General features: G+C 35.7%; 5 protein-coding genes, 1 non-coding gene and 1 pseudogene across 7 annotated transcripts; 3 read left to right on the top strand and 4 right to left on the bottom strand.

Moving 5' to 3' along the window:
• The first annotated feature begins 1,140 nt into the window (after positions 1 to 1,140).
• On the top strand, positions 1,141 to 7,576 carry LOC109009030 (aldehyde dehydrogenase family 7 member A1). Of its 2 annotated transcripts, XM_018989360.2 has the most exons (14): positions 1,141 to 1,535; positions 2,478 to 2,564; positions 2,710 to 2,841; positions 3,514 to 3,586; positions 3,806 to 3,828; positions 3,964 to 4,027; positions 4,383 to 4,428; positions 5,061 to 5,241; positions 5,674 to 5,850; positions 5,952 to 6,116; positions 6,232 to 6,372; positions 6,473 to 6,570; positions 6,911 to 7,060; positions 7,210 to 7,576. In XM_018989360.2, the coding sequence occupies exons 1-14, from the start codon at positions 1,401 to 1,403 to the stop codon at positions 7,265 to 7,267; spliced, it is 1,530 nt and encodes a 509-aa protein (XP_018844905.1). In that variant the 5' UTR covers positions 1,141 to 1,400; the 3' UTR covers positions 7,268 to 7,576. The 2 variants fall into 2 exon arrangements, with proteins under 2 accessions (XP_018844905.1, XP_018844906.1); XM_018989361.2 differs by lacking the exons at positions 1,141 to 1,535; positions 2,478 to 2,564; positions 2,710 to 2,841 and adding an exon at positions 3,367 to 3,415 and having other exon boundaries at positions 3,488 to 3,586.
• A 6,742-nt stretch (positions 7,577 to 14,318) lies between these two features.
• Positions 14,319 to 15,887, bottom strand: LOC109009022 (annotated as a pseudogene).
• A 14,357-nt stretch (positions 15,888 to 30,244) lies between these two features.
• Positions 30,245 to 30,964, bottom strand: LOC109009031. The gene has a single exon (XM_018989362.2). The coding sequence runs from the start codon at positions 30,721 to 30,723 to the stop codon at positions 30,331 to 30,333; it is 393 nt and encodes a 130-aa protein (XP_018844907.1). The 5' UTR covers positions 30,724 to 30,964; the 3' UTR covers positions 30,245 to 30,330.
• An 18,568-nt stretch (positions 30,965 to 49,532) lies between these two features.
• Positions 49,533 to 49,639, bottom strand: LOC118344432. The gene has a single exon (XR_004798205.1). It is a non-coding gene; the product is annotated as a small nucleolar RNA R71 (small nucleolar RNA).
• Positions 49,640 to 50,301: 662 nt separating this feature from the next.
• LOC118348729 lies at positions 50,302 to 51,209 on the top strand. The gene is made up of 3 exons (XM_035690964.1): positions 50,302 to 50,575; positions 50,660 to 50,783; positions 50,912 to 51,209. Exons 1-3 carry the CDS (start codon positions 50,302 to 50,304, stop codon positions 51,207 to 51,209), a joined length of 696 nt encoding a protein of 231 aa, XP_035546857.1.
• Positions 51,210 to 54,566: 3,357 nt separating this feature from the next.
• Positions 54,567 to 58,818, top strand: LOC109014712 (protein STRICTOSIDINE SYNTHASE-LIKE 4-like). Its single transcript, XM_035687263.1, has 6 exons — positions 54,567 to 54,919; positions 55,019 to 55,231; positions 55,457 to 55,524; positions 56,923 to 57,159; positions 57,799 to 57,931; positions 58,344 to 58,818. Exons 1-6 carry the CDS (start codon positions 54,722 to 54,724, stop codon positions 58,626 to 58,628), a joined length of 1,134 nt encoding a protein of 377 aa, XP_035543156.1. The 5' UTR covers positions 54,567 to 54,721; the 3' UTR covers positions 58,629 to 58,818.
• A 2,532-nt stretch (positions 58,819 to 61,350) lies between these two features.
• LOC118348728 lies at positions 61,351 to 61,698 on the bottom strand. Its single transcript, XM_035690958.1, has one exon. The coding sequence runs from the start codon at positions 61,696 to 61,698 to the stop codon at positions 61,351 to 61,353; it is 348 nt and encodes a 115-aa protein (XP_035546851.1).
• Positions 61,699 to 72,089: the final 10,391 nt, after the last annotated feature.

Genomic DNA, 72,089 nt, shown 5'->3' with positions numbered 1-72,089 from the left:
CTGAATTAATCTCTTATTTTCATTATATAATTTTTTTTAAATTAATTTATATTTTGATTTAATTTATAAATTTGGATTAATTTAAAAGAAAGCATAATTATATGACATTATATATGGAGAGATATTGTAAAGAAATTCTACTTTACCCACTCTATTTGCCCCCTCATTTTGACACCTCATGTATTTTTTTTAATTTTTTTTAGTTAATAGTTAAGGAAGTGACTATTAGTATATTGATATATTTTTATATTTTTTAAAAATGTTAAAAAAATATGAATAAAAAAATAAAAAAGGAAACTTTTAACTAGTGGTAACAATGAACGATGCACTCTGAGCGGCAGAATAGCACCACTCTATCGCAAATATCAAAATATTTGAGGATATTATTGATAGTTAGAAAAAATATTTGAAATGAATAAAAAATTATTAAAAAGTATAATATTTAAATGATATGAAGAAAAAATAGATAAGCTAATGTATGATATATTGTAAAAATCAGTATGTAAAATAAAAAAAGTTGGTTTTGGTGATATATTTTAAATGATAAGATGAAGAATCCAAATTTATAAACTAAATCAAAATATAAATTAAAATAATTCATGTTTTTGTAAAATTTGAATAAAATAGTTCAATATAACCCATCGAATGAATTATGTATTTTATAACTAATATCCATTTTGATATAGTACCATCTCTACATCTATGGAACACTATTTACACTTATATAAATATTTAATTCATTTCCCTTTCTACTTTATACTTTTTATTCATTTCTTTATCTATTTTTTATTTTCTACTTTATTTGAAATGAATAAAATATATTAAAAAATATAATATTTAAAAAATATAAAAAATAAATAAATAAATTGATGTATGATATATTATAAAAATATAAAAAATATAATAAAAAATTTATTGAGAGTACTCTTATAAATTCGTGTATAAACAAATTATTCACTCATGGATCCATCGTAATTATATAAAAAAAGTTTAAATATTTATTAATATGAAAATGTGTGGTGTAAATATGTGTTAATAAAAGAATTTGTAAATAGATTTTCTCGGACAAAAATGATAAGAAAATCCTATCCTGCTTTACCGGATCCAGAAATTAATATCAGAGTAGGAGACACGAGTCACACGACCCGTTCTTTTGAACTGTATTCAACCATCCGAAGAAACGTCCGAACTACAACTTCCGTCTTCTTTTAAACAATACACACCCCCACCACGACACGTAACTACGTAAGCATTCCACAAAAACTCATCCGTTTTGCCAACCAATAACGTTTATATACACACACACAGACACATCAATCTTCTACTTTGCATTATCTGAGAAACCGAGTCCATCACTTTGTTTGCTTATCAAGAAAATTGCAGCGTTGGTAATTTCAGTGATGGGGTTCTCTAAGAAAGAGTATGAATTTCTAGCTGAGATCGGTCTGGGACCCGATAATATTGGTGGGTACGTAAATGGTGAATGGAAAGCAACTGGATCTGTCATCTCTTCCGTGAATCCTTCAAACAATCAGGTTTCTTTTTGGATTATTCGCCTTTTTCAGATCTCTATTACAGAGTCAGAGCAGATGTTTAAATAAAAAAGTTTACACTTTTCATTGTAGTGTTTTTCTCTTCTTTTAGTTTTCACACTTTTAAGTGAAAGGACGAATGGGGTTTGAGCTTAATTGAAAATCCTTAATCGGAGCGTAGTAGATAGATAAACCATAATAAACCTCCCCCCGCCCCCAATCTTTTGGTTTTTATTTTTTTTACGAGTAAATAAGAAATTTTATTGATAATACGCGAAGTCAAGTACACGGACATATACAGAGCCACACCTAGAATACAAGAGCCCAATCTTTTTGTTTTTTAATGTTTCTGTTGTGTTTATGTTTTTTGGGTTATTAATGGATGAATTTAACTTGAGTCTTGGTGTCAACAAGTTCCTTTATAATCTTTTAATAGGACATGGGCACTTTTAAAATCCTTTAAAAATTAAAAAAACAAAAATTAAAAACAAGTAAATTTAAATTAAAAGGTGGCTGTTCACCTTCAATGGGTGGTCCGCAACTGGTGGCCACCCGTGATCTGAGGCTTGGGGTGACCCAATCGAAAAACTCTACTTATCATTCCCTACACCGCATGCCAATATGTGATTTGTTATTTTTGTTATTCTATTTAAACACACATGTATTGATGTGTAAATATGTGTGTTTAAATAGAAGGACAAAAATGATAAATTACATGTTAGTATATGGTGCGAGAATGATGAGTAGTATTTCTCAACCCAACCACCCTTGGTTGTTACAAATTTTACATATTTTTAAACATATTAGTGAAAAACCAATGCGGTTGAGACTTCTTAAAAATTCATATAGTTCTTGGTGTGCCAGTCTTTTATTGATGGGTGTAACGACATTCTAACAGTAGCTGCTCCCTTACAATAGTCTGATTTTCTTGCATTTTGAATCTAGATGATTGCTAAAGTCACGGAGGCATCTGTTCAAGATTATGAGGAGGGAATGCTTGCTTGCAATGAAGCGGCCAAGAAATGGAAGAGTGTGCGTTCAAGTTTGCTCTTAACATCACAAAACAGCAAAAACTGTCAAATTTCAGCATTTTTTTTATAAGTTCAAATTTGAGCGTTGATGAGGATTACCTGGATGAAGTTTGCTTGACAGTTGATATCTTCATTTTGCTGCGCAGATTCCTGCTCCAAAGAGAGGTGAAATTGTTAGACAGATAGGAGAAGCGCTAAGGGCCAAATTGGATGTTCTGGGTCGGCTTGTGTCACTTGAGATGGGAAAGATACTTCCTGAAGGAATAGGGGAGGTTCAAGTATGATACTACTCTATAATTTGGCTAGATATATTCTTTCGATTATTTTTATTGGACAATGTTATTACCCCCATTGTTGTAAGAGAGAGTCAAAGGTCGTGGTTGTGCGGTCTTGTGCAGTGAGGCATCTTCCTTGAATGCCACTCTTAAGCAGGCTTTCGCTGCAGGCCTCAGCCGCTTTTAGGACTATCTAATATTATCAACTAAATTTGTACTGCCCAGCAACTTCCCATGTGGTGGTTTCCTCTTTTTTAAGGAAGAGTTGGTTTACTCTTGGTAGTTGCTTATAAAGTGGTTGTTGAACAGGGTTCACTTACTGTTCACCTCTCTAGGTGCCCTAGTTTTAGTAGCTCTATATGCCTAACCTGTTTTTCCTTTCTTATATATATTAGTCTGCATTAATAGAGGTACCATGAAGAGTTACTGGGACTAATCCAATAATCTCATTTCTGGAGTATGCATTCTTCTACATCATTTTTCATTTCTGATTTCTATTATTTTCAGTCTCCTCTCTCTCTCTGGCTGGCATTCCTTGGTCATATGGTGCATAGAGACTTGACCTTTGACGCAAAGTGTTTGTAGTTGTCCAAATATGTTTAGATGAACTTTTTGGTTAGCATTTCTAAACCTTCTAAACCCTCTCCAGTTAATCCAAATTTTTACTTCTTGCAGGAAATAATTGATATGTGTGATTATGCTGTTGGGCTAAGTCGACAACTGAATGGATCTATCATACCTTCAGAACGTAAGCTTGTTCATTATTACAGCACATGACAATTCTTATATTGGTGTCCTTATGATTGCTAATTTGAATAGCTTAATCAATAACCAGATGCTTCGCGAGAACTTAATATGAAAACTTTCGGTTGTTGAGCTTAAAGTGTTATATTTTTCCATCCACTGTGGCTCGTTTCTTTAAAAAATACTAACTCATATCTGCCTTTTTTCTTCTTTCCCTTTTCAGGTCCAGATCATATGATGTTGGAGGTGCTGTACGAATTTAGACATCGACTATGTTTAAATTTCAATACTTGACAAAAAAAAAAAAAAAAAAATTCAATATTTAAAAAAAAATTAATGCTACATTAATTTGACTAAAACATTTGTATGCTCTAATTGCAGGCGTGGAATCCACTGGGAATAGTCGGTGTAATTACTGCTTTCAACTTTCCATGTGCTGTTCTTGGTTGGTTCTAGTTGCCACTTTCACTGAGAAAGTTTTATTTGTCAATCCATGAAATGATTAGGATTATTTAAATCTATTGCATTTAAGTTACTTGGGAAAAACTTTAATTGCTTGGATACACCACACCACACACCATTCACGTGGTATAATTTGATTTGTAATATTCAAATTTTAAAATTTATATTCCAAATCAAATTATGCCTCGTGGATGGTGTGGTGTAAAGGCTTTCAAAACTCTATGAATAGTTCCCATATGAAGATTTTCAATCCTACATTAAATATTCAGTTTCGAGTTATGAATGTGTTTAGTTCCAGCCTTTTTAACCTTGGATGATTTCTTGCTCTGATGCATTAGGGTGGAATGCCTGCATTGCGTTAGTCTGCGGCAACTGTGTTGTGTGGTAAGTTAGATGTCCGTCTCCTGAATATATTTCCTTACATTCTTGACAATTACTCTTCCAAACCTTGGTTTGCTTTACTACCAAGATATTTCGTTCTGAAACATGATTCAAATGAAAACTGGTTAGACCAACTTATCTCAGTCTATTCTTGGGCTTGAAACTTTGTATGTTGTTTTATAAGCAAAAATTCAGTTTCTGATCCTTGCATCATCACTCTAAAATGATAACAAGGGTTTTCCATCTTTCAGGGTTTTTTTTTTTTAATTATTTTCAGTCTTACTTTGTAGTGTCTTTCAACCGTTACCCCAAAAAAAAAAAAAAAAAAAGAAGAAAAAAGAAAAGTTATTGATTCCCTTGACCAACTAAAATAGGATCTCATGATTTTTTCCTTTATACTTACAAAAAATAAGCTTTTTTTTTTTTTTTTTCTTGAGAAGAAAAGCAGCTGATTTAGATAGGCATTTAGTTTGCTTGATGAATTAGATGCCCAGTAGTTGACATAACATTATTTTCTGATAATTCACTTTCCTATATCAGCACCTTCTTAGTTCTCGCCATGGAGGCAGCAGTATGATCTATTACATTCTTATTTTATATACAATATTAATTACTTGCTGCATTATGCATTTTAGGAAGGGTGCTCCAACAACTCCATTGATAACTATTGCGGTGACAAAGCTTATGGCAGAGGTTTTTGAGAAGAACAACTTGCCAGGTGCGATATTCACCTCTTTCTGTGGAGGTGCTGAAATTGGTCAAGCAATAGCGAAAGATACACGCATAGCACTGGTCTCATTCACTGGAAGTTCAAAGGTATATTGGTGATATGATTGTGCCATTGTCATTATGTTTTTATGGAATATCCAATATAAGAATAAAGTTCCGCCTTGAAGAGCAGAAACATATTTCATGGTTTGTACCCTTAATGACTTAATAATGCACTCTTTTTATAAAGACTTTTGGTGTAAAAGATCTATTCCTGGGAAAAGGTTGCTGCCTACAAAAACACACAAGCATCATATTTATGAATGAACATTGATGAATTGCCATCAAGTATCTGGTGACATAAAATTATGTGTAAGTGTAATGAGCATGTGGCCATATCTGTTTACCCTGGTGACCCCCACAAGTAGAAAATGAAAACTATCTATGCTATCTGTTTAGGAGCTTTATTTAATATTAAGTAAGAGCTATTACTTTCACATGTTTATTACCTAAGCATGTCTTCTACATTTTGAAGTACAGGTAGGTATGATGGTCCAACAAACAGTAAACGAAAGATTTGGTAAATGCTTGCTTGAATTAAGTGGGAACAATGCGATAATTGTTATGGATGATGCCGACATCAAGCTGGCTGTGCGTTCAATTTTATTTGCAGCTGTTGGTACAGCTGGTCAGCGCTGCACAACATGCCGTAGACTGGTAATATGCATCTATTTGTGATTCTGATGACATAGCTACAATATGGGTTGTAGAGGTTATAGTTCTTACAACAGTTTCTTTGTTTTGCTTTTTAATTGTAGTTTCTTCATGAAAGCATATATCAAAAGGTATTGGACCAACTAGTTGGTGTTTACAAGCAAGTCAAAATCGGGGATCCTTTGGAGAAAGAAACTCTGGTCGGACCATTACATACTCGTGCCTCGAGGGAAAACTTTGAGAAGGGAATCTCAAGCATAAAATCTCAGGCATGTATCATATCTCTTGTAATTGACCATCCCTGGTATCACCAATCTGTTGGCCATGTAGATTGTGTACTAAAGTGCTTACTGTTTGCATAACTTCTTGGTGCTTGCCTAATAGGGAGGGAAAATCCTGGTAGGTGGATCTGTTATAGATTCAGATGGAAATTTTGTACAGCCGACCATTGTCGAGATCTCTCCAGATGCCTCTGTAGTAAAAGAAGAATTGTTTGGTCCAGTTCTGTATGTTATGAAATTTAAGGTAGTTTATTCATGACATTGCATCCATTTGGATACATGTTTATTTTATTTTATTTTGAGATTATCAGATCAAACTTGAATTTATACATTATCTTGCACAGACTCTGGAAGAAGCAATTGAAATGAACAATTCTGTACCTCAAGGATTGAGCAGTTCAATCTTCACACGCAGGCCTGAAGCTATATTTAAATGGATTGGGTGAGCACTCAGAACTTGATCCTCAGTGTGTATGAAAGATTCATATGTTGTTGCCCTTGAGCTATTTCAGTATTTCATTTTTATATTGAACACATTGACTTTAGTTTCTAACTATTGTACTCCTTCAAAAGTTTAATTGCTGATCACCACCAGAAGCTAGAGGCATATATAAAGTTTACTGCCACAAGTGACTTTTGCACTCAAGTATTAGATAATAATGCTATTAGATAGTCTGAGTGGTGCATGCTGCAGGCAATATCATTAAAGATTTGCTATATAGTTCTGTACTATCTTCATTACATGCATGCATAATGTGTTCATGCATTTGAGTATTATGTAGGCCACATGGGAGTGATTGTGGTATTGTGAATGTGAACATACCTACAAATGGAGCTGAGATTGGTGGTGCTTTTGGTGGAGAAAAGGCAACCGGTGGTGGTCGCGAAGCTGGAAGTGACTCCTGGAAGCAATACATGCGACGCTCAACATGGTATGATTTTACTGAACTTGTTGATGTGCATGTCTGAGTGCTCTCATAATAGTTCCCTGAACATATTAGTTTGCTTGAATTTTTGTCTGAAACTTTTTATCGATGTTATATTTGCCATAGTGACTAAGACTATTCTTTTTCCTTGACAGTACAATAAATTATGGAAGTGAACTACCGTTGGCTCAGGGAATTAGTTTTGGCTCATAAATAGGAAGTGAGGTATGCTGCTGTGACATCTGCGGCTATTTTCCACCGGAGGATCTAGATACTCTCGGGGATTTCAGATATTTCAGTACTGCAAACAACAAGCAGTCTGAAATAATTTATCTAATATAAAGGCTGTCTTGTTTGTTATGTCTCTCTTTTGCTTTCCCAGAGCTCTATCTGGGACATGGGTGAACCATGAAAATGGTCTTATATGTTCTTGCCGTGATGATAGTTGAAGAAAAATGTCACTAAAAATGTCTCAAAGGACTTTTACTGGGTTCGGATTTATATCACTCTCGTTATGTTCAATCTCCCTACCACTGTGTAGGGGTTGTGCAGGAAAACAGCAAACCTAATATGAACCGATCTGACCCAAAAAATGTTAGTCAGTACGGGTTGCTTCAGCTATTAGCTCAACCGATCGAGCAGATCGGTTTGATGATCCTATCGGGCGGATCGTTTCTATAATTTGGGAAATTTTCCTGATAATACGTCTTTCATTGCACTCGAGACGAAGCTCTTGATCACCTGAACCAAGAGGAAAAGATTTAAATCGGATTTATGAGAAGCAGACTAATTTCAAATAAAACCTAAAACCAATAGTAAATACAAGAATAAGGAATGGAAAAAATCAAACTGGCCATAAATGAAACTCATAGCAGCTAATTCAAGAACCAAATCCAACTGAACTTGATTCCACTCCTAGAAAGAGGGTTAAAGGCATACTATCAAAGAATGTTGGAAGACATTATCAAATTAGAGAAAAAGTCTAGATAATGCTAATTAAAAAAAAAATGTATGTATGCTTTTGAACTTGAGAAATGCTTGATCTACAAAGAAATCTTACTCAATAAAGTTTATAAACTGATGACTCAATGCGATACGTCAAAACTACACAGTTAATCAACTTCCTTGCATACGATTTATCTGTAGACCTAACACTTCTATTTGAACTTATCACCTAATCCTTATTTTTCATAACACTCAAAAGATTAAATTAAGATAGACCTTTAATCACAACTCATTCAATTCAAGGTTGAATAAAACAGGGAAAGAACAAAAAATTAAAACAAAAACAAAAGGAGTTGAGAGAGAGTGAGAGAGAGAGAGCATATTTACATTGATACAAAAGGTTAAGCAAGCATACCATGTTCATAATCAGAGTGCTTGGCTTTGGGTGCCTGCACACTCATTGATACAACCATTTCATTAGCATTAGAGACAGATGACCTTGAGATTAATTACTTGGCCTATCTATATTCTGCTCTCAGCTTCGATCTCTCGTGCATGGTAGCTGAAATTCTCGTGAAATTTTAACTGATCTTTGCCATAAGTTAGCAATAGTCCGATCGATGTGATTGTAATAGAGTCTTAATTAGATTATGATTTACTGTCCTAGAAAGATCAAAACCATGCAGTAGCCCTAGTCAGATTGTTCTTGCAATCAATTAACGTTCAACAATGGGTACATTTCAAAATTAAATTTAAATTCATGAACCTTAATAGCTTGACCAACATATACCGTAACGGTCTTAGCAAGGAAAGATATTAGTTTTGATTGGGAATCCAAGTAAGGCTCTAGTTGGCATGCAAATTACTAGTTCATCAGGTTACTAGGTAACCTAGGCTATGTAGCTACTAGCTAGCCTTAGTAAGTAGATGATCATGAATAGCTACATTTAAAACTTAAACATAGAATGGCAAAAGAATAATGATATAATATGTATGAGTTTAAAATGTACAAATCTCCCATAGATTTTTTATAAAAAAAATGTACTCCATCATAAAAATGTGTGAAATATTCACTTTTTCTTAGTGAGATCTACTTTCTTATAAAAAGCTTGTACAAGACTTATGTATTTGAGACTTATCCTCAGCATTACTGATGAAAAAAATAATAAGACACTACAAGAAATTAACCTATTTCCGCCGCAAATACTGCAATTTATTGCCGCAAATATCTTATTCCGGCTAAATACGTTTGCCCCAATGTTGCCGCTTTTGAAGAGCCAAGTAAAAGATTTTGTGCCAATTTACGAAGACAGACAGAAATACTGTACATTTTCAGCGATTTTACATCGCCTGAAATGTCATCCATATTGCCAATAAAGGCTTCCAGAATAGATTAATTACTAGTTGCTAAGTCTATTTCCGGCGACTAGTAATTGCCGGGAATACTGAGATATTTTATTTGCGGCGATTATATAGTCACCGAAAATAATGTCTTCGTGACTCATCATGCCGGTGATGTAATTCATTTTTAGCGAGGTATGTTCGCCGGAAATGGGTTTTTAAAAAAATAAAAGTGTTCATTTTCGACGAGTAATGTTCGTCGGAAATGTTTTTTTTTCATAACCTGCTCTGTTTGTTTGTATTTTGTCGTGATGCTATTTTCCCTGATATTTGTGATTTCATAACAGATAATTGCTTGCTAATAAATTATAAATACTAGATTTGGATAAATTTATATCTGATTGCGCATATTATATATTATATGTCAACATCAATCAAATAACATCGACGTACATATTTAAAATTCACCTGGATTTAAGAGTATGTTTTACAGAATACCATCCAACATATCACAATGAAATATAAATTTACATATATTTTTCATTCAAACTATAAATGTCTAATAGCAAGTTGCCTTCATGAATGCACTAACATATTCCAACGAGTATGGGAAGAACTGAATTTGGTTCACCGGTTTTACTTCAAGTGCTTCAACACAACTCTAAAGAAATGCAATATATTTATGCAAAAACATAATATTCAAGGCCCAAGTTACAAGGCATTCAATTCATAATCACCTATATATAAAGGTGTGAGTATAATAATTTTCAGCAACTATCAGAAACAATAACGAAAAGCTTAGAATGCAAATAATTGCAATGAAAAGCTCAACAAAGTCGAACCAATTAAAACATAAAGCAAGGTAAATAACAATGTCGCAAATCAACATCAGAGTTGAAACAAGTTGCACATCCTACTCGGGAGTGAGAAATTGTATATATATTCCTTTAAGATCATATATCTATAGATTTAAAGTTATCGCAGAATAATAAAAAAAGGGTTGAGCAAGATAATAGTGTGTTCTTGTTGATTGATTTTCTTATACTTATGCTCCTGATGATATTGATAATCTATATAAAAAATCTATATATTTGCTGCAACCATAAACATATGAAAGTCATTTTAGCATGACTGAATAGTATGATTTCATGAGACGTATTTAGTATTTTCCATGAGTTCAAACCTTCCCCATGTCACCAAAGATGACGACACGTTGTAGAGAATTTTGACCAGGATGAGGAGAAGCTCTAAACTGATATTATTCACTCCAAAAATAGGTACCATTGAATAATCTATGCCCCAGCTTGTAAGTATAAATGAATAATCAATAAGAAGAATATTGAATGTTTAGCTGTCAGTAAGGTAAAGCAGCCAACTGTGAATAGTACCTTATAGTAACCTAATCTTGAAAACTATTATTACTTCAAACTCAATCCTTTTTAGAGAGCTATATTTAGAATTTCAAATGTATTGGACCACTTCATAATGGAGAGAAATAGTTAAGAGAGCAATTAGTCTAACACTAGATTTTCACTTTTCTTCTTGGTGAACTAATCATTATGGATGATTGCACCGCTAAAAATATGAGAAAAAAATGACAGCACAATAAAATATTTCTTATATCATTCCACCAGGTCTTTTATTTATATCAGCCTTGCACTAAACTTTGTAGTCATATTTTAATATATAAATTTAAGTTTCCATGATTTTTGGCCAGAAAGTAAGATTCTGCCAAAAGAAACCTGAATATTATGGATGGAATGTACCTAGAAGTCTATATCAAAGGTCCTTCTCTCAGCATAAAACTTGGTCTGAAAATAAGGCTACATATGTACTGATAACTTACCTTGCTGTAGCAATTTCATTGTACATTGATGACCAAGAACTTCCCATGTGCATGTTGGTGGAAGAGCAACGTACATCGCCAGACAGAAGCTACAAAATATCCTTACAACAAAAAAATATACTACCTACTCCACACTAGTAACTGATGTACAAAAGAGGAGGTTCTGGAGATATGGGAGACATTTTGTTGCTATATTATTTTAATTTTTATCTCCTTACCAAAATTCACAAAAAATTGTTACCCTCAAATTCAGTAACCGGCTATGCAGGTCCCTGAGTCTCTCTATGAGACTCTCCCTAGGTCTGCCTCTCTAACTCACATCTCTCCATAAACTTATCGTACTTGTCATGTTTCTCTATTAATAGCATGACATTGGCCCGTAAGTCATCATGTAAAGCCTTATAATGTGCAGCTTCTTTCTCACTTCTTTCTGCACGTTCAGTTAATTCTTTTATTCGGGCATTAGTTGATTGTCTAGATGACTCAAAAATAACCATCTCGCCGAGACCCCGTACATACCCTGGATTGTGGCCCAAAACTTCCTTAAATATTACTGCTGCAGCCTCCTTAGTCCGCTTCTCAGGCTCTAGTTCTACCATCTTTGCTGCCATCTTATTCTATCAACCATTAGAAAACATCACACAGGTTAGGTGCTCGTAATATGTACTTAGCACTAAAAATATGGACATCGGTTTATCTTGAACATCATAGGATTTTACTTTAACACTCACATATTTCTCTTCCGTCATGGGAGTCACAAATTTGTCATTCTTCTTTGACCATCTGACTTCTTTAAATAAATCAACCAAATTCTCCTCATTCCCAAACTGCAAATAAAGTAAATTACACACTAGCTTAGATTGAATATATGAACACCATTATGGAGTACAAATTAAAGTAAATTACACACTAACTAGCGTTCACAATGGAGAACTCAAATCTGCATGAAATCTCTCATTCAAGCTATCAAATTAATTATTGGGATTAGACTTACAAACAATAACGATTGTTGAGTGTTTTTTCTATTTTTTCATAACTAAATGTGCAAGTAATTGTATTAGTCATTGACATATAGAGAACACAGAGGAAATACACAACTTTGAAGAAGCCTAACATATCAATTAGCACAAAGAAATAATAATGCTACATACAGTCGATGTGCATCTTGCAACCAAAATGGAGACTTACCCTCATCTCCATTAGCCGCACAAATGACCTTCATCCAGCCATTTGATTGTTTTGTTGCTTCTCCCTATTATTTTTACTTCGTTCAGACATCCGTTGCAGTCACACAGGACATGATATACATCCATTGAATGTAGATGTGTTAAGAGGATTATATGACTAAAAACACAAGTGGATACAGTTGACTATTTTAACAAGAACTAACCGTCCTAACTAACATTTAATATAGGTGACCATTTTACCAAAAACATCCACAACATGTTAGTTAAGTATACGATTGCCAACTTACCTTAAAGTCATCGCTTGAATATCAAACATATAACTTTATCCAAGTGGCTGGTGTCACCAACGGTGGCACATTCGCAAGTGCTTCTTCATTGCTCTAGTCGAAACGGCGATACAATTGTTGAGTGAGAAAAGGAAATTCGCAGCACAAAATCAAAGCATCGAGAGGATACATTTTTTGTGGCGATGTGAATATAAATTAAACACGCCGCAAATGTATATTATACCAAAGCAATATTGCATATTGGAAAACATATTTGCAGCGACCATTTGTCCCCAAAATTTTTTCTGCATACAATTCAACTTGCTTTCAACATCAGTTTAATCCATTAAACCATCTGATCAATTATATTTCCTAATAAGCTTACAATATCATGAATTGATCATCATTGAAATATATGTATAGATGGTTTAAACATCCCCAACATCATACATTAATGAAAATTGCTCAAATAGAAATTGATGATAGTTTAGTCTAAGTACTACTTAACACCCTACAATATATCAATATTATTTTACAGGTGTCCTCCTCTCTTCAATATAGGGTAACTAGAGTTTCCTAAGCAAGCCTTGATCATCCCTTGAAAGCTGCTGGCCTTCGTCATGATCTCAAAATTGCCTTATTCAATTCTTCTTCTCAAAACTTGATACATTATTCATTGATGCCAACTGCTACAAACATATACATTTTTCTTTAGTTCTCAAAGTCAACCACAATGTACATTCACTTTATTAATGCTATAATGGCTGCATTAAATAAAGGCAACTAGCAAGCTGATTACATTAAGTGAGACAACATTAAATATATGATTGCATTAAATATATATGATTCCTAAGCAAATAAAATTAATACAACATTTCTTTTTTATGTAAAATGCATAAAGGAAAAAGTGAAACAAATTTTGAACTAATGTTGTGAGACCTTGAGTTTTCAATTAACTTGTTTACCAGGTTTTTTTTCATGTCTTTTATTTATAATGTGTAAGTATAGGTGCATGTATACACAAATTTTTTAATATAACTACCTATAATGCATTTAATTGGGTAACTCATCTAATCACCAAAAGAAAGGGTAACACATCCTGTCTCAACCTCTAGGTGCTGGTATTAGATATAAATAACCAAGTTAAAGCAATTAAGTTAAATCAATTCATGTCTAGCAATTGCATCAAAGTCATCACAAATATAGAACATAAGCAAATTAACAATATGGATTAGTGAAGTTTACCCTCAGTTTAGAGAGATTATATTGCACAGTCCTTATGAGAACAATGACTATCAGGGAACCAAGAGATTTCTGATGAAGGAGGCATTATTTGTACCATAGAACACCAGACAATATCTGTCCACATCATCTATATTAATACAATCCCTTTGTAAAGCATAAATGGCAAATAAATATAATCCATTTATGCATTTTTCTGACCTTAACACCATACCAAGCATCTTGAGGTAGAAGAAAGAATACAATGTGAAGTGTTTGTAAGGCCTTCCAAATCAAAATCCTTGACACCACATAAACTTAACATGACAAAAGTGAAAGCAACAGGTGAATGCCGTTTTGTGGGCAACTCCAAATCAATGCAAACTCTTCAAAACAAATGTACTACCCCACAAAAAACGTGTTTCCCAATATATATATATATATATATATATAGTGTACTACCTCTCTAGTTCTTGTTTACAAAGAGGACAAGAAGATATAATTTGGAGCCATTGATCTAAGCACTTGAGGTGGAAAACATGGGAACATGGCAACCTCCTCAATTCTTCCCTGTCCTTGTAATTGGTTATGCAAATGCAGCATTCCTGTCATTCCCACCCCAAACACAAAAAAAAAAAAAAAAAATACAACAATCTCATCAGCACTTCAACTTTCAACAAGCCAATATATTCTTTTGACATAGAATATACTAAATTTGTTCTGTCCTATGAAAGATATTAGCTTATCTGTACGTGCAAGTTGAAATGAGACTTACTAAATCATCAGTTGCAAGGTCGGATGCTGGGAAGCTGGGAAATTTGATCATCGGATGCTCCTCTATCAGTTAACCCAACATTCATATTATATCCGATGAGGCTGCTAATCATTGTCACGCAACAGCATAACAACACAAATAGCAGGAATGGAAATGAATAGTAGATTGCATTCAAGCTAGCAGGAAGATGCAGAGCATGTGCGGTTTTGGAGCTTGATGAAATGACCCAAATCGAGAGTCGGATTCCCAAACATTGCCCATCACAAACCACATTGCAAAGAACAATTCTAGTGAACTTTGACATTTGTTCATTAGATGTGAGATCCTGTATCCATTGCAACAATCGATTAAAAGGCTTCAAAAAGCTCTTGAGTTGTCAAAAACTCTCTGTACTACTTCCACTCAATTTATGAAAACTTGTTTGCGCATGAAATAAATTAAAAGTAGGCAATTCATGAGTTTTTATCTTGTTTTTCATCATTTAAATATAGCTGCCAATACAATTAAAACTCTAAGGTGGCCTAGTACAAAATATAGTGACCACCAACCATTATCGAATTGATATGAAGTTATTTGTTATAACTTGAGGCTTTTAATCATATCACTAAGGGTTCATCACTACTAAGTTGTTTGCATAATTCCTCAATAATTCTAGCCGAAGAACAAAATCAAAGACTTGTCCTCAATAACAGTTGCATGATGTTTTATAACTAGCTCAAAAATCTTTGTAATGATCCCAACAAACGAGCTGTCACTATTTGTACAGCGCATGGAAACCAATGCTTTTGTTTAAGAGAAAAATATAAATGAATCATAGAAGGTGAATGGGCAAATTGTATGTAAAGCTAGCATACCTAGATTCTTCGCTGCCCCTTTGCTGTTCCACATCAGAAAGGTCGAAACCATCTCCATGATTAAGATGATGCCGGTAGCGGCCGTAGAGTAGTAGTAGACTAAGAACACAGCCAATGTTATAACCAACAATCCATATTTTCATTGGCCAAACAGACTTCTCCTTGGAAATGGCTATGGTAAATGTTGTGATGCTTATTTGAATCACCGAAGATATAAACTCCATCAGCATCCAAGTGCTTGAATTGAAAGGATTAGAGCTACGATCAGATCTTGATCCATTTTGGTATTGGAATACTCTTCTTAAAAAAGAGAACCATCTTGCTTTGTAGATTCTCATCGCAATCCTTACCAAGGATGAAGAAGGTAGAGCACGAGTAGGCCTATGTCGAGTATTCATTTTGGATGATTTTTGTTGGACTAAAAACTAACTTCCAAACAATAAACTACCGTTAACCATCTGCCCACTATATCATCGCAAACAATCGAAATATACTCTGTATACCAGCGTAAGGAAACTTTAAAATCACAAAGATGATACTGTTGAATCACGAAAAAAGTGGCTTTTGGCTAATTCATAGTGTCATGCACACACATGAGATTTCACAATAAAAAGGTTTAATCAGAAGCTTTTGGCAAAGATTCTAGTTTATTTGATCATGATAATCTTGATTAATGTGAAAAAAGGTTTATTCTGTACTTTTTCTTCAAAAATTAAAAGGAACCAAAAGGATTAACCCAACTAATGAAATTCATGTACTTTTAATTGTCCATGAAGTTGGTAATTATTAACATGTATAAAAGTTGTGGGTCTTTTAGCTATCCATTATTAATGATCACGGTTGTAATTACTGATCAACTTTCATCTTTTTACTGGTGCAATTAGATCTAAGCTGCTCATGATGTATTGAAGAGGAATGGATCATTAACATTTAAATGACTAATTATTAAATATGTATGTATGTATGTAGTAAAGTTGGTAACTCCAATCATATATATATATATATATATATATATAAGTCATATATAATATAAATATGATTTTGTTTCCAGCACTGCATATATATATATCCATTCTTCCATTGTAATGCTACTTATAAATCTTCTTCTTATTCTTCTTCCTCTTATCTTTTTAATTAACTTCAATGCCTTTTTAATCTCCCCCTATTATTCTTCCATGTGCAGTTGAATTAGAAACAATTTTTTTGGCAAGATGTTTTGTTCTCAACCACATTATATCTAGCTACTTCAATAGCATTTTCTATGTATATATGCAGAAACTAAACCGGCAATTAATGCAGAACATCCTCAGCTACCTGGTGAAAGACAAGAAATGCATGCGTTGACTCAATTTTTTATTCTCATGCCTGCATGTGTACCCACAATTCTAGATCAATAATATAATCAATATATATAATGTTTCAACATGAACATAAAAGACATTAATTTATGTAGCTAACTCCAGCCATTTAGATATATATGACTGAATAATCAATAATTAACAAATAGAAAGAAAAATAGGTCATTAATTCATGATGAGCCTCAAACCCACTCGAAAAAATTAGTTTTATCTAATTACTAGGTAGCTTATATAGCATATATATATATATATATATGTTTTTTCAATTAATTTTCATCCTTTAATGCTTATGATGGAGAATTAAGGTACGTACGCAGGTCTGGTTTCAAAATTAAAATAACTAATTAATTAAGAAGACTGGTTTGATATATATCATTTCCATGAAATTATAAATAAGTATAAAGCTGAAGTTCACTATAAAAACGAGTATGTATTGGAATATTATTGCAAAAACTAAAATGGTCAGTTAGAGAAAAATTAATATTGGAGGAAAGAACAAACCTTACTTCATATTAAGAAGAAGAAGAAGACGAAGAAGAGAGGAAGTAAATGCATGGAGAGGGAAATTATCTAATAATTCATTTATTCATATTAATTGTTAATATAAATATTAATTTTACTGCATGCATGTCGATTCTTTGAAATTATCTAATAATTCATTTATGTGTGTGTGTGTGTGCGCGTGTGTGAATTGTAACATGGAGGATTGATACGGGCATGAACTTTGAGTTGCAAGCTAGCCTTAGTCATGCTAATTAGTAGGATATATATATATATATATATATATATATATATAGCTAGAGTGCTAGTCCTTCCAGGTAAATATAAAGAAGATATTTTCATGGTGGGCGCAAGCATGCTGTAACAACCCGCTAGAAATTCATTGGTGGAATTTCTATTGACTTTAGGAATCTTGTAAAAACTCCATAAGTTTTTACGAATTGACCAATCGCATAGGTGTTAGTTTGTCAACATAATCAGTATTATCACTCACTATGGTGCTAGAAATATGAGTTTTATTTATTTGAGGTGGTTAGAAGTGTCAGAATGCATTATGGTCTACGCCATTAGACTCAGTGGATTATTTAAGATTTTATGGCACAATAAGTTTATTTTCATATTTTCGGACGAAACGCCTGTTTGAAACTATAAAATTATTTTTAGAGGCACTTCAAGGTTGAATTTCGGTAAAATATTTTCACTGTAGGTTAATATGAATATTTAAGAATTTTTAGTGTTAAGTTTATGATTCACTTTTTCGGAGTGAATAATAACCTCGGTAGGCGCACCAATTGCATTGTTTCAAAATCATAGTATGGAATGTCTAAATTAGATTAGAGAAATTTTATTTGGACACTTGGCAAGATCTTAGACACACTTAGTGAATAATATTAGACACTTGGCACCATGAGAAGCGTTTGATGGATTTGAAGGAATCAAGCTGTGAAATCATGCCACTTAAGCAAAACTTTGTTTCATCTACTCAACCAAATTATGCCAAATCAAAGAGGGCTTCAATCCTAGTAAAACCCTAAATGGTGGGAATCCAATTGAAAGCCCAAAAATATTGTTGAAATCGGAACCCTAAACGGTTTCCCCAAAACCCTAAAGTTGGCCTCTAAACATTTTCTAATCCGATTTATAGTATTGTGTTTAATCACTTGATTAAATCACTTGCACATGCTATTAATCCTTCAAATTTATCTTAGAACATCATTATCCAACCTTGTTAACCTTGAAAAATTGATTGGGCCAAGTGATATTGGATTTGGGCTTGATAGCAACCCAAACCCTCTTTAAACCCCAAAATTTAGGCCCATTCGGTTTAGGTCCATTAAGGCCCACGAAATTGGTCACCATTAGCATTGCTTCATGGCTAAGTTTTGTACGACCACTTGGCTGGCCAGATCTTTACAATAAGGGCCTAGAAGGTTCTTGAATAACAAAGCTAAAGGGCCACCTCACTCTTTCACTCTTACACTCCACCTTGAGAAAAGATCTTGGATTGATTTTTATGAGAAGAAAAGGCCAACACTCAACCTTTCCTTCAGTCCTATCACTTTAAATAACTTGTGTAAGAAGCTCTCCAGTCCACTTTCCAAGAAAATCAACTCTCCTTTACACTTTTCCTTCATAGAATACAAAAGACACTCTCGGACAGTTTTTCATACCTCTTTTGAATGCCTGTTTCGAAGCTTTTGTAAGTGTTTTCTCGTCAAGTTTCCTTCATGAGCGTTGTTGCTTTTGGAGTCTAGTTTATGTGAATATCTTATGTGTTCCATTTAGAGATTATTTGATTGGTCAAAAGTTGTTTAAACTCCAGAAAGGTCATTCTGGGCGATAAACTGGAGAGTGTGTTATATTTTGGAGTTTTTGACCAAGTTAATGAATAGATCTTGGTCCGAAATTTTTATGGAGTACTGTTAACATATGTATATGATTATTGGTTGAGGATTTGTTGCATGATTAAAAGTTTTGGTGAAATATTTTCTTAGGTCTAGAAACTTAGAAACTGGAAGAGGAAAAACAGTTTCTGTTTTGAGAAAGTTTAAATCTTTTATGGTTTAATCTTATTCCAATGGCTTTGATATTTTTATTGGAAGATCCTAAGCATCTTATATACATGTTAGAATCTTATTTTGAAAATATTTGATGGTAGTTTCGAAGATATGGAATTTTACGCATTCAGATATTTGGTTAGGCCTAAGTGATGATGTTCTTGACTAAATTTATGTTTTGGGTGATGTTTAAACATGTGATCTAGAGTTTGAAGCTTGGATCTGTTTTAGAACATCTTTTTAAACCATGTGATGTTTTGGTTTGAAGATCTCATCTTTATAAGTCATGGATCAAGAGGTTGATCAAAACAAGTTAGAAACAAAATTCTGTTTTGAACTTAGAAGAAAAACCAAAAAGTTCAAGTATGGTTTTAGTGATTTTGATGACTTTTGTTCATGATTCAAAACATGATTATTCTTAGGAATATGTTATGAGTATAGTAGAAGAAAAATTTTGGTTCAATCATGAGTTTTGAGATTTGAAAGAATTACAAGAAAAATAAAAGGAAATAGTCTTTGTAAGTTTCAGCCCTATAGAGTTTTAATGGTTGTATTTAGTTTTAAATTTTTCTGAATTAATATTTGAGTTTAGGACAAAATTTACATAAGGTATGTAAATTTTGATGATTTTTGGAGTTAGGATGCAAAATCCTTAAGTTAGGGGTAAAATGGTCATTTTCTCACATGTAGAGGGTAAAATGGTAATTTTACTCTAAGTTGATATTTTTTTATAATCCTAATTGTTAGTGATTAAGTTTTAATTTTTAGAAATCACTACTTTCAGTTTCTCGTGATCGCACTTGAGTTTTATCTCGAAGCGTGAAGATCGAGGTAAGTTAGCTTTTAACTTACTATCAGTTTAATGTGTATGAGTGATAAGTAAAGGAACTAAAGTGTATGTATGTATGTTATTATATGTGCCATGCCAAGTCATTACATATTTATCTATTACACAAAATTTATTCTGTCATGAATTATTCATCTGTTACACAAAATATTATGTCACATATTGCTATACATTGCTATACATTCCAAGTATGTCATGTTAAGTATGCCATATATTACATGTATTTCATATTACGTAATATTCATTGTCACATGTTACACCATGTTAAGAAATGTTGTCTGTTATATGGTATGCCATGTTACAAAATGTTGCATGTTATATGTATGTCATGTTATGAAATGTTCTCTGTTACATTTATGTCTCGAAGTATGTCATGTCTGTCGTCTTAGTTCATGTCACGTTATGCTACGTCAGGACTTCTGTCTTTTATGTCACGTTCATGTTACGTCACGTTACAAAATGTCATGTATGCCAGTTAAGTTATTCATGTCAATCACGATCTTAAGCGCTAGGATGTGGTAATATCCCAGTGGAACTCTTTTGTTCACGCTGGAGTGTCTAAATATGTGTGAAATTTCTTGGGTTGACGAAGTACAGTCAACAGGTTGTGAATGAGGCCTAATTAGCTGGTCACTGGAGCGCGCCAGACACTAACGCCGATGGTGCCACACATTATGTTACACGTGTTCACAACAAGTGTGGCACAAACAAATAAGTCTTGGGGCCACAACAACTGTGGAGCATACACTACGTGAGACACAACAATTGTGACACGTAGAATACGTGGGGCCATAACAACTGTGAAGTACGTATTAACACACTCACAGCTGGTATAGAAACCTATGTTATGATGCGGTAATCGGCAGGGATACAAGGCTCAAGGGGACCTGTGTAGCACCCATATGGTCACTTTAATGATTAAGTCTATTGAATAAGAGTCCAAGTTCATGCATTTCATGTTCAAGTTATGTTTCACGTTATGTTATGTTCAAGTTTACGTTCACGCAATCATGGTAATCCCATGAGATAAGAATATGTTTCAAGTTCATGTTATGTTATGTTCACGTTCAAGTTATGTTTCAAGTTCACATTTATGTTATGTCATGCTCAGGTTCATGTTATGTTTCAAGTTCATGTTTAAATTATGCATGTTCACGTTCATGTTATGTTTCAAGTTCATATTCAAATTATGCATGTTCACGTTCATGTTATGTTTCAAGTCTATGTTATGTTTCAACTTCACGTTCATGCTATGTTTCAAGTCCATGTTATGTTTCAAGTTCACGTTCATGCTATGTTTTAAGTCCATGTTATGTTTCAAGTCACGTTCATGCTAAGCTTCAGTTTCAGTTTAAGTTATGTCAGTTATGTTATGTTGTATGTCAAGTTATGATATGATTACTTATGATTTGATTATGCATTCATGCTTTTACTGCCATGCATGCATCATTAACCTGTGTGAAAGTTTCCTGTTAACTTGCTGAGATTTGTAATCAAATCTCACTATGGTAGTCCCAACTACCATTCCCCCCGAATGGTAGATTTTGTTACAGGATTTGAAGGAGAATCGAGAATCGACCAATTGGAAATGATCGACTAAACAATGGTGTGACGTAGATGGTAGTACAGTAGTTACCTCATTACTACTTGTATTTGTGGTGTTCAATCTCCAACACTCTTTTGATCATAACCATTTTGGACTATTGTTATGATCTCAGTTGTTTAGTACGTCATTATGTATGAAGTTTGTTTTAAGTATTTAGGATATTTCGGTTTGGTGCATAGTATTGCTAAAGAAAAAAAAAATTATCTGTTGCGAATATTGCATAATGCTAGATGCATATTAGGAATATTGCATCTTATATGTCATGAACGGGGGCAAGTAACCTTATGTTGCATGTCTCGACGCTTCAAATGTCCGTCCGATCCCAAGCGGAATTTGGGGGCGTCACACATGCACTGCATTAAAAATGGCTGATCATGATCATGATCATCTTATATATATATATATATATATATATATATATAAATGGGTTGGATACATAGATAAGAGGTGTGTTTGATAATTTGGGCCAATTTCTACTATCACAGAAATAATGCAATTTGGTTGAGAAAGCATTAGGTACGTGGAAGATAATCTCCAATTGCAATATTACTAAACTTGCAGTAAACTTTTGTCAATGTGAACACCAAAACGTCTAGACTTTTTAGAGAAATTGTGATGAACTCTTTGATCTAAGTCTGGTAGTGGTTAAGCATGCAGATGATAAATATCGCAGCAATTTCAATGTCAAACAAAGGCTCATGAGCTGAAAATAAAAGCCACACAATGATAAAAATTTTAATGACTTTTCTTTTCTTTCTCTTTTTTAGGGCTTAAGTACACGATAAGAACTTCATATACATGGACTCCATATGAAATGCAATCATTCGGTTCTATGGACTTAAGGGTAAGTACTTCAAGATAAAATGCAGTCATTCGGTTATATGAAAACGATATTATACCAAGGAAATTAAACCGAGCGGCAGTTAGAGGGAGGGAGAGAGAGATCGGTGGAGCCTAAAATAGTGAAAGACAAACTCACCGGCGTCGGCGAGGCGGTGAGACGACGGCGAGGTGGCGAGACAGCAACCGGAAACAACCGTGCGAAGCCTCGAGCTAGAGAGAAAGAGAGAGAGAGAGAGAGAGGTAAAAACTCGGGGTGGGGGGGGAATAATAGGGAAATTGGGCGCGGGGGGTAAATTTAGGTTTTCGTTACTATGTAGGACTTATTAAGGCGACCTAGATGCCGCCTTAATAAGCAAGATAGATAGGAATTTCGGTTTTTGAGATAATATTATTCTCGGTGACATAGAATCGCCAGATATAATAATTTGTAGCGGCGATTTTTTTTTTTTTTTAACGACAATAGCTGAATTGCTATAAACAAGTGTATTTTCGACAACCTTATTAGCGGCGACATTAAATCATCAGAAATAATGATTTATTCTGGCAATTCTGCTGATCGACACAAAGAATTTACCGTAACAGTAAATATAGGCTATTAGCGGCGATATATACATCGCCGGAAATGCCACTTTTTCTTGTAGTGAGAGAAATCCTTGAGGTTAAAAATACATAGTGAGAGTGAGATTCAAGAAGTTAAATCTCATGGCCTCCATTTTCAGTCTTAAGCAATGTTGGGACATGATTATCTTGGCTTGACCATGGGTCTTGCTCCCTGTAGGGTGTTTGTTCATACCATGTAACTTCATGTTGGAATAATTCTTTTGGGTAGTTGCAAGGCATGTAACTCGTGTAATATTGATCATGATACTTTTCCAAGTCAATGTTGGTCGCTAGGATATAAATATATATATAAGGATTTGTTTAGATTATCTATTAGGATTTATTTAGCCATAAGTCTTAAATGTCAAACAAATTAGGTATGGTTTAGATAGTAAGATGAGATGAAAGTTAAAAATTGAATAAAATATTATTAAAATATTATTTTTTAATAGTATTATTATTTTAAAATTTAAAAAAATTAAATTATTTATTATATTTTATATAAAATTTAAAAAAAAATTATAATAATGAGATGAAACTCCGTTATCTGTTAATGTTTAACAAACTAGACTTAATTTTTTTATAATGAAATTGCTCATTTTTCTTTGAGATTGTTTTGGGCACCAAACACGAGAACCATTTAATTAGGCTTTTATTATGCATAGGTTAGGTAGACAATTAACTTTTGAGAAAATGCTGCATAAACGTGAAGCACGTTTGGATTTCCTGCATGCTTTTAATATCGTGATTAGTGAAATATTAAGCTTGACAGATGGCAATGATTGTTTGCCAATCGGTAACGTACGTCAGGCTACCTGACGTATGTTTTTACGTAATTATATTATTATTTTCTTCTTTCTTTCGTCTGCTTCTCAACGTGATTTTCCACCCTTTCAGCTTCTCTGCGCAATTTTTTATTAGACGAGAGATCATCATGTAAAGAAGCTATAAATCGTATCCAATATTCGATAGGATACGTATTATATATTTAAGATCATCTTATTATTGGATAAATCCAATCCTAATCGATTAGATTATCAATTTTAAACATCATATATCTTTACAGATCAAATCGATTGGATGGACTATGATATTCTTATCTCTTATTATCTCAATATAAAGAAGCTATAATAATAATAGTAAGAGTTAAATATGAAACTCCTTTTTGTAGTTTGTCTTTTTGATAATTTGATCATATATTTCTATACCTAGCTAATATTTCTTTTGGTAATTTTAACCTCGATCAAACTAGTCTTTTAGTTGATATTTCGATACCTAATCATTAAAAATGCTGATTTGACATGCCATACGTCAAGAAAAATATAAATTTAAAAATGTCACTATAAGAAAAATGAGAATTTGTGACAGATTGTTTACGACGAGAGTAACTATTTGCTACAAAAATATATTTATTTTAATAGAAAATAGTCATTTTCGTAAGAAATAACTAGCCACAAATAAACAGTTTTCTTATAGTGTGTTAAAAAAACAAAACATAGAAAACTAACATCTAATAAATGAGATGAGAAAAAATTAATATAAATAACTTAAATTAAAATATTCAATTAAAATATTTTCAAAAACTGAAGAAAAAATAAATGCCCAAAAGTTTAGGGGCAAACCCTTCTTCCACCAAACAAAAGACCATTTAAAGACATGTATTATTGGGGCAATGTTGTGAGTCGGTCTTGTAATAAGGATGTATTTAATGACAAAAATAGGTTATTAGAGGTAACCTATGTCTCATTCAAATACAAAGGTTTGGGAATAAACTTCACTCGTGCCTTTATTCATAGGGGTATGCCACTTAACAAAAGGGCAAACATTACAAGAGATAAATATGATACTCATTAACAACATGTACTCAAGAGATAAAGATGGACTTAAGCTACTCAGGATATAATCCTCTTATTAACAATCTACTTTTATTCTATGAGACTAGGACTTTTGGCCAAGTTGATGAATACTACTAATAACTCCTTGTAGCCGCATAATGGTGGATGACTACTAGTAATTATTCATAATAGGCAACTCCTTGGATCAAAATAAAGTTTGGATATTAGAGCTACTACTCGCCCTATGCGAGGGCAGTTGCCCAATCCACTCCCTTCCCTGCATGGGAGGGGACACTTGTCAGCCCTACTCTTCTGTCCTGTCCTGCATATCAAATCAAAGTTCGCAAAAAAGAAGGAAATCGATTTTCCACTACCAAATTGACACCAATCACCAAATCAAATAGATCCAACCTCCAAATCCACATATCAAACTCCAAATACACTAATCCAACATAATAATACACAATTCAATAAAAAAATAACATATAAAGAAGGGGTGTTGGGTGAAGAAGAAGAAAGATGGATGGACAAATGAGGAGGAGGAGGAGGAGGAGGAGGTGTGCTAGGTGAAGAAGAAGAAAAATGGATGGACAATGAGGTATGAGAATTAAGATTTTTTCTTTTTTATGATGAACATGGCGAGCAAGTGAAAATCTGGAGGGTGGAGTACCCACTCAGACTCAATCCTAGCATATAAAAAAAAATGGGTAGTTTGCCCTTCTGCCTACATGAAATGGGCGAATTGCTTTCCTAACCCCATGAGGGGAGCATTTCAATACCTCTCGTTAGAAAACAATGGATGTCTTCTCGATTAATCTCGTTTGTTTTCGCAGATAAGATGAGATGAATTAAAATTAAAGTTAAAAAGTTGAATAAAGTAGTGTTATAATATATTTTTTAATATTATTTTTATTTTGGAATATAAAAAAGTTAAATTGTTTATTTTATTTTGTATTGGAAATTAGAAAAGTTGTAATGATTAGATGAGATGAGATGTTTTCTGAAACCAAACGAGGCATAAAGGGAAGACTCATTATTCTTGTATTTATTGACCCATGAGTGTGGCTGAATTTTATTGTATATATTTATACAATAAAAAATATATATATTTTACAATGATATATATATTTATTTTGAAATTATTGGATAATTCTTGTGTAGATAGAAATTGAAAAAAGCAATAGGGTCAGGGGAGGATGGCACTTGTTGACTTATAATTGTTCTTTGTTTTCATATAGAAAGCAAATAACACTTCCTATAAGAGCATACTTTTGTTAGAACTGATGAAAAGAATCGAAGATGATGGAAAAGAGCAAAAGGAAAAAAAAAAAAAAAATGAAGAAATTAAGAATCATTTTCAAACTACCATGCAATTCAACTATTTCACAAAACAAAGGGTGTTTTCAAACAAATTATAAATAAAAATCATGTAGCAAATGATTGTAAACATCTAAACAACAATAAGACATACAGTACATACAGTAATGAGAAGGGCCAGTGGGCCTATAATTCATATATTTACAACCACATATTTAATGATAACACTTCTTGAAACTATATCTCCCTGACTCTAATTCTCTCTCTTTCTCCTTCAACTAACTCAAAACAAACACAACCTAAACATGGCTATTTGAGAAGACATAAACCTATTTGAAGGGAAATCAAATGAAAAAATTAACAAGGATGGCATAAAACCCATCAAAACAAAAGAATCTTCTTTCCCAAATATAAGTTTTTCCCCCAATAACTAACGATAATCATCGGTTCATCTAATCTCAAAGAATATTTTCATTCCCAAACACCAATTTTTTCCCCTATTAATTGATGATAATAGTTGATTCATCTATCCTCATTGGCTGATCTCATTAATGAATCTCCAAAAACTCAAATCTAGCCTAGCAGCAAAAACTAAAAGTGGATGAGGAGATTTCCTAAACTTGGTTATTCAAAGAGGAGATTTCATTTAAAGAGGCTTCTGAACTCTCAATCCGCACCCACCACGTTCTCTCCCCTCATCTCGCAACAGACCCAAACACATCCCTAGCCCCACCACTCCCTCTTCAACCCACAGGCCTATCAAAGAGTAGAAAACTTAACTTTTACCTCAAGAGAAGAGAAGAGAGAGAGAGAGAGAGAACGCACCTCTGCGATGACAGAAGATTATTGCTCCAGCAACTAGCTTTGCAACCGGTTCAATCTATATTTAAATCAAGTGGTTATTTTCCTTTTGACGGGTTCTTCGTCAGAGGATGGTAATGACGAATGGTGATTGAGAACGGCGATAGTGACTAAGATTTTTACAGTAGAAAGAAGAGAGTCTGAGATGTTTTTGATTTTGACAGAGTATTTTTCGATTTCGATAGATTCAAGAGGTTGCATTGTATAAAATCCGATATTAACTTTTGATCCAATGAATCAGTATTTGTTCGAGTTGGACAAATCAAGTGTCTCGAACGGACCAAGATCCTCTATGCACAGCCCTACTTGTTGCTACTTTTAAAATGTTAAATTATTTACGGTTGATACGACGTGGCAGTGGCAGAGTTAACCCGAATTTTTTTGTTGCCAAGCCTGTACAAATGCGTACAATGTTAATAAAAATATGACAAGAAACCTTGGATCTAGTCTATCTGAATAGATACGGCAGCAATGAAACTGTCCCACTTTTTCTTTGTCGTATTTGATGTAGTCTATGAGTTCACAGTTTCACAAGATTACTCCAAGTCAAGAAACTTCAGTCCTGAAGATCTGTTGACAATCTTGACAGATACCTCGTCCTGATGATTATCAGATCATTAATTGCCTGGTGGCGTTAAAATCACCTGCTTAATTCGTTTATTCACTGCCTTTTTTTAAAAAAATAAAAAAATTCGTTTATTCACTTAATGCAGTGATTGGGTGTTTACAAGGAAAGAGATATTACAGACTCAAGTACGTAATTAGATTCTTATTTTGTTAAAGATATAAACTGAGATGAGTAGTGCTAATTACGTATATTTATATTTTTACTTATAAAATTTATTTTATAATTAATTTTATTTTAAAATTTATAATTTAATATTTTTCAACATATAAATAATTGACATGTAGAGAAGTAAGTTTTTTATAAATTTTTCTCAAGTATATTTAACATTTTTCAAACTGAGATATATTATATTTATTAGACATTTAATGCAATACAAGGAATTCAGTCTTTTTGAACACTACAAATTTGCTGCTAAAAGCTCAAAAAATACTACAAAAAGTTATTTGAAGTGAATTTATAATCGCTGCACTGGTTGCCAAAAACTGATTGCCATATCTTTTAGATTCAAACATCTAGAAATTAGTCTATAAACAAAAATGTCATTTTTTGTGAAGTAACTAGCACGGATGAAGGGGGAGAGAACAACAAATGAGTTGTAGAGATACCTGTGTTGAGAGAAGGTATACCCAAGAGTCTCGATTGACTATCTGGACCTCCAATCCAATTGAAAATTGTTGAAAGCAAATCACTCCAAGATGAATGATGGAGGCATGCAATTTTGTATGGAGAGGAAATGACGACCCTAGCTTTCGCGGAATGAAAATTAAGTGGAGTAGAAGCTTTGTGCCCTGATATCGAAAATGGAGATGAAGCCGTGTGGGGGTGGGTGGAATTGCAGGTAGGTGAAAATGGGGAAAAACGTATGTTGAAGTGGAGAATGGTGGAAACAACGAGTACCCTAGCTTTCGCGGAAGGAGAATGAAGTGGAGGACTACATAACTTTGTGCCCTGATGTCAAAAATGGAGATGAAGTCGTATGGGGGTGGGTGGATTTGCAAGTAAGCGAAAATGGGAAGAACGTCGAAGTGGAGAAGGGATCTGTACTCTGGAACAAAACAGGGGGGAAAAATAAAACAAAAAGCTTTTTGGCACCCCAAAGAATATTTGCAACGATTTTCCTCCGTTGCAACACATTGTTTCTTATATAGGCGATTATTTTCGCCACATTAAGGTGAAAAATCGCTGCAACTAACAAAGTAATTGCACCGATATTTAAATTCAAAGTCGATGTGAATAAGTTGCGACGATTTGATTTTCACTGAAAATAATTACTTATTGTGACAATTTTATTTGCAACAAAACAAAAATTGCAGTAAAATGTCGTTTTTCTTGTAGTAATGCTAATCGAAAAAGCATAAAATAACTCCCTTATTATACATCTAGAACTTTTTTTTTTCAGAAAGTTTTTTTGTTACAATCTAATCCCAAATATGGAAGAAAAAATATTGAATTTTTCTTAAAAACTTACGATTTTGGCTCCAAATTTTTCTTAAAAGTAAAAAAAAAAAATTATAAAACTCATAGTATGTAATCTCTGTATTATTCTTGGAGTCCTCTTCAAGATTTTTTTTTTGTTGTCATATTTTATCTTCTCTACACATGTAATGACAGAATTTGTTTACTTTTTTGGTCCTGCTTTAATCATGGGCAAAACTACTGGCTCCATTAAAAGCTCCCCGCTCTCTTACTTGGGAATTCTCTATGCAATTTCATTCTGTGTCACCATTTGCTGCAATTTACCTTACTGTGCACTGCTTTCCTTGTCTGAGTACCTTCCAAATTATAAGGCCATTTAACACAAATGGCTGGGCAGTCCTCTAAATTGACTTAGAACGAAGCTAATTACACCAAAAATCACGAAAAAAAAAGAAAAAGAAAAAGGGAATGCATGTAAAAGTCTTTGTATAATTAAGTCTCCTTTATTCCACCTTTCATTTCACTAATACAGCCAAGACAAGTGAAATTGATCCTAGACGTGTTTTGAGTGGCCACCGAAAACTGAACCCCACCATTTTCCTGCAACTAATATCTCAAAAAAAAAAAAAAACTGGAGCAGTCTCCTTGACAATTCTTGTATATCAAAATCATGGGCAATGGAGTAATTCAATTTTGATGGAAAATCCAAGAGCACCTTGACATGATCATTTCACCAACAAAGATATTACTTGCTCTGGTTTTAGGCAGCCTATCCTCGACAACATCGTATGAAGGGAAGAGAAAAAGGAAGAAGAAAAGTAGAAAATCCAGAAATTTGGAAGTTGTCTGAAATAATATCATTGTACAAATTAAAATTAAAGCTCCATGAAAATATAATGAGAAATCAGCATCCATTTCCGGAAAATAATAATTTCCATATTTACGTTAAACTTCTATAATTTCCATAATCCATTAACGGGACAGAGAAGGGAAACAACTTTCGGACCGACCAAGACCAGAACTCCGAACCCCATCAACTGGAGACAAATCGGTGCTCGAACTAGACCTAAGGGGTCCTGGGGAATCCAAGCTTCGCCGGAGAAGCCTGCCGATGGCGGAGATAGGGTGCTCAGCTTCTTTGAGAGAAGTAGAGGATCTGAACTGCTTGTAGAAAGTGATGTGGCGGTTGAGAGCTTCTTCGGTGGAGATGCACATGCCGGATCTCAGAACCTCGTCTTTCACGGCCTCGACGCAGAGCCCGCATATCCACCGGCCTTGGTACCTTTCCCGGACGCGAAGAATGTATGCGGGGGTGCACTCTTCTGTGAACCCGCACGAGTCACATTTTACTGATAAAACATCCATTGGAGGAGGTATTTTTGAGGTGGTGGTGGCGGTAGAGTGAGTCTCAGAACCTTTGATTGCCGTTAATGCTCAATGCTCAGGGTATGGCATTGAACCTTGTCTCTGTCTCAGAGAATACGAGTGTTTGTGATTGTTCGGACTTCCGGGAGAGGGAGGGAGAGAGAGAGAGAGAGAGAGAGAGAGAGAGAGAGAGAGAGAGAGAGAGAGAGAGAACATAGACTTATCAGTTACGTGGGTGGTGTGACTGGTGTCTATATCCTAGTAAAGATGTTACTATATATGGCTTAGGGAGGGAAATTTTTGCTTCATGGAAGTTTATCGGTGGCTATGCCGCTATCCACCCAAAAGTCTATTGTAAATTGAGATTTTTATTTTTATTTTTTTTATTTTTCTACGCAAATGATAAATGATCATAGTAGTCGAGAATATTGATTTTCATAATAATTTGATATTTATCTTATCTCATTTTGATATTATTTTTTTTTTATAAATAGGGATCTATACTTTGTATTCAATGAGAATTGTAAAGATGTAGTGCATGTTTGAAATTGTGATAAAAAATATAGTTTATAGTTTTAAGACTTACAACTTATAGTTTAGATAATAAGTTATACTATTAAAATATTATTTATTGTTTGGTAACCATAAGTTTAAAATAATTTCAAATATGCTACATTTGTTTGGAAAGAAATTAAAAAAGTATTTTGTGAGGTAGAAATGAAGATCATTTGATTTTTTAAAGATTATATGACTATATCCTTAAGTTTGAAAGTTGTAATTATCTGAAAGTTATATGGGTATTTTTGCCTATTGACAGTTTTTTTTTTTAAATTTGAACTATATTTCGGATTATCCTGAAAAGTATGTTTTTGTTTGAGGAAAAACATCAAAAGTACTTTTTAGTTTATTTGAGATTAAAAAGTACTTTAATATGTAACAACCAAACAACCTAATTTTTCTATTAAAGAGATTTTAAAACTATTTAAGCACCTTTTAAGACTCCTAACTCAACCCTGAACATGCCCTAGCCCTCAAAGTCCCTCTCCCTCGCTTTCTTGCTCCTCTCTCATGGTATTAGAGTGTTTGGCTAAAGACAAGCTCTATCCTGTAGACTATCTTTTTAAAGCTCTTATGCAAGTTTGACCTTCTATGAAGTTTTTATCTACCGTTCAACCATATTAATTTGTTTCAAATCGATGCATTTAAAATATCTTTATCAGTTGTGAGCATTTTTTTATTAGATTTTCATATGTTGTAAGTATTGTTTGAAGTCTCAAACCCATTTTTCGCCTTTTGATTTTGGTCCTATATTTGATCACCAAAGGCATATGTAGCCCATTATTGGCAAAATATTCTTTCGGCCTATTGTTGGCACTTTGTTAAGTTTAGTTCATTATTAACCCATTATTGGTCACAACTCTAGATTTGATGTTTCAGATGCCAATCGCTTCATCACCAACACCACTTTCATTATCTCATTGGCGATAAATAAACGGGTATGAAAGCTACACTCAAATTTCAAACTCAAGAGCTCAAAATTCTCAACCTTGAATATGATGAAGGATGTTTGAGATAATATCAAATCAAATATCTTAACCTTGATTTGATATTATCGTGATTTGATTTTTATAATTATCAAATGAAGAGATTTGATTTTCATGAAGATTAAGATATTTACCTTATCTCATCTCCATGTATTTTTCCTACAAATAAGGACCTTTACTTTGTATTAAATCACAATTAAGAATGATAAAAATGTAGCCTCCTTTCTTTTCTATCTCAATTTCTTTTTATATTTTATATTTTCTATCACTACAAGAAAAATAAGCATTTATCGATGGAATTGACTGGTCATAATAAGCAGTTCTCTTATAGTGTATAAGAAGAATGAGTGAGGTTCAATAGAAAAATAATTATAATTACTACAATAATAATTAGATTAAAAAATTAAAAAAAATGTGCCGTGTGAATGCTGAATGCTCTTGTCTAGTATTTTCTTGGCTAGTTGAGCACCGATAACGAATGAAGGCCATTGAGTAAGTAATATGGAATATTATAAATAAACTTGGGTTTGCCTCCTGTGATGGGGTTGCAACACTTATGGTGCGCTTTTGTGTAGATAAGTTGTTGGGGAGAATCTGTTGAAGAACTTATTTTCTTTGCCATAAGTAAAGAATTACATTAATTTTAGTTTTCAAGGAAAGCTAGAAGATAAATATGTAGCTTGGATTGGATCGATTTGATCGTGGTAGGCTCCCTTGCATGCTTTGCACATTGTTGTACCATGTAAGGCGTGAGGCTCACGCATCAATAGGAGAGTACTGTGGTGGGTCAAATCTTGGAAATATGAAATTGGGAAAATTAGTACTTTTTTTTTTATAAAGAAACTGATCTCATTAATTAGTTAAAGCTTACATCGACTCTATGGTCCAAAACGACATAGAGCTAAAGGATTATAACATTTCTTTAGCTACAATAGACATGATACAAGATGGAGACAGTTCAATATCATACAGATCCTCTAAACAATCGAGGGTAGCTTTTGCAAGTTGGTGAGTTGCCATGTTTGCCTCTCAATAGGCACGAGTTGCTATCCATTTGGCACATGAATCAATTAGGCAACCTCCCAAACTCCAGTTTGAGTTGTGGCTATGCAACAAGTCTATAACTTGTTTTGAATCCCACTCTAGACAAACTTGCTGCAGGCCTAGCTCCTTGCAAAAAATTGCTACTATTAGTAGTGCAGAAGCTACAGCATCAAAAGGACTTCCTCTGAGGGACCTGTTAGCACAAAGGGCACCAATGACTTGGCTTTGATGATCTCTGATTATCCAATTCTCCCCGCCCCTGTTTTTACATCCACATCCCAGTTGATCTTAAAACAATCTTCAGCTAGCTTTGACCACTTATGTTCCACTGCTAGAGACTTGACACTGACTTTCCGTGAGTCTTTGAGTACCTCTTTGTGGGATAATAGCTCCACTTTGGCCTATTGACATAACATTGTAGGGTGCTTGAAATCTTTGCCATGAAGAAACTCATTGCTCCTGGTCTAGATTCCTCTCAGTATAGCAGCAACCTCCTCAAGTTTTGTAGAGTTAAGAAGATCCACTAGAACTGACCAGATGTCAAAGAACATCTCACTGTGGAAAATCGTCTTTTGCACTTTCTTGCAACCTTAATTCCATACATCCTGAGCAGCAACACAACCCCATAAGGCATGACAGATGCTTCAGTAACCTGTTTATAGATGAAACATGATGTCTTCCATTATTTTCCTCATTTTCAAGTTGGCTAAGGTAGAGAGAGCCTCACTACATGCTCTCCAGATGAACATCTTGGTAGCAGGATCAATTTTGAATTTCCAAAGGGTCTTCCACACCAGTTTATCCTGGGATCTTCTTGATGGCTCCCCTTCCAAATCCTTTTCCATTTCTCTGTGGAGGTGATAACCACTTTTTACAGTGTATTGGCCTTTAGTAGTGTACTGCCATACCATCCTATCATATCTCCCACCAAGACTAATAGGTATTGCTTTGATGGCTTCAATCTCCTGTGGAGAGAATAGTTCATGAAGGAGGGGTTCCTTTCGCAGTTTCAGGTTGGGGTCAATGAGGTCACCTACTATCTCACACCAGCAGTCTGCAGCTCGAGGGGACAGAACCTTGTATGATGGTATGGAGGGTATCCAACTGTCAGTCCAAATACTCATATTGTACCCATTTCCTACCCTCCACATGAGTTCTCTCTTTAGCAAATTCAACCCTGCATGAATGCCTTTCCAAGCAAAAGAAGGCCCTGACCCCAATTATGCTTCTAACAACCCAACTTGACTAAAATATTTCTGCTTGAGGACCATAGCAACCAGAGAGGATGGGTTCTGTTGAATTCTCCAACCTCGTTTTGAGAGCAAGGCTAAATTGAAACTCCTAAAGTCTCTGAAACCAAGGCCTCTAGAGTCTTTGTTGTAACTAAGCTATTTCCATCTGACCCACAATATTTGGAGGTGTCTTCATTATAGCCCCACCAGAATTTCCTGAGCAACTGGTTTAGTTTCCTTGTAATTGAAGCTGGTAACAGAAATATTCCCATGTCATAGGTGGGTATGGCTTGAAGTAATGCTTTGAGAAGAATTTCTTTTGCTGCAACAGATAAATGTTTTGTCTTCCAGTTTGCCACTCGAGCCCAAGTTCTGTCAATAAGGGAGTGGAATGCAGCAATTTTAGCTCTACCCACAAAGGTAGGTAGCCCTAAGTACCTCTCAAAAGTTCCAGTTGACTTAACTCCTACCAATTGCAAAATCTGTTCTTGTGCCCCATACAAAGTATTCTTACTAAAGAAAACTGAGGATTTATCTTGGTTAAGTGCCTGTCCCGATGCCTTTTCATATAGAGCAAGTATGTTGAGCACACAAGTGAGTTCCTCAGAGGTTGCTTGACAGAACAAGATGCTGTTATCCATGAAAAAAAGGTGGTTCACTGTGACTGGGCCTCTTCCTATTGGGGCAGGTATTATAGCATCTCACTGCTTGGCTCGATTCAGTAGTGATGTAAGACCTTCAACACAAATGATGGATATGTAAGGGGACATGGGGTCCCCTTGAAGGCAAAAATTTCTGTTGAGGCTCCCCATTTACAAGTATTGAGTATGAAATTGAGTTGAAACAATTCTTGATAAGATTGATCTAGTGCAGAGGGAAGTCCATCTTAAGCATCACTACTTCCACAAACCTCCATTCTACCTATCATAGGCCTTATTCATATCTAACTTAAGGGCCATGAAACCTCTCCTCCCTTTCATTCTTGAAATCATAGAGTGGAGGACCTCATAAGCTACTAATGTATTATCTTAAATGAGCCTTCCAAGTACAAAGACACTTTTATTCAAAGAAATGAGATTAGGGAGGATGCCTTTCAACTTGTCTACAAGTGTTTTGTATACAATTTTATACAATACATTGCATAGACTAATGAGTCTGTATTCAGCTACTTTCTTAGGGTTTTTTACTTTGGGGTTGAGAGAGATATAAGTGTCATTTACCTCAGTGAGAGAACCACCTTGGTTGAGGACCTGGAAAGCATAGTTGCACACCTCCTCACCCACCACCTCCTAGTGCTTTTGATAGAATTGAGCTGGGAACCCATAAGAACCAGGGGATCCTAATGGGTTCATTTGAAAACAACAACTGTGATTTCCTCTCGAGTGAAAGGATTCATGAGCCAAACTCTCATCTCAGCAGCCAATGTGGTATCTAGTGCATACAGACATTCCTCAAAATTAGTAGGGAGAGAAGTAGTGAAAAGAAAGGAGAAAAAACCTGTGAACACATCACCAATGGCTCCCTGCTCGGTTACAACCCTCCCATGTGGATCCTCTACACATCTGATTGCATTTGTCTTCTTTCTTTGGCTTGCCTGCATATGAGAATATTGGATATTTTTGTCTCCATGTTTGAACCAATGTTGCTTTGCTCTTAGGCGCCATTTCAAGTCATCTTTTGCAAGTGGGAGCTCCACTTTCTTCTGTAGTTGTTTCATGGGTACTAAGTGATGACTAGTACCAGTGTTTTGGAAATAACTAATCTTGGCCAACCCCTATGTGATGGTATTTTGACTTTATTGCTTGTTTTTCTGTTTCCATTGTAGCAGACCTCTTTGACACAGTTCAAGTTTATGTCTCATTGACCTGGCCTCACAACCTCCCACTTGTCCTTCTTCCATGCCTCTGTCACAACTCTCTGGCATTCTTCCTTAAGTTCCTAGGCAGCCTTGTATCTAAAACATACCACTTTCTTTCTATTCCCATATACTAGGTTTTGTTTATTAATATGAAAGGGGAGTGATCAGATTTGATGGCAGCAAGAGAAGTGCATGAATCAGAGTTAAATAATTCATTCCATTCCTTGTTGGCAAAGGCTCTATCTATTCTTTCTTTTGTGAACTCCCTTCTAGTCATGTTGATGGCAGCAAGAGAAGTGCATGAATCAGAGTTAAATAATTCATTCCATTCCTTGTTGGCAAAGGCTCTATCTATTCTTTCTTTTGTGAACTCCCTTCTAGTCATGTTGTTTGACCATGTGAATCTCTGTCCCTGGGAGTGGAGGTCATTGAGACCACATATTTCAACTACTTGCCTGAAAGCCTCGATTTGCTTGTAGGGTCTTCTAGCTGCACCCAATTTTTCTCTTTGGTGCAGGATTTCATTGAAATCATCTGCACACAACCATGCCATGGGATTAGAAGGTTTTAACATCTTGAGTTGTTGCCAACTACTACTTCTCTTGGCAGTGTCTTGGTGGTCGTAGAACCCAGTAAACTACCAGGTAGGTCCATTATCCTCCTCCTGTATCAAAGCATTGATGTGCCATCGAGTTTAATTGAGCACTTTTACATGCCTATCTTCTTTCCATAGCAGAGCAATCCCCCCACTCAACCCCACACTATCCACTACAAAACAACCATCAAGCTTCAAACTCCTCCTTACCTCTTCCATTCTTTTGTTTCTACACTTAGTTTCTACAAGGAAAACTAGATGGGGGCACTTTTCTTTAGTTAGTTGCCTAAGGATTCTAACTTTCTGAGGGTTCCCAAGCCCTCAACAGTTCCAAACTAGGATGCTCATTGATGGTGGCAGGGCTGAGATCTAGCCACTGCCATTGAATTGTGGTTCTCATTGGTCTCATCATCCCTCTTGATTCTCTTAGGACTAGGATCACTTGCCTTACTACTCCTTTTACAACCCCTCTTATTTCCAGTCATCAAAGAGTAATTAGAAATATCTGTCAGTGCCTCACTTCTAGTACCTCTTGTGTGAGCACCCCTCCCCCGAGCTTTTCTTTTCCATTTTTTGGTATTAGGTTCCAAATCACCCATAATAGAAGCCTTGCATGCTTCTATACCAAGTAAGCTACATGTCATCACAATATTGGTGTCACCCTTTTTGTTTGGGCCTGTATAGTCAGTATGTGGTGCCACCTCATTGTTGTCCAGTCCCTCACGAGTTCAAATGAGGTGTTCAGAGTTGCTTGTTGGGCAACATGTTCCAGAGTAGCTATGTCAGGGTCTAGCTCCATTCTCGTGTTAAGCACCAGTGAGTCTTGGACCCCAGGATCAACTTAAAAAATGAGTACCTCTTGTAGGTATGATGGCTGCTTAGGATCTGGGGGTTGAATTTCGAGCTGGGCTTTATGGGGGGTCTTGAGAGGATTGCCTGTTATGTTTCCTTTGTTTAGGGTCCCTTTGTTGACGGTTGTCCTTTGCCACCTCAAGTGTCTTTTTCCAATTTTTCCGTTGTAGGCACTTCTTGCAATTTCGCTGAAAGTTCCTGGTTGATAGCTTGTTTGCTTGGTCTGGGCTCTTCCCTGTCACCTTTCCCCTTTTCTCCTTGCTGACCCCCATGGTGGTGGTTACTGCCAGTGGAACCACCGTATCTACGACAGTCGAAGATGTTGGTGTTCCTAGGTTGGCCTTAAAGCCAAACTATTGTGGGGCCTACTCATCACCCTGTTATTCATAGTGTAACCGAGTGCAGTTCTTTCCCTTATGATAAAGCACACCACACTGAAAGCATAAGTTTTGTAGTCTCTCGTATTTGAAGGAGATCCAGTGTTGTTGTTCATCGAACATCAACCATTTTCCTCTCAACAAGGGTTTATGAAGGTCCACAACAACCCTAACCCAAAGACATCTCCCACATGCTCGTCCATCTGCCTCAACTTCTACCCTGATGACATGACCAATAGAAGCCGCAAAGTGTTCCCCAAAATCTTCTGTAATGGTGGCCAATGGGAGGTTGTGGAGTTGAACCCAGAAGGGTTCGTAACCAAACTGTAGTGCGTTGATAGATACTATTTCGTCAACCTCTAACAGAGTTAAAAGACTCCTATTGAAAAACCAATGTCGTCTATTCAGGACCTTCTCTCTGTCCACCAGTTTCCGGAATTCAATAAAAAAACATTGGTCACCTAGCTCCTTGAACCTAACCCAGCTCACCAACCTCCAGACTTGAGACATAGTGACTCTGAATTCCTCACTGTTAACACCCTTCTCAGACAATGCCCTCCCAATGATACAATACTTCCTCGTCTATCCTCCTCTTTAACCCTCTCATGCTTGACATATAAGAAAGAGCTTTCTCCATTCGACAAGTGTAACCTCTCCCAATGTTTGGCCAATTCCATTGCCTCTATCACAAACCAGCACCAATGATACAAACTCACAAGATATGAGACCTAAGCCTTTGATACCACAAAGGCACTGGAGCCTCACTTTGTCTCACGAGAGAAAAGAAGGCACTCAATAAGAATCGAAAAAATTTGTATTGGTCGTGCATGTAGCGAATATATATGCGAAGGTGTGACAAAGCATAATGTTAAGGAAGAAAATAAAAATGTAGATCAGATGCCCATGAATCAAGCTGTTATTGATATGTTCATGATTCAAGCTACTGCAAATCATCATTAAAGTCTCAAGATAATAGCTCAATGCAAAAAACACAATCCAAGATATTAGCTTGATCATATTAGCACTTTGAATATTTGTAACATATAGTTATTTAATGTTGATTTGTTATCTTGTATAGATTAAGAGATTACTGCCTACAACTACTATATATATATATATACACTTGTACTGATCATATAGTGAAAGTGTGTAAAATTTCTTCCTTCTTTACTCTATCCTTACAATGTATCTGAGCCCCAAGGGTCTACACCTATTGTTATGCCTAATTCTAGTTCTACTCCTAGCACGTTTTCTTTTCAAACATCACACAGTTGGTCTCTATTAAACTGAACTGTGACAGCTGTTCAAATTACTTATTATGACTGTCACAGTTCATTATAGTTTTAAGGAGTCGTGTGTTTTTGGGCATTGTTGATGGCATTGAGCCATGCCCTCCATGAAACCTTCCTGGTCCCCAAACTATAAATTTAGACTATATCATCTGGAACAAGAAAGTCAATACCTACAAAGTTGGATTAATGTCATGCTTACTAATGTTGTGCTTTCAACTGTGTATGGTTTTAACACTTCAAGGCAAGTGTGGCAGTCCTTAGCCTCAAGATTTTCCTCCCAATCTCACTCATGAATTGCTCTCTCAAAAGCCAATTACAGAGTCTTCGTCAAGACTCAAAGTCCTGCCAAGAAATTCTTTCCATAGCTAAGGTGCAACAGATCAATTAGCAGTAGTAGGGAAATTAGTAGATGATGATCAAGACCTCATTTCATACATAAGTAGTGGACTCAACCCCTCTTACGCCTCCTTTGTTACTGTCTTCAGCTTTGTTACTCGCAATACTCCTATGACATTTGAAGACTTCCAAGCAGAATTATTAAATCATCAACTGTTCTAGCTATACAAACACCCTTCATTGAAGCCATGGGTTTTGCTCTCTACTCTCATCAACATAACAATCGCCCTCCCCATTCCAAGTCCAAATACTCTAGCCCGTCTCATATGAACTTAAAGCAGTCAACTCCACATATGAACTTCAAGTCTAGCAACTCATCTTCCAACTTACATGAGTTCCATGTCAAATTTAGAACAAATCAACAAGCTTTGGATTGGTTTCATAGAATGCATCATGCTTACTAGGGTTGTCATCCTTCCAAGCAATTAGTTGCATGGTTGCCACCAAAAACTCAAACCATGAAGACCAAGCATGGTATGTTGACAGTGGGGCAAACACTCACATTACAACTAGCTTGGATAATCTCTCAAATCAACAGCCATATCAAGGTTCTGAGTTAGTTTCAGCTACTAATGGTTCCTCTCTACCTATACTACATTCTAGTTCTAGTATACTTTACACTCCAACCTCCTCATTTACATTAAATAATGCTTTTCATTATCCTAAAACTCTTGTCAATCCTCTAAGCATCCATAAATTGTGTGCAGATAATAACTATTTTTTTGAACTCACTGCATCTGACTTTTCTATCAAGGATTGCAAGACCACGAAGCTACTACATTATGGACACAGTGAGGATGGGTTATACCCCATCTACCTACAAAGGGCATTTCTAAAAAATAACACAAGGTTCACATGCATGATGGGAGTCAAAACATCAAAGTCTCTGCAGCATTTCAGACTTGGACACCCAGCCCAACCAATAATTGATCATGTTCTCAAGCACTTTCAACTTCTAGTGTCCCAACAAAATGCATCTTCATTTGTATTTGAACCTTGTTAGCTTGCAAAAATAAAATAATTTCTTTTTATTAGTCCTTCAAGAGTCAATTTCAGTCCTTTAGAAGTCATTCATTTTGATGTTTGGTCATCTCATATTTCATCGGTTAGAGTTTGTAATCATTATGTTATTTTTATTGATGACTTCTCTAAGTTTATGTGGTTGCAACCAAATGACTCAAAAATCTGAAGTTTTCTAATGCTTTATGAAGTTTAAGTGCTTTGTTGAAAATAAGCTCAATACCACTATCAAATCTTTCCAAACTGATGGAGGTGGTGAGTTCACCTCACATCAGTTCAAGCAGCTCTTAGAAACACATGGAATCCTTCATCGAATGTCTTGTCCTCATACACCACAACAGAATGGAGTTGCCAAAAGGAAACATAGACACATCACAGAAAATTTGCTAGCCTTATTAGCACATTCAGGTTTCTCACACAAATATTGGGTTGATGCATTCTTGATAGTAGTGTTTCTCATAAACAGATTGCATACTCCTCTCCTCAGTCTTGAATCACCCTACACCACTCTTTTCCATAAGCCACCAGATTATAAACAATTTAAAGTCTTTGGTTGCTATTGTTACCCCTTACTCAAGCCTTACAATTCTCAGAAACTCAGCTTCCGCATCAAGCAATGGATTTTCTTGGACTGCAATCTGAATCATAGAGGTTATAGGTGTCTGGATCCATAGGGCAATCAGGTGTACATTTTTTGCCAGTTATTTTTTATGAATGCACTTTCCCAGTCCGTGATAAGGTAAATGCTTCAATCCCCTCTGCCATTATTTTACTAGCACCACCATTGCCATCTTCTTTATCTAACCACTCTGTAGCACCACGTACTTCCCCCTCAACCAATATCACTACATCACCAATGCTGCCCTTTTCTCCTATAGTTGCCACACATGATAGTGCCCCCACTCCTTCCCATCAAACAACCATAATAGTCCCTAGTCCTCTCCCTATTCACCCCATGACCACTAGATCTCGAGTTGGTGTTTGTTGTCCCAAACAGTACCCCGATTACCAACTATTTTATAGCACCAAGCATCCTTATGTTTCCCTCCATACCTCTACTCTACCTGTTAAACCTTGCACCTTTGCTCAAGCTTCGAAATCTACAAATTGGACACTTGCTATGGCATCTAAATTTGAAGCCTTATAAGCTAATCCAACATGGGAATTACTCTAGATTTACAAGAAAACTGTAAATTTGCCCCTGACCCCCATGCAAAATGTCATTCATTTCAAGTGGATTTACATGTTAAAACTTAAAGTCGATAGTACCATCAAAAGATTCAAGGCCCGATTGGTTGAAAAGGGAATTGAGCAACAAACTGGCATTGATTTTACTGAAACTCTTAATCATGTGGTGAAACCAACAACCATAGAAAATGTCCTTGCCTTGGAAATATCTTAAATGCATTTTTGCATGGCCACTTGAATAGGAAGTATTCATGGAACAACCTCCTGGGTTCAATATTGATGAATCCTATCCTTATCATGTCTGTCGACTCAAAAAGGCCATCTATGGTCTCAAACAAGCTCCTCGAGCTTGTTTCACACGACTGTCCCAAGCTCTTCTCAGTCTTGGGTTTGATGAATCTTAAGTTGATTACTCTTCTCTTTTCACATATCACTCAAACTCTGTCAGTGTTCTTGTACCGATTTATGTGGATGATCTTATAATCACATGCTCCAATGAATCCTTTATTCATGCTCTCAGTACTCAGCTAAGTTGAGACTTTGCAATGAAAAACCTAGGCAGTTTACATTAGTTCTTGGGTATTCAAGTTCATAGAGACTCCAAAGGTTTTCATCTAAATCAATCAAAATATATACTAGTTGATCTACTTCATTGAGCTAAGATGTTAGAAGCAAAACCTTACTCCAATCCACTGGCCTCGGGTTCAAAATTCCCAAAATACGCTGGTGAGCCTCACACAGATGGTACTGAATATAGGCAGTTAGTTGGAGCACTCCAATATTGTACCATTACCAAATCCGACATAGCCTTTCTAGTGAATCAATTTTGTCAATTTATGCATTCCCCCATAACTGAATATCTCAGAACACTCAAAAGACTATTGAGATATTTGAAGACAACTCCTCACTACAGACTTCAGTACACACCAAGCTCACTTCAGCTTAATGCAATATACTGTGACTCGGATTGGGTAGGGTCCATTGATGATAGGAGATCCAAGACTGATCATGAGTGATCAAACAATGGGACTCACACTCTGATTGAAACCAGATACTTGTCTAAGATGCAGGGAGACCAATGGCATGCCCCACAAGGCTCTAAACAAAACTACATATTTCAAGCAAACTTTTTTGTTTTGTTTCAAACTGCAAACTAATATTTAATATTTTAGGTATATTATTTTTCATGTAATTTTATTTCATATAATATTTTGATAGAGCAAATCTCAATTCTTAGGGAGTTTTATTAGAAAGTAATATTTACTTTTAAACATAGGAGAAGATAAATAAACTATTTTTATTTGTAGTCATCATTAATATTCTCTAATTTTTTTTAAAGATTTTAAATCATAATTTTAACTTTAAATGTTTGCTTAAACTTTATGTATACACTTTTTGATTAAAACATTATATAAACTTATTTGTTGTTATGACTTTTGTGAAATGCCTACTTTCTGTAGGCCGTTCTGGATTTATTTTTTGTTTCTTATAACTCTTTAATCACTTTTTTTTTTTTTTGTTTATTATAATTTTATAGGTGGTATTTTTAGAGCAGTTCAATATTTGAACTATTTATTCCAACTTAAAATGCTAGACCTCTCCAAAATTATAATTCTGGTTTCGTGCGGCCTGGACATGATGAGCATGAGACGTACGCTGCAATGTGTGTAACTTGGAGGTGACCACGAAGACAATATGCCAATCTTTATCCAAATGTAAGAGAGGATTAGGGCGGCTGGAGCTCCTTTCTCTCGGCGGGTAGGCTTTCTACAGTGTTAACATAAAAACCTTTTCAATCTATGTCACTATTAGTGGTAGAAGTGTTGAGGAATAATTTCACATTGGCTGTGGACAAGGTCTTGGGCATGTTTATAAGCAATAAGCAATCCTCTCTTGTACGACCGGTTTTATGAGATGAGTTAGGTCCATGAATTTTTTCATAGTATCAGAGCCTGCCAGAAGACGAATGGGGACCCACACTACTTACCCCGTGACAAGGACCAGAAAAAATATTGGCTTGCACGTAAGGGAGGGTGTTGAGGAATAATCTCACATTGGCTGTGGACAAGGTCTTAGGCATGTTTATAAACAATGAACAATCCTCTTTTGTACAACCGGTTTTATGAGATGAGTTAGACCCATGAATTTCTTCAAGAAGTTCATGTCTTATGCAGAGGGATAGCGTTTCGATGAGCAATTTCAGCTTACAAAGGGTTATAATCATTAAGAGAAAAAATCAATTTAATTACAAGCCGTATATTTTTACACACCTAATATACCTCTAGTCATGTGGAACTACTCTTCCACGTCAGCTATCTTAAAAACTGATTTCTATTTGTGCGATGAAAGAGTTCGAATTAAGTATCAATTTGCAGGAAGCATAAAGAAGGAAAGATAGAACATTGAAATATTTCCCATATGAGATATGCTTTGTCGGCAAAATAATCTTATAAAATAGACTTACAAACTAATAAAGTGGATGAGTACATCAAAGTGTAAAACTTCTATTATTGTGAAGTAGATTTGGCATCTTACATCAAGCGACATCAATTTGTAAAATTCCTTTATCGATGAGTAGTAGTTCTACTATCTCTTCGGATATATTGTTTTCTCCTCGAAAGCCTAGGGAAAAAAAAAATCAATTTATTCAAGGTAGTTTTATTTTTGGTAGTGGATGATTGTTTTGCAAGGTGAACTTGTACTAGCCTTATATTAACATGCATACTCTTCTTAAGGTAGTTCTTTGTGGAGAATTTACTTCATGAGGATGGTGAAGATGCATAGCATCAAATTAAGTACTTGCTTCACATGTTAATTAATGGGGTCCAAAACATGCAAGAAATAAAACAGCTCGTATCACATGATTAATGAGCCAATTATATGACATATATGCAATATTTTGTGGGTTGGTTTTGTTGAAGTTGTAATGTTAGATACAATTATAAGGTGTTCAAACTTTACGCACTCCATTTGAAAAATGTTAAATTTTTTAATAGTAGATCCAATTTTTAAAGTGAATGCGTGAGACGTGCGTACCTTAAAACTGTAAATATAAATTCTCATTGTCAAATGAGTAATGCTATATACAGTTCTAGGGTATACAAACCCCGCATAGTTTATTTGAAAAAAGTTGGGTCAATCTTTTCAAAAACTATATTTTTTTTTCATGTGGACCTAGATTTACACGTACACTTTTTTCAAAAGGAGTGAACAGAACTTGTATACTCTATGATTGTAAATATCATTGATCTTCGTCATATGAATAATGTTAGATACAGTCATAAACTATAAATATCATTTCTCTTTATCAAATGTGTACTAATATTAGATATAGTACTCATAGGTTGCAAATATCAAATTTCTGTGCAGTAGGTTACTTTTTATTTTTTAAAGTGGTACTGATGACTTGAAAGAACACATTTTTTTATGTCAATCTTTTTTGTTTTAAAGATCTTATTACACGTCTTTGAATTTGTATTTAGTACTCATGTGATGATGCAAGGTGGCATGTGAAATGTATGCCAATGTATCGATCTGATATCGCGACACAACAATTTGGCAATCTAAGCGCAACCCCTGTCGTTTCTTCCAGACCAAGTTGATCATGAGACTCGTATCAGTAGTTGGCAATACTAATTAGGCCAAAGGAATCTTTTCCTGCTGGCCGCTGGGACCGCTAGCTTAGCTGATTGCAGGGATGATGTTTCAGAGTCTGTTGGTATCTGAGATAAGCATACAACTGCTGCAATCACGGTTTTGTTCTTTTGCACTGGCTTAGGACACTAAACATCTGAAAGCTGCGTGCATGCGTTTACATGCGTTTTAGAGAGTCTCTCTCCTCTCTCGTGTGGATTTAATATGTAGAATATTTAATTAAATAAAATAAAATATAAAGTTAATATTTAAATTCAATATCTCGTTCTGATACTATATAAAATTACGATATATTTAAAAAATTTAAAGCAATAAAAATAAAAATATTTAATTATTTATATTTTACCTGTCCTGCCTGGGTTGTGTGGACTAGTGGATGGCCCCCCATAATTCACCCGCCAACAGATTGGTTTTGCTTGCAGACGCCGATCATCAGCGGAGGATATATATATATATATATATATATATATATATATATATATTTATAGAGCTTATCCAATATGACTCATCATGAAGTGAAAAAGTCCAATTTGTAGTATTTTTTGGCCATATGCTTGGACGCCCATTTCAATAATAATGATAAGGAGTGTGAAATTATACAATGAGAAAAGCCTTCATTCTCAAGTATATGTTATTATCCTGCATCCTGCATGCATAAGCTCTAGTTTTTCTCAGAATTATATTTGTCCTTTGCTAATATATAAATATGGCTTCTCAAGCTCTCAAGAATCCTACATTTTCACGTTGTGTATTTTTCTTCGATCACAACTCATGTAATGATCATTAAGTTCCCTGGCTCCTGCGTCCAAAGCACCAGTGCCGTAATTTTATCGAAAACTACAAATCGTCTTAAATTGCCACAGGGCGCAGAATTAATGCAGTTTCATCCCCACGCCCAGCCATTTCTTTAATTGCATAAAAGAAACAAGATGTACGTCTCATTCAAAACAATGCCAGGTTCATTTGGTTTAAATTTAAAGCATGAGGGCGGCCAGAGACATAAATGGATTTTATAAAAGAATTTTACATATTAATGCGATACACTATTAGTATGCCATGTCTTTTTTTATTTTTTATTTTTCCTCTCTCTCTCTTTTTCTCCCCTCCTCTCCCTTTCCCTCTCTTTCTCCCTCCCTAAGTAGTTCCCGACCACCATAGACAGCCAAAGGATGGCTACAGTCGACAGCGCAAGTTGTTGGCTAAGATCCCGACCACCATGCTACCTAGCGGAGGTCACGCAGTGGTCGACTATGCACACTATGTGCGAAATATGTGCACCGTACATGGTGAGCTGTCGTGAGCTCCACGTTGGCAGTGCTACTTGGACTGTTGACTTTTTTTGTCCACTCTAAGGTGGTCCCTGACCACCATGGCCGGCATAGAGAGAGGGCACAAGTAGAGGGTAGGGGTGGCGGGCACAGGGGAAGGTCGAGAAAGAAAGAGAAAAATAGGAGAGAGACGTGGCACACTAGTAGTGTGCTAGACATATCAGTGTGTGGAATTCCTTTGTGTCTTTTTGTGGCACAAAAGACGTGGCACACTTTGTGTCTCTTTGTGAGATTTTGTGTGTGTTTATAGTATTTTCCTTAAAATATATCTCATAACTTAATGCTTCAAATATGGTATTTAAAGGTGGAGAAATAAATCGAGCATTTTCATTTTGTTTGAGAAATTGATGACTTGCATAATTATTATATATATTTTACCACTTCTTAACTTTAAACTTTAGTCCAAATATTCTATTATTGGACTAAAATGCTAAAATGTTAATAGAAATCATTAGAATTAATATGTATTCTTGAATTGAATTTCTATTTATTTTGAGATACTCCTGAGCAGATTTTTATGTTTAATTTCAGAGTTTATAAAAGAGCAAGTCCAAACCCATTTGAATTCAAAAAACTTTCAAGTGGGCAGGACTTTGGAACAACCTAAGAACTTTCAATGAGTGTAGGATTCTTCAAATAAGGATAATGATGAGGTTTGAGAGAAATTCGGATCAGAGTCCAAAACGCGCTAGTAGACTGTATGGACACACTTTAATATTTTAATCATAACTTTATACTCTAAAATCGGATTGATACGATTTTTGATGCGTTAGAAATCCATCTTAAAGGGCTACAACGTTGTTTCTAATACGAATTTCCAAATTCGAATTCCTGAAGAGCGTACGTGGCTGCCAAGTTGAGTCCTAAAATTTAGGCGATTTTGTGTGCGGGAATATGAAGATATTAGGGTTTCTTTCCTACTCTATTTAAGTATATCATTAGCACCAAATTGGAGAGTTTTTTAGAAGGGCATTTCTTTGGAGTTTTTCATTTCAGACGCTGCGGCTTTCGAGGGACGACACTGCGGACTGCGAGGAGCATTTTCAGTGTTCATTTAGTTCTATTCTTCTCTCAGAAAAATTATAGTGAATTCGTTTATGTTGAATTTAATTTTTAGCATGAACTAAATTTTCTTTATTCTAGGAAAACGATATAATCTAGTTTCGAACTATGCTTGTTTTTCTATGTTAATTTGAAATAATTCTCTTCTATGTTTATCTGATTTATTCTGAGCATATTGTTTCTAATTAACTGGCCATTAATTAGATGATTTTAATCTTGTGATTTGCTGTCGAAAGAGGGAATTATAGGATAGATCTTGGATATTTTGGCATAGGTAATTATAGAGATCAAAAGACTTGTATGAATCTATGTAGTATTAAAATCATTAGTCTTATTGCTTTCTTGCTTTATTAATTTGCATACTCTTGTGTAAATTGATGAACAAGAATAATTTACAATTGACTATTGAAATAGGCTTTTGGATGTTTGTGGAGATTTGCTAACAAATAGAGAGAATTAAATTCAATTAGTTAGATGAGTAAAGCATAGTGAGAGATTAGGTGAAATCGATTTCCTATAAGTTTTCTTTCCAATTGATTTGACCTTCAAACAATATGTTTCTTTTCCTTTGAGTATTCTCTTTGAATTAATTTTATTTTAATTTACAATTACAAAAATCTTAGTGACTTTTCTAAATAAAGTCAAGATTAGTACAATTTCAGTATTTGTCAAAAGTAAGTTATCAATCCCTGAGGACGATACTCTTCTCATCAATTTAGTATAAAACTACGATACTGTGCACTTGCAGTTTTGCACCGATCAAGTTTTTGGCGCCGTTGCCGGGGATTGATTTCTTCTTATTTTTGTCAATATTGATACAAAGTAATATTGGTTTTAATTTAGAATTTTATTTTATTTTCCTTTGGGTGTGTTTTTTACGTTAGATGCGCCGTGCTAGAACTCGTGACATTACTCCTTTTGATCTAGAGATTGAAAGAACTCTTAAATCACAAAGAAAAAAGAAACTATCAGCCATGGCTGACGGACAACATGATGCACAACCACGCACCTTGAAGGATTATGTATGGCCAGTTGTGAATGACAACTACTCGAGTATAAGATGCCAGTCCATTAATGCCAATAATTTTGAACTCAAACCAGCCTTGATCAATATGGTGCCACAAGTCCAATTTAGTGGATTGCCACTTGATGATCCCAATATTCATATGACAATGTTCTTGGAGATTTGTGATACAATAATGATTAATGGTGTTACTGAAGACACCATTAGACTAAGATTATTTCATTTCTCTTTGAGGGACAAGGCAGGAGGTTGACTACAATCTCTACAGCCGGGAAGCATCACTAGTTGGTAGGATATGACTGAAAATTTTTTTGCTAAATTCTTTCCACCTGCGAAAACAGCCCAACTCAGGAGCGAGATTGGTCAATTCAAGCAAAATGATTTTGAGTCACTCTATGAAGCATGGGAAAGGTATAAAAATTTGATTCGACGCTGCCCTCAACATGGATTGCCAGATTGGTTGCAAGTTCAAATGTTCTACAATGGGTTAAATGGGCAAACTTAGACCATAGTTGATGCTGATTTTGGTGGAACTTTGATGTCAAAGACAGCTGAGGGTGCTACCTATCTTTTGGAAGAAATAAGCCTCAAACAACTATCAATAGCCAACCGAAAGAACTATGGCTAAGAAAGTTGCTGAGATTCATGAATTGGAGCCGTTAGCAACCATTTCATCTCAAGTTACTACTCTATCCCATCAGATTTTAGTTTTGACAACCGAAAGGATACCACAAAGTGTAGAATATGTTGTAGCTACAAGTATGACAGTTTCGAGTAATGAAGCGAGGCAAGAACAAGTTCAATACATCAACAATACGAACTACAACTATCGTGGTAATCGTATGCCAAATTACTACCATTCAGGGCTTTGAAATCATAAGAATTTGTCTTATAGAAATATAAAGAATGTGTTGCAACTTCAACCTCCTCCAGGATTTGATAGTCAATCAAGCGAGAAGAATATGTCACTTGAGGATGCCATGGTTTCCTTTGTTCAGGAGACAAATGCAAGGTTTAAAAAGACTGATTCAAGGTTGGACAATATTGAGACTCATTGTAGCAACATAAGAGCTACTATGAAGAATCTTGAAGTGTAAATTGGGCAACTAGCCATGACCATCAATGCCCAACAAAGAGGAACTTTTCCTACCAACACAGAAGTGAATCCAAAGGAGCAATACAAGACCATCACACTTAGGAGTAGAAGAGAAATTGAGAGGTCACGATCAAAGGAAACCAATTCCACCTCTACAGTTGAAAACAATGGCCAAAGCAAGAATAAAGTTGAAGAAGATGACGATACACGAAGAGAGACTGACAAGCCTCCATCAATTTCATTTCCTGACAATCATCCTATTCTCTCTACTCCACTTCCTTATCCTCAACGTTTTCAAAAACAAAAATTAGATAAGCAATTTTCTAAGTTTTTGGATATATTTAAGAAAATTCACATAAATATTCATTTTGCAGATGCCTTGGAACAAATGCCAAATTATGTCAAATTCCTGAAGGACATCATTTTCAAGAAGATAAGGTTGGAGAAGTTTGAAACAGTGAAACTTTCTGAAGAATGTAGTGCTATTCTTCAAAAGAAGTTATCTAAAAAATTAAAAGATCCAGGGAGTTTCACTTTGCCATGCACACTATTGGGAATTCATTTTTTGATAAAGTTTTATGTGATCTTGGTGTTAGCATTAGTTTTATGCCACTTTCTGTTTGCAGGAAATTGAGACTTGGAGAGATAAAACAAACAACCATTTCTTTGCAACTAGCAGATCGATCCATCAAGTATCTACATGGAATCATAGAAGACGTATTGGTAAATGTAGATAAATTTATTTTTCCTACTGATTTTGTGGTGTTAGATATGGAGGAAGACCAAGAAGTCCCACTAATTCTTGGCCAACCATTCTTGGCTACGGGAAGAGCTTTAATTGATGTTCAAAATGGTGAGTTAACATTAAGAGTGAACAAAGAAGAGATTATGTTCAACATCTACCAAGCCATGAGAATTCCATAAGAGCCAAGCACTTGTTTTAGGATAGATGTCATTAAACAATGTGTAGAAGAAGCCTTTAAGAAGATGCACCAGCCGATCACCTAGAACAAGCCTTGCAGCAGGATACATTACTTAGCAATGAAATGGAGAGGAACTGTGCACTTGTTCCTCTTGGAGATCCAGATTGATGAAGATTGAAAAGCCTAGCTGTAGACTTTAAAACAAGCGCTTATGGGAGGCAGTCCATAGAACTTTCTTTTATTCCTTTATTTTTATTATTTTTATTATTTTTATTTTCTAATAATTTGGACTTTGATGCAGGTTTATTTAACATGAATAAAGAGCTGAAAATTACAAATTACGGCTGATTCACCATGAAACCAGGGAAGTTCGTTTCATTTCTTCAATCTTTCTCACTTTAGCATTACAATGAGGACATTGTTTAGTTTAAGTTTGGGGGTGTAAACTTCTATAGTCATTTGGTCTTCTTGTTTGCTATTTATTTTAGTTTACTTGTAATTTTATAAGTCTTGAGTTGTTGGATTCTCTTACCAAGCATGTATTTGAGTATGATTGAATTCTCTATGACTCTGAAATTTGTGATTGAGGATAGGATTGAGAAAGATTTTCAAAAATTTCTTTTATGTCAAGCTGAGTTTTGTGGGTACTTTTATTTAAACCTTTGACCTTGAACGTAATTGAGCACATAGTCATTTTTTTTTTTATTTCATTTCGCTTATGAAGAGAAAGAGTTAAATTAACTAGGTAAGGGGAGTTCAATCTTGCTTTGCTCTAGAATCCGTTGATGGATCCTTGAGGCGAAATTCTAGTTGATTCTAAATATTAGAGAAATGATCTAGGCAATTATTTTTGTCATAACCAAAAGAGCTTTCCTAGCAGTCCTGTTTATCATGCCATCATTGGATGGTGTATTTTCATAGTCAACCCCCTTGAGCCTTATTTTACATGAGCCTTTATTTATTCTTTTAACTACATAAACCATTCCCGTTATAAACCTGAAAAACCATGATTTACCTTTTATAGTTTGAGAAAATACTTTGGTGGAAATCTACATTTAAAGAGAAAGTTAGTTCAAAGAAAATTATACTTTATTTGATCAAAGCATGTGAAAAAAAAGGTTGAAGTGGTTGAAGATTTGAAAAGGCTACAAGAATTGAGGTGGCTGAATGAAAAAGGTGGGAGGCCGGAAAAAAAATTAAAAAAAAGAAGGAAAAAAAGAGTATTTTTGCTGGGTTTATCTTTTATTCAGAGGTGATATATCCATCATGGCAGAAAAAAAATAGAAAAAAAATTCAATAAGTGGAGTGCAAATCACTTCAGATTTTGTTGAAGGTGTACTTGGTACTACTTCATTGATTACAACAAGAATAATATCACAAGTATGAGCATATAGTTGAGAAAGAGTTATGGTTTGAATCATGTGGATATCTCTTTCATTATTCTTTCCACTAAGTTTTTTTCCAGTTTGCATTGATTTTCCATATCCATTTATTTCTTAGCCCTTACCATGTGGCCTGTCATTACAACCTGATTAAAGACCTTTTAATCTCTGATTTTGGTTTGACTACATTAGTGGAGAGGATTTCTGAAAATTGGACTTATGGGATTAAGTTTTGAGAGAATTCTTATGGTTTCAGTTGTTCTACTTTTATCTGAGTTTGCATTTACTTCAACCTAAAGCTATTCTTCTCTCAGAAAAATTATGGTGAATTCATTTATGTTGAATTTAATTTTTAGCATGTACTAAATTTTCTTTATTCTAGGAAAATGATGTAATTTAGTTCCGAACTATGCTTGCTTTTCTATGTTAATTTAAAATAATTATCTTCTATGTTTATTTGATTTATTCTGAGCTTACTTCTAATTAACTGGCCATTAATTAGAGGATTTTAATATTGTGATTTGCTGTCGAAAGTGAAAATTATAGGATAGATCTTGGATATTTCGGCATAGGTAATTATAGAGATCGAAAGACTTGTATGAACCTATGTAGTATTAAAATAATTGGTCTTATTGTTTTCTTACTTTATTAATTTGCATACTCTTGTATAAAATTATGAACAAAAATAATTTCCAATTGACTATCGAAATAGGCTTTTGGATGTTTGTGGAGATTTGCTAACAAACCGAGAATTAAATTTAATTAGTTAGATAAGTAAAGCATAGTGAGGAATTAGGTGAAATCGATTTCTTAGAAGTTTTCTTTCCTATTAATTTGATCTTCGAACAATATTTTTCTTTTCCTTTGAGTATTCTCTTTGAATTAATTTTATTTTAGTTTGTAATTACAAAAATCTTAGTGTCTTTTCTAAATAAAGTCAAGATTAATATAATTTTAGTATTTGTCAAAAGTAAATTATCAATCCTTGAGGACGATACTCTTTCTGTCACTTTACTGTAAAACTACGATATTGTGCACTTACAATTTTGCACCAATCAGAAATGAATGTGGATCTAAATCCTATTTTGTTAATGTAAGGAATTAAATGATAGAGTTAGAGTTCAAATTTAAGACTTCTACTATGATAAAATTATTAGTTATCTTAAAACTTTGAACAGATAAATCATTTATATTTAACTCAACGGGCTTTTAACCTTTCAAAACAAAATGCTAATGGGATTTCATTTTACCGGCCTTCCAGGCTTTGCCCTTGTTTATTCTTTACGATGACAACTGCAAATTTTGTTCAGGTATGGGAATTGGATTATCAATGTCAAGTCGTTACCTTTGCAGCTAGCACTGTCTAAATTTAGACCACATCCATCTTGCCCTAAGTAATTTCCCTATATAAGTTTGAGCTTCTGATGTTTATCCTCGTTTAAAAATAGCGCAACAGGCCCGAATGAGAGAAATAGTCATTCCTGACCCGTTGAGACTATTCAGGTTTCGATCGGTGTTATATGGAGCCCCAATGGTGGTCCGGTATGGTTGTACGGTGTCCGCAGTGTTCATCCATGGCAGTGAGTAGTAAATATATACAAGGGAAATAAAAGAGAGGGAAATATAAAAGTTTATGTGATTCGACACAAGACCTATGTCCACGAGTCCTTTGGGAAAACGAATCCACTATAATATGTTTATTTTATAGTCTCTCATAATCTTACATCCTCGTTGTACAATGAAGATTAGAGCTCTATCTTTTGAGAAAATCTCGTCGTTGTAGACCCTGTCGTGAGGTTGAAGAAGCTGAAGAAGTTGAAGTCGAAGTCACCCCCAACAGTCATCTGGAAGCTCCCTTTTATCTTTTGCTACTCCCTTGCTTTATGTTTCATCTTCTCTTTTTTACGTTACATCTCCACTTTTCCTCCTGACTCTCTTTTCCATTCTTAACCTTATGCCCCCTCCTTCTCTCTTCTTCGTCTCTCATTCTATCGTCTTCTAGTGGTGGCCCTTTAATGGACTGGGCTCTTTATCTAGGCTTGTGATATTTTATACCACCACCCGTATCATCCTTATCAAAATCTCACGTCTCCCCCTCCTCAAACACCATTGAAGCGTACTGATTTAGGCTATGAGTCCAAAACATGGCCTACCGGCCATTGTTAGATCAAAGCGTTGCTTTCCAGCGGCATGTTCAAGCTTCCTGCTTGCTTGTTTGCTTGCCTTTACACTTCAAATCGTTTTCTTCTCACCCATATCCCCAGCTGGATCGCTTGACTTGCCTGTTTCATCTTCAGCTTCCTCCCTTCCCGCAAACAACAAATTGCAGGTAAATAGCTTGCTTCTGTTAATATCTACTGGTTTTTGGCTTCGTGCTTATCCATTTGAAGGCTTGGAATATGCGTTTACTCGTTTTTTGTTCCGCAAGGGAGTTCTCAAACTTGGAGAAGGATTTCTGAAGGATCCAGAAGACGTTTGTGTGGATAAAGAGGGTACAATCTACGCTGCAACTAGAGATGGTTGGATTAAAAGATTGCATAGAAACGGGTCTTGGGAGAATTGGAAGATGATGAACAGTCGTACTTTACTTGGAATCACAATAACAAAGGAAGGCGATCTTATTGTGTGCGATTCTGAAAAGGTAATGTTGCTCTCAAACACAGTATTATCAATTATGCACAAAGGCTGAGAAAGAAAATAACAATTATAGTAACAAAAATAATAGTAATATAAATCATAGATCAGTGCATAGACTACAAGAAACTGATCTTCTAGCCCAATAAATAGAAAAGGAAGACTCGGGCATTGGCCCATTTGCATGAACTAATTAATACAGCGAAGTAACTGAATATATATGTATATGCAGGGTCTGATTAGGATTGGTGAAGATGGCGTCAATGTTCTTGCAACACATGTTAACGGTTCCAAAATAAGGTAATATTTTGCATTGAATGACAAAAATATATACGATTCGTTGCGATCATGTACGTGAGTACTTAGATCTTACGATATTGGTTAATAGTCATAATATTCAATTACTAATTAATAAAACATGATTCGTTGCTTTGCAAGGCGAGTATTCAGGGTGCTACTCTCACTCCTGGACTAGTGGCCGTTGGCCCTGCTCCTGCATCCTGCATTGGGGGGGGGGGGGGGTTGGGTTCTTCCGGATACTAGGAGGTCGATTGGCCCCCGTGGCCATCCAACGACGAGCTAAGAGAGAGCTTCCACATATATATATAGAGAGAGAGAGCGAGAGGGCATATTTAAAACAAACATAAGGTGAAAATATGACATTAAGAACATTCTCATCGGATTAGCTAAAAGTTAAATCCAATAAGTATTTAACTATTAAAGAGTAAAATATGCTCACATTAGATTAGTCAAATTTCAAATGGAATTTAGTTACAGTGACTTTTAAATTTTTTTTTCAAATTTGAAGGTTACTGTATATACATCAAATACATATTTTATTAATTATTTTTCTCTCCATTTCTTTCTATCACATATTTTATCACAATTAATATATTAATTTGACTTAGTGATATATTAATTTAATAAGAACATGATTATTAATTAACATATAATAAATAGAATAGTAAAATATGATAAAATTAAATATTTTTAAAATTATTAGTTATTCATTACTCTATAATAAATAAATGTATAATCTAATGTAGAGATTTAATATGAATAACCAAAATCAAATTCATTTTATATTATTTTATTATTATATAATGAAAAAATAGCTATTTCAATGTACAGATTTATGTAAATAGAATAGTCAAAAGTCAAATTTCTCTTATATTCATCAAAATTATCTTTTAATTTTGACTAATTTAATGAAAGTGCTCTAAAGAGTTCTCCCTAAAATGACATTATTTTATTAAAAAAATAATATATATTTATGCTGGGTCCGGTGATGGGTAATATCCTCGGACGAGCTTGGGCCTAGCCTAGGTCCCATCCCCTGGCAACCATAGTCGTGGACTCGTGGGGGCGGGGTTCAGGCGGACAAGGGAAACCTCGGGCTGGCATTGGCCCAAGATTGGATGGATTTCAAGTGAAAAAAACATAGACACATGAATTAAATTTTACACAATTAATTTAGCAATTAATGCTGCCCGAGAAATCCATGCGGGCAGCATGCAATAAATGCTACTGCACTTCATATGTCTCTTACACCCTAGTTGAAGAAACTTGAAAGCTCTCAAATCTGCACAAGAAGTTGAGGGTATATATCCTTTTTCATCCATGACCCAATTTTCAAATTTCAGTATTTTCCTTTCTATATACAGGAACATTCAGTAATAAGTTACTACGTTGAATCAGGTTTGCAGACGATGTTATAGAAGCATCAGATGGGAATCTATATTTTAGCGTTGCAAGCACCAAATTTGAACTCCACAATTGGTATCTAGATGTGCTGGAGGGAAAACCTCATGGGCAACTGCTAAAGTACGATCCATCTTCAACCGAGACATCGATTCTGCTTGATGGTTTGTGTTTTGCTAATGGGGTTGCACTCTCAAGGGACCAAGACTATCTAGTGGTCTGTGAAACATGGAAGTAAGTGTATAATATTATTCTATCACTATGTATATGAACAGGAAAAGGCTTAATTATGACTTCGTGCCAGTTATTCAACAATTCCATTGCCTTCTCCATAAATAATATAATTATTTAAATTATATTTTAGAACTTCTCTTCACATGTAGATCAGACTTTTCCAAAATGTTACAAAAGTTTAAGCTGATAGGAATGTTAAACTTGTCACGATTTGATAAAGAAATACACATGAGAAAGTGAGATCCTCCTTTATTTTCCATTCTTCCTTTGCTCTCATACCTCTGCCCCTCTTCACTTTTTGCAACTATTTAAATTCATGGAAGAAGATACAATGGTAATCCAGATTCTATCACAAGCCTCATAAATATGTGCACTTGATATTGATATTCCATCGGAGCATGCATTATGCTTTTGTGTTTATTTCAGCTTTATATTGCTAATTACTACAGATGCGAAATTAATTACTATAAGAAAAACGAGCTTTTGTGACTAATTTATTGTAACCAAAAGACTATTTGTAATTAATTTTAATTGTAAATAGTTATTTCGTTAGAATTAACTGATCGCAAATAAACAATTTTATTGTAGTTGGGAAAACATGCACATCGCATATATTAATTCTCCCTTTTTCTGATACAGGTTTAGGTGCCTTAAGTATTGGCTGAAAGGAGAAGATAAGGGAAAAACTGAAATTTTTATCGACAACCTTCCGGGTGGTCCTGATAACATCAATCTTGCACCAGATGGATCTTTTTGGATTGCTCTACTTCAGGTACTACTTAACTCCATGCTCAAAGATATAATATCATAGAAAACAATTATATTTTGACACAAGTTTACATTCTCTCTCAAGCTATCAAATATTATAAAGTGCATTCTCCATTAAACTGACCCTTTTAAAGGCAAAACTAATAATTTTATGGTGCAAATTAGTTTAAGTGTGCCCATTTATTAGGAACATATTTTTTCAAAGAAAAATGATATTTGTAGTCGTAGAGTGAGCAAATGTTGCACACTGATTTTGTAAAAGTGAGTAAATATATAAAAACCCACTTGAAGAAATTACTTTTTTAATTGTGGATCCCACTTTTTTTTAAAAAGAGTGTGCGGCACTTACAAAACTCATGACTGTATTTAGGATTATTCTTTTTCAAAACTAACAATAGTAATTTTCATATTGTCAGTTAACTTCTGAGGGGCTGGAGTTTGTGCACACTTCCAAGGCATCCAAGCACTTGGTAGCAACGTTTCCAAAACTGATTGAAAAGGTAAATGGCGTTTACAGGAAAGCAACGGTTGTAAATGTGGCAGTAGATGGCAAGATAATCAGGAGATTTGATGACCCAAATGGAAAGGTGATATCCTTTGTGACTGCAGCCATGGAATTTGAGGATCATTTGTATTTGGGAAGTCTGAACTCCAACTTTGTTGGAAAACTACCGCTAAAAGATTCGTACAACTTAGGGTAGGTTTGGGGGGTGAGATGAGAATTTTGTATTTTGTTTTGAAGTTTAAAATATTATGTTTAAATATTATTATTGTTTTGGGATTTGAAAAATGTGTATTGGGATTTGAAAAAGTTGAATTGTTTATTATATTTTGTATGAAAATTTGAAAAATGTGTAATGATGATATGAGATGAGATGAGAATTTTGTATTTTGTTTTGGTTACCAAACCTGCCCTTAAAGCATTGAACATACGTAGATCAAAGCACAAATAAGGATATGGCCCTAACATGCATTAAACAAACATTATCTGTAGCAGACAGCTAGCTTTACAAGTGCCCGTGCCACAATGCAACTCTCCTTTGTAAGATGTTAAATTGTAGTTTAACTTGTTAAAGAGTTTGTCCATTGTTAATGTAACGTCCCGTACTCAGATGGATCGGAGATTTACTTCCTATCACTTATAAACATGTCTCCTAACACATCTAAAATCTTCAAAAATTTCATAAACAATAAACAATCTCATATTGTCTAAATAAATACATTATAAACTCCACAAAGTCATCATTGCAATAATAATAAACTAAAGAGTCCACAATCTCCCAATAGTCATAACATACTAAACTGATAAATCTATAAGTACTACTAAACCAAATACATAATTAAATCTAAAAGATATCAGATATCCTTCTTTTAACGGTAGTACCCATGGGTACTCAACATCCTCTCCTCAGTTTAGCCATGCTCACATTTCCTAATCTTGTTCCTCAGATGTTGGACTCTCCACATCATCTGAAAATATAATGAAGATAAGGGGGTGGGTTATCAACAACTGAGTAAGCAGAGGACATATGCTAGCATGCAAACATGAGCACTTACAAAGTACAGTATGTAGAACAAAATATTTTTCAAAGTTATCATGCAGAACAAAACATGTTTTCAAACGTAACAGAGCGATGATTTTAAGACAAATAAAACCCAGAGTACTTTAACATAACATAACCTGAGCATCATCATCACATCAAAACAGAGCAGAGACCATGTTTCACCCCCGTGGTAGGGTTGTGCTATCCCTAGTGGCCAAACCGGGTAGAGACAGAGGTTAAATCTTTCTCTTATTACTCTCGGAGTCCCGAGTGTGCACCCAGGAAAGACCATATAAAACTACTTTATTTCCAAAGTGGGTGCACTCAGAGACAGAGAAGTTGGTACCAATCTAAACAGAGTAGAGCAGAGCATAACAGAGTAGAGCAGAGACAGAGTCAGATACAAAATCAGTACACCATGCCAAAGGTTTTCAAATGCCATATAAAAACAAAACAGAGTACCAAAACATAATCAGATTATTCTTACATACTGAAAACAAAAGGTGGTGCATCTTTCTAAATCAATGCACAAATTTTCAGATTCTCAATATCGCTCTTTTTTCAGATTTCAGAGACAGCATGACAAAATTTAGAACTTGTCTACACAATGCATGTCAAAAATCGTTTCTTTTTTTCATACAGATTTTATGAGTAATACAAATAAATGACCAATGTTGTTTTTCCCAAGTTCTCATTTCATAACAAAACATGCATAATTTTCAAAAAAATCAATCTCAGTCTAAACCATTTATGTAAAACCTAGTATAGGAATTCCGCTTACCTGACTCCTGCATCGTATTATCTATGCCTTGAATTCGACCTCTAACAATCTCGTCACATATTGATAGAAAAATTATACTCTAAGTGTTAAATGACCATTGATACAACTTCGATCTAAATAATTAAAACCCATAATTCCAAACCATATTTCAGCAAAATAACTCAACTCAAACAACCATATAATAATCTGGATAGCCACACTTCAACCCAACATACCATATACCAATTTTGATATTGACCTATACACCCACCAAAGCCAACGTCAAACTCAAATAATCAATATATCAACCCCACTTCAATGACCCCTAACTCCAAGCAACCACCAACAACTCAACCAAAACAACAATAATGTACCTCCAAATAATTTAACCTCCACTCCAACAGTCGTATAAAACCCGAATAGTACAAAAAAACACTACTCAACCCCGAGTATCCATTTAATTCACTGCACGTCTAACCCAAATAATCCAACTCCAGACCATTCCGACACAAGGTGTTTGCTTACACAAAAAAAATGCCCAAAAACCCACGGACTACACATTTTGAAATCATATCACAAGAATTTCATTGAAGTGAAAAAAAATAACTTGGAGTGAAAGTGTGTGTGTGCGAGAGAAACAGGGAATGGGAATGGCCTTCCGGTGATCGATAGTGTCTCTAGTGATAGGCTTCGATAGTTACAAAACTTCAGGAACCCATGAAAATGCAGAACCAAAAATCACAACGCAAAAATCTGCATGTGATGAGAAAGGGTGGGTCAACTGAGAGAGGCTGTAGTTCAGAGTCTAAGTGTAAAAAAATTAGAGGGAAAGAGAAGCTGAACTTACCAGCGCAAGAAGTAATCGGAGGCACCAAATTGAAAAATTCCAGCAAAAATTAGCCACACTAAAATTGCAGGAGGGCGAGAGAGAGGATGCTGATTTTTTTGTTGTGTGTGAGGAAACTGAAAAATGATTAAGCAACAGAACATAATAGAATAGAAGGAAGTTGGGAAAGTGAGATTTCGAGGGAGAGAAAAATGCGTGAGGAAGAAAAACTGATGAGAGGAAAAATCGTTACAAGTTATCAAAGTCCCATAAAAAAGGTGTGGGTGCTTATCTCACATCTCTTCTTCCAATTCCCAAGAAGCTTCATTAGTAGCATGATTATTCCACAATACCTTAACTAGAGGAATAGTTTGAGTCTGTAACACTTGTTCTTTCTTTTCTAAAATTCGTACTGGTTCTCTCGCATATGTCATATCTTCCTGAATCTGAAGAGGCTCATAGTCAATAATGTGGGTGGGGTCGGGGACGTACTTCCTCAACATAGAAATATGAAATACATTGTGCACCCCTGCAAGTACCGGTGGAAGTGCTACCCTATAAGCCAAAGGTCCAATTCGATCAAGAATCTCGAAAGGTCTGATATATCTAGGGCCCAGCTTGCCTTTCTTTCCAAATCTCATAACTCCTTTCCTCGGTGCTATCCTAAAAATACCTTATTTCCAACCTCAAAATCTAACTGGCGGTGACAATTATCTGCATAAATCTTTTGTCGACTCTGAGCTACTTTCATTCTAGCTCGAACAATATCTATCTTCTCCATGGTCTGCTGAATAATCTTTGGCCCCAAAAGTTTCCTTTCACCTACTTCCTCCCAATACAATGTAGATCTACACCTTCTACCATACAAGACCTCGTAGGGTGCCATTCCAATGCTAGCCTGGAAACTATTATTATAAGCAAACTCGACCAATGGTAAATGTCGCATCCACGTTCCCTTAAAATCCATCACACATGCCTTAACATGTCTTCTAAGATCTGAATAGTTCTTTCTGACTGCCCATCTGTCTGAGGGTGAAAAGTAGTATTGGAACTTAACTTAGTACCCATTGACTCTTGTAAGCTTCGCCAGAACTTGGAAGTGAAACGAGGGTCTCTATCCGACACAATGGATACCGGTACTCCATGCAACCTCACTATCTCCATCCGGCACATATAGCTCATCTAGTTTCTTTAGCTTATAAGAAAATTTGATGGGCACAAAGTGAGCGGTCTTCGTTAAGTGATCCACGATCACCCATATAGCATCTTGTCCGCTCAATGTCCTCTGTAGGCCTGTCACAAAGTCCATGGAGATATGCTCCCACTTCCACTCTAGAATCTGGAATGTCTGTAATAATCTTGTTGGTCTCTAATGCTCCGCCTTCACTTGTTGGCAAGTTAGACACTGTTCCATAAATTTAGCAATTTCTCTTTTTATACCATTCCACCAAAAAGACTCTTTCAAGTCCCGATACATCTTGGTACTCCCCAGGTGAACTGTGTACAAAGAACAGTGTGCTTCTTCAAGAATTACATTTTTTAGTTCATCATTAGCTAGCACACACAATCTACTTCTAAACCTCAGAACTCCATCGTTGGAAACGCTAAAGTCAGATTTGTCCCCGTTCCCGACTTCTTCCACCAGCTTCACCAACCCTAAATCCACTTTCTGAGCAGCTTGATTCTACCTATCAAGGTTGGTTGAACTACCAAAATGGTCATGAAAGTATTTGTATCACTAGTGATGACCTCAATATCGGCTCTTTCTAAGTCCGCTAACAACCTATGTTGAGTGGTAAGGGCTGCAACTGCTAGTCCCATTGACTTCCTACTTAAGGCGTCGACTACAACATTAGTTTTGCCTGGGTGATAATTGATGGTGCAATCATAATCCTTGATTAACTCAAGACATCTCCTCTGCCTCATATTTAATTCCTTTTGGGTGAAGAAATATTTCAAACTCTTGTGATCTGTATAAATTACTTTTCCCCATACAGATAGTGTCTCCAAATCTTAAGTGCAAAAATGATTGATGCGAGTTCCAGATCATGTGTGGGATAATTATACTCATACACCTTCAGTTGGCGTGAGGCGTATGCTTTAACCTTCCCATGTTGTATCAGTACGCACCCCAATCCAAGCCTTGATGCATCGTTATAAACTATAAATCCACCTCTAGCAGTGGGGACTGTTAACACCAGAGCTGTCACTAATCTTTGTTTCAACTCCTGGAAGCTTTCTTCACACTTTGCTATCCATTCAAACTTATTATTTTCTCTAGTGAGTGCAGTGAGAGGAACTGCTATCCTGGAGAAACCATCAATGAATCGACAGTAATAACCTGCCAATCCCAAGAAACTTCTAGCCTCATGAACATTCTTCGATGCCGACCAATTAACTACTGCTTCCATTTTTCCCAGGTCCACTGAAATGCCATCTTTCGAAACTACATGCCCCATAAATGCGATTAAATCTAGCCAAAATTTACACTTCTTCAATTTAGCAAAATTTTTTTTATCTCTAAGTGTCCCAAATACCAGCATCAAATGTTCTTCATTTGAAGTATACAAGTATATACTTATATACTTATATAAGTGTCCCAAGTGCTTTTGGAGTATATAAGTATATCATCAATAAAAACAACCACAAACTTATCCAGAAATTCATGGAACACCCTGTTTATCAAACCCATGAATACTGCTGGGCATTAGTCAAACCAAAATGCATGACCAAAAACTCATAATGGCCATAACAGGTTCTAAAAGCCGTCTTAGCCACATCTTCTATCCTGATCTTCAATTGATGGTAACTAGATCGAATATCAATCTTTGAAAATACCTGAGCACCGTAGAGCTGATCAAACAAATTTTCTATACGGGGTAGTGGGTACTTATTCTTTATGGTCACCCAATTAAGTTCCCTGTAATCGATACACATTCTTATTGATCCATCATTCTTTTCCACAAAAAGAACTGGAGCTCCCCAAGGTGATACATTGGGCCTGATGAAACTCTTGTCTAGCAAATCTTGCAACTGCTCCTTAAGTTCCACTAATTTAGACGGTGCCATCCGGTAAGGTGCTTCCGAAAGGGGTGTCGTGCCTGGGACTAATTCAATAGCAAACTCTACCTCCCGTTTGAGCGGGAGTCTAGATAAATCTTTTAGGAAAACCTCTAGATATTCACTCACAGCAAGTATCTGCTCTAACTTCAACTCGTCTTTTGGTGCTTCTACCACACAGGCTAAGAATCCCTGACAACCATTACGTAACAATTTTCCAACCTGAAAGGCATATATGATGGGTGGATGCAATCTTACTTTTGACCTTGTAAATCGAAATTCACTTTCTTTTGGGGGTTTAAAAAGCACTTCTTTTTCAAAACAATCAATACTAGCATGGTAGGAAGCCAGTCAATCCATACCCAAAATCACATCAAACCCAATCATGTGAAACACTATTAAATATGTTGGCATTAGTCTTCCCTCAATAGATAAAGGACACCCCGGTAGAATCTCATCACAGACTACCGAATTTCCTGTTGGGGGTCGCGACCACTAACTTATGCTTCAACTTTTAGGTTTCTAAAGTGCAAAATCTAGAGTATGCCATGGAAACAAATAAATGTGTCGCTCCCGAGTCAAATAACACAATAACGTTATTAGAAAACAAAGAAAGAGTACCTGTGATCATGTTCAACATTATCCATGAACTAAAAATATTCAAAGTCTTAACCATAACCAACAAATAAAAAAAAATCTTAAAGCAAAACAAATGAGTCATACCAGTGATCACATTATTCCTATCCTTAGCCTGTCCAGGTGTTAGTGCAAAAACCAGTGCAAGCGTAGTAGGACATGGGTTGCTGCCATGTGTTGTAACTTCGTTTCTCTGAGGTGGTAGTATGGTTGCCTTGTTGCTGTAGCGTCCTGGTTTCCCGCATCGGAAACATAATTCTGCCCCTTTTCTGCACTCCCTAGAATGCACTTGATTGCATGTCCTACACTGATAGGGTTGTTGGTTACCCTAAACCGGCCTCTTTCCTGAGCTACTACCTTCTTTCCTCTTTTTCTAAGGTCCCTGGTCCATGCCAGAATGGTACCCAGATGGAGTATTCCTCTTTCACTGCTCAAGCAATGCAGCACTTCTTTGAATGCTTCGTTCAAAAACTGTGGCTTTATTCACCAACTCTAAAAAGTTTCAAATCTGAAAGCCCACCACTCGTTGATAAAGTTTATCATTCAGCCCTTGTTTGAATTTACGCAGCTTTTTCCCCATAAGGGATCAGATAGACAGCAAAACAGGATAACTCAGTAAATCTAGCTGCATACTGGTGTACCGTTATAGTTCCCTACACCAAAGTGGAGAATTCCATAGTCTTGTCATCTCCGACCGAGCTTGGGTAGAACCACTCAAGAAAAATTTGCTTGAAATGCAACCAACTGACTATTTATGTCCCTTATGCTTTTCTAATAGTTCTTTTAGAAATTCACCATCTTTTCGCCTCCCTGATTAGCTTGAATGTGGCGTACGCCACCTTCTGTTCATCTGTGCAGGTTAGGACCCACCATATCTCCTCAATATCCTGAACCCAATCCTCCGCCAGGGTTGGTTCGCCTCTCCCATCAAATGAAGGGGGTGCATCCGATTGAATTGTTCTACGGTACAGACTCCTTCATTATAGTTGCGTTGGCGACCCGGGGGATTTTGCACGAGATCATCTATTAAATGATGTGCCGCTGCTCGTAGTACTTTGGAAGCACTCGACGACGAGGTGGCATCCTGACAAAATAACTTGGATCTTTAATAATCGTTTCAAAAATTATATAGCTCATATAAACATAAATAATTAGTGGTACCCGTAAAACAAAACATATATATATATATATATATATATATAATACTTCAAAGTTATAAAGGTACCTATAATAAAGAGAAAAGAAATATGCACAACAATAGTAATGGTCAATCTCCAAAATCAAAACTTTAACCCCATCTAAACTATATAAAAAATCTCTGGAATCAAAACAAACCTCAATCAACATGAACTCAACTCATAAACCCGTATAATCCTACATAACAAAACCACTCCTAAAGTCTGCAAATTCTAAAACTTCCAATACCAACAATATCATTTCTTGTAGTCCAATCCCCTAACACATCAAATCTGAAAATAATTTCTTAAACCCTATCTATACTTCGTAATCTCACATACAATAGTCTGCAGAACCTCAAACCTAGCTCTGATACCAAATGTAACGCCCCGTACCCGGATGTGTTGAAGAATTATTACCTGTCACTTATAAACATGTCTCCCAACACATCTAAAATCTCCAAAGATCTCATAAACAATAATCAATCTCATATTTTCTAAATAAACACATTATAAATTCCACAAAGTCATCACTGCAATAATAATAAACCAAAGGGTCCACAATCTCCCAATAGTCATAACATACTAAACTGATAAATCCATAAGTCCTACTAAACCAAATACATAATTAAATTTAAAAGACATCAAATATCCTTCTTTTAACGGTAGTAACCTAGGGTACTTGACACCCTCTCCTCAGCTTAGTCATGATCACATTTCCTAATCCTAGTTCTTAGTTGGACTCTCCACATCATCTGAAAATATTATGAAGATAAGGGGGTGAGTTATCAACAGCTCAGTAAGCAGATGACATATGCTAGCGTCCAAACATGAGCGCTTACATACTACCAAAACATAATCAGATCATTGTCACATACTGAAAACAAAAGTCGGAGCATCTTTCTAAATCAATGCACAATTTTTCAGAATCTCAATATCGCTCTTTTTCTGATTTAAGAGACATCATGACAAAACTTAGCTAAAGTCTACACAATGCATGTCAGAAACAATTTTTCTTTTCCATACATATATCATGAGTAATACAAATAAATGACCGAGATTGTTTTTCCCATATTCTCATTTCATAACAAAACATGCATAATTTTCAGAAAAACCAGCCTCAGTCTAAACCATTTGTGTAAAGCTTAGCATAAGAATCCCGCTTACCAGACTCCTGCAGTGTATTATCTATGCCTTGAATTCGACCTCTAATAATCTCGTCACCTATTGGTGGAAGAAATATACACTAAGTGTTAAATGACCATTACCACAACTTCGGTCTAAATAATTAAAACTCATAATTTCAAACCATATTTCAGCAAAATAACTCAACTCAAACAACCATATAATAATCTGGACAGCCCACACTTCAACCCAAAATACCAATTCTGATATTGACCTATACACCCACCAAAGCCAACGTTAAACTCAAATAATCAATATATCAACCCCACTTTAATGACCCCTAACTCCAAGCAACCACTAACAAGTAAACCAAAACAGCAATAATGTACCTCCAAATAATTTAACCTCCACTCCAACGGTCGTATAAAATCCGAACAGTACAAAAACAGCCACTACTCAACCTCGAGTATCCATTTAATTCACTACACATCCAACCCAAATAATCCAACTCCAGACCATTCCAACACATGGTGTTTGCTTACAAAAAAAAAAATGCCCAAAAACCCACGGACTACACATTTTGAAATCATATCATAGGAATTTCATTAGAGTGAAAAAAATTAACTTGGAGTGAATGTGTGTGTGCGCGAGAGAAACAGGGAATGGGAATGGCCTACCGGTGATCGATAGTGTCTCTAGTGATGGTCTTCGACAGTTACAAAACTTCAAGGACCCACAAAAATGCAGCACCAAAAATCACAAAGCAAAAATCTGCATGTGATGAGAAAGAAGGGGTTGGTTGAGAGGGGTTGTAGTTTAGAGTCTAAGTGCAAAAAAATGAGAGAGAAAGAGAGACTGAACTTACTAGCACAGGAAGTGATTGTTGAGTATTTGGAGTCTGGTTCACGCCGCTCGAGCGAATGCAAGTCAGAGAGCTTCGCTCGAAGAGAGCTCGACAGACCGCTCGAGCAAAAGCAAGTCAAAGAGCTTCGCTCGAAAACCGCTCGACACTCAGCTCGAGTGGAGGGAAGTCAGAGAGCTTCGCTTGAGGAGCCGCTCGACTCATGGCTCGAGCGATTGCGGGAAACAGGTTCGCTCGATGCAAGCTTGACACGCCGCTCGAGCGAACATCACTAATTCTGCTGAGTTTAGGGTTTCCGCCACATAACATATATATTGTTTTTATTTTTGACTTGCACTGTATCAGAGTGAACAGTAGCCGTCCTACACCATTGTATTGTGATTCCTCAAGAAATAAAAATCCTCTGCAACTCCCGTGGACGTAGGCAATTTGCCGAACCACGTAAATACTGTGTTGTGTGTGATTGCTTGTTTTTCCCATGTTTGTTTTACCTTTTCATCATCGTTTTTACACAACAATTGGTATCAGAGCCAAGGTTCGGGTCTGAAAAACGATGACTAGAGAAGAAGTGAAGGTATCGGGGATCGAGAGGTTTGATGGCATGGATTTTAGGTATTGGAGGATGCAGATAGAGGATTACCTCTATGGGAAGAAACTTCATCTTCCATTGTTGGAGAAGAAGCCAGACAGCATGTCAGTTGATGATTGGAATCTGTTGGATCGACAGGTTCTGGGGGTTATTCGTCTAACCCTGTCGAGATCCATTGCACACAACGTCATCAAGGAGAAGACGACTGCGGATCTCATAGCGGCTTTGTCAGGTATGTATGAAAAGCCGTCAGAAAATAATAAGGTAAATCTGATGAAAAAGTTATTTAATTTGAAGATGGCAGATGGTACGTCTGTTGCACAACATCTGAATGATTTTAATACTATCACAAATCAATTGTCGTCTGTTGAAATTGAATTTGATGATGAGATATGTGCACTGATACTATTGGCATCACTGCCAAATAGTTGGGAAGCCATGAGAATGGCTATTAGTAATTCTGCCGGCAAATCAAAGTTGAAATATGATGATATCTGTGATTTGATTTTGGCTGAGGAGGTGCACAGGAGAGATTCAGGCGAGACCTCAGGCTCAAGTTCAGCATTGAATGTTGACTCTCGGGGGAGAGCACAAGACAAGAACTCAAATAGAGGCAGATCAAAATCAAAGAACAAGGGCAAGAGCAAGTCAAGGCCTGGCCAGCATGCAACTTGCTGGAATTGTGGCAAAGATGGCCACATAAAGAAGAATTGCAGAAATCCCAAGAAGACCGATAATGATAGTGCTAATGTGGTAACTGAAGAAGTACATGATGCACTATTACTTGCAGTTCATAGTCCAGTTGATGACTGGATACTTGATCAGGGGCTTCCTTCCATACATCTTCTCATCGGGAGATAATGCAGAATTATGTTCCAGGTAATTTTGGAAAGGTATATTTGGCTGATGGAGAGGCTTTGAATGTTGTAGGGATGAGAGATATTGATATTGTTCTTCCTAACAAGAACAAATGGACCTTATAAAAGGTCAGACACATTCCTGAGTTGAAGAAGAACCTCATTTCTGTTGGGCAACTTGATGATTGTGGCCATTCAGTAGTATTTTCAAATAGCACCTAGAAGGTCACCAAAGGAGCATTGGTACTGGCTCGGGGTAAGAAAACTGGTACACTTTATATGACTACTGGTTTAGCTAACACTATTGCTACTACCGTTGCAGAAAGCACAGCAGATTTGTGGCATTGCAGGCTTGGCCATATGAGTTAGAAGGACATGAAAGAACTTCTGTCTAGAGGCAAGCTACCAGAACTGAAGTCAGTTGATCTTAGTATGTGTGAGAGTTGCATTATGGGGAAACAAAAGAAGGTCAGTTTCTTGAAGAGTGGTAGAACACTAAAGTCAGAGAGACTAGATCTTGTGCACACTGATGTGTGGGGACCTTCCCTAGTAGCATCTCTTGGAGGTTCTTGTTACTATGTCACATTCATTGATGACCACAGCAGGAAGGTATGGGTCTATTTCTTGAAACACAAATTTGATGTATTTAATGTGTTCAAAATCTGGAAAGCCATGGTTGTGACAGAGACAGACTTGAAGTTGAAATGTTTGAGGTCTGATAATGGTGGTGAGTATATTGATGGTGGGTTTAAGGAGTATTGTGCAACTCAGGGTATCAGAATGGAGAAGACCATTCCTGGGACACCACAGCAAAATGGAGTTGCTGAGCGCATGAACAGAACCATAAATGAGCGTGCTAGAAGCATGAGGCTGCATGCTGGGCTACCACCTACTTTCTGGGCAGATGCAGTTAGCACTGCAGTATACTTGATAAACAGAGGGCCATTAGTTCCGTTGGATTGTGGATTGCCTGAGGAGGCTTGGAGCTGAAAAGAGGTCAAATTTTCTCATCTTAAAATCTTTGTCTGTCTTTCTTATGTTCTTATTGATTCTGATGCTCGTAGTAAACTTGATGCTAAGTCAAGAAAATGTTATTTCATTGGTTATGGAGACGAGGCATTTGGCTATCATTACTGGGATGATCAGGGTCGGAAGATTATAAGAAGCAGGAATGTGATCTTCAATGAGAAGATTGTGTACAAAGATAAGTCTAGTACAGTTGCTGAAGCAGTTCCTCAGGAGTCTGATTTTGTGAGTTTGGATGATCTACCAGAGGTCACAGTGCAGTGTAGAGAAATGAGTGACAGGGAAAGTGGGCTCAGTGCACCCATTCCTATTATTCCGCAGTCAAATCCAGAGTCGTCTACTCCTACAACTGTAGTTCGCAGGTCAGTTAGGACTATTCGTCCTCCACAACGTTTCTCACCTGCTTTGAATTATATTCTATTGACAGATGGTGGAGAACCAGAGAGTTACCAAGAAACCTTGCAAGATGAAAATTCTAGCAAGTGGGAGTTGGCCATGAAGGATGAGATGGATTTTTTGTTAGGGAATCAGACATGGGAGTTGACAGAACTTCTATCAGGTAGGGGTGGGCAGCGGGGCCCCGCCCCCGCTGCCCCGCCCAGCTTCCGCCCCGCCCCCGCCCCGCATAGAGAGGGCATAGCGGGGGCGGGGGGCGGGATGAACCCAGCGGGGCCCCGCCCCGCCCCCGCCCCCGCCCCACATTAAAAAAAAAATTATTTATATATATTAAATAAATATATTGTATATAGATATACACAATTTATAAAAGACTTAAAATTATATTCAAGTCATTGGATTGTTTTGGCCTCCTAGGCCAATCTTTATATAGGAGACCAAGGCAATACAATAGTCATCCTTAAGCAATGTGGGACTTAGTAGAGGCCAAATCAATCCAAAATCTAACTCTAATGAGTTTAAATTTTTTTATATTTATAAATTTTAATTTATTATTTAAATTATATTATAATTTTGGTCTAAAAAAATATTTTTTTGGTCTAAAAAAATATTTCTAGACCAAATTTTTTTTTTTTAAATATAATGGCGGGGGGCGGGGCGAATGAGGGCTTTTCCCCCGCCCCCCGGCACCGGGGCGGGGGAAAAGCCCCAACCCCGCATGGTGCGGGGCGGGGTGCGGGGAAGGGCACCCCCCGCCCCGCACCATGCGGGTAGCAGGCCTACTATCAGGGAAGAAGGCATTACACAACAAGTGGGTGTATCGGGTGAAAATTGAGCACGATGGCAGTAAGAGGTACAAGGCCAGACTTGTTGTAAAAGGCTTTCAACAGAAACAGGGCATTGACTATTCTGAGATCTTTTCTCCTGTGGTAAAGATCACAACCATCAGGCTAGTTTTGGCTATGGTTGCTACTGAAGATCTATTTCTTGAACAGTTATATGTGAAGACAGCTTTTCTTCATGGAGATCTTGAAGAAGACATCTACATGCACCAACCTAAGGGGTTTGTGGTACAGGGAAAGGAAGGTTCAGTTTGCAGACTGAAGAAGAGCTTGTATGGCCTGAAACAAGCTCCTAGACAGTGGTACAAGAAATTTGATAGTTTCATGTGTAGTGCAGGGTACATCAGATGTCAGGCAAATCATTGTTGCTATGTCAGACAGTTTGACAAATTCTTACATTATTTTGTTGCTATATGTGGATGACATGCTCATTGCAGGGGCTAGTATTGATGAGATCAATAGTC

This window comes from Juglans regia, chromosome 1, assembly GCF_001411555.2.
Source record: "Juglans regia cultivar Chandler chromosome 1, Walnut 2.0, whole genome shotgun sequence".
NCBI classification, from domain to species: Eukaryota; Viridiplantae; Streptophyta; class Magnoliopsida; order Fagales; family Juglandaceae; genus Juglans; species Juglans regia.
This window is presented reverse-complemented; position numbering and strand designations above follow the sequence as displayed.

What these genes read in the sequence shown, in the direction of transcription:
- LOC109009030 (XM_018989360.2), top strand. Translation starts at nt 1,401, where the DNA reads ATGGGGTTCTCTAAGAAAGAGTATGAATTTCTAGCTGAGATCGGTCTG. An exon ending in TGCGGCAACTGTGTTGTGTG is followed by an intron (nt 4,429 to 5,060) that starts GTAAGTTAGATG and finishes TATGCATTTTAG; the next exon opens with GAAGGGTGCTCCAACAACTC. An exon ending in GCACAACATGCCGTAGACTG is followed by an intron (nt 5,851 to 5,951) that starts GTAATATGCATC and finishes TTTTAATTGTAG; the next exon opens with TTTCTTCATGAAAGCATATA.
- LOC109009031 (XM_018989362.2), bottom strand. Translation starts at nt 30,723, where the DNA reads ATGGATGTTTTATCAGTAAAATGTGACTCGTGCGGGTTCACAGAAGAG.
- LOC118348729 (XM_035690964.1), top strand. Translation starts at nt 50,302, where the DNA reads ATGACCATCAATGCCCAACAAAGAGGAACTTTTCCTACCAACACAGAA. An exon ending in TCCACTTCCTTATCCTCAAC is followed by an intron (nt 50,576 to 50,659) that starts GTTTTCAAAAAC and finishes TTCATTTTGCAG; the next exon opens with ATGCCTTGGAACAAATGCCA. An exon ending in AGTGCTATTCTTCAAAAGAA is followed by an intron (nt 50,784 to 50,911) that starts GTTATCTAAAAA and finishes TTCTGTTTGCAG; the next exon opens with GAAATTGAGACTTGGAGAGA.
- LOC109014712 (XM_035687263.1), top strand. Translation starts at nt 54,722, where the DNA reads ATGAGTCCAAAACATGGCCTACCGGCCATTGTTAGATCAAAGCGTTGC. An exon ending in CCGCAAACAACAAATTGCAG is followed by an intron (nt 54,920 to 55,018) that starts GTAAATAGCTTG and finishes TTGTTCCGCAAG; the next exon opens with GGAGTTCTCAAACTTGGAGA. An exon ending in GTGGTCTGTGAAACATGGAA is followed by an intron (nt 57,160 to 57,798) that starts GTAAGTGTATAA and finishes TTTCTGATACAG; the next exon opens with GTTTAGGTGCCTTAAGTATT.
- LOC118348728 (XM_035690958.1), bottom strand. Translation starts at nt 61,698, where the DNA reads ATGAGATTTGGAAAGAAAGGCAAGCTGGGCCCTAGATATATCAGACCT.